General features: G+C 36.4%; 5 protein-coding genes across 5 annotated transcripts in view; 2 read left to right on the top strand and 3 right to left on the bottom strand.

Moving 5' to 3' along the window:
* The window catches only part of LOC110727055 (probable E3 ubiquitin ligase complex SCF subunit sconB), a 12880-nt gene extending 7494 nt beyond the window's left edge, over nt 1–5386 (bottom strand). Inside the window, exons 1-4 of the mRNA XM_021906593.1 lie at nt 4884–5386; nt 3828–4014; nt 840–937; nt 175–280 (exon numbers count right to left, since the gene is read on the bottom strand). Of these exons, the coding sequence (XP_021762285.1) occupies nt 175–280; nt 840–937; nt 3828–4014; nt 4884–5074 (582 nt within the window). The 5' untranslated portion in view covers nt 5075–5386. The remainder of the gene's footprint in view (nt 1–174; nt 281–839; nt 938–3827; nt 4015–4883) is intronic.
* A 25220-nt stretch (nt 5387–30606) lies between these two features.
* LOC110727054 (V-type proton ATPase subunit d2) lies at nt 30607–37624 on the bottom strand. Its single transcript, XM_021906592.1, has 10 exons — nt 37224–37624; nt 36299–36419; nt 35122–35229; nt 34944–35046; nt 34487–34567; nt 34242–34327; nt 33952–34011; nt 33826–33874; nt 31246–31380; nt 30607–31079 (listed from the first exon to the last, which is right to left on the bottom strand). The coding sequence occupies exons 1-10, from the start codon at nt 37402–37404 to the stop codon at nt 30948–30950; spliced, it is 1056 nt and encodes a 351-aa protein (XP_021762284.1). The 5' UTR covers nt 37405–37624; the 3' UTR covers nt 30607–30947.
* Nucleotides 37625–38877: 1253 nt separating this feature from the next.
* On the top strand, nt 38878–41337 carry LOC110727008 (zinc finger MYM-type protein 1-like). Its single transcript, XM_021906543.1, has one exon. The coding sequence runs from the start codon at nt 38878–38880 to the stop codon at nt 41335–41337; it is 2460 nt and encodes an 819-aa protein (XP_021762235.1).
* A 1776-nt stretch (nt 41338–43113) lies between these two features.
* LOC110727053 (asparagine--tRNA ligase, cytoplasmic 1-like) lies at nt 43114–48831 on the bottom strand. The gene is made up of 6 exons (XM_021906590.1): nt 48176–48831; nt 46162–46752; nt 45077–45327; nt 44873–45002; nt 43802–43860; nt 43114–43626 (listed from the first exon to the last, which is right to left on the bottom strand). The coding sequence occupies exons 1-6, from the start codon at nt 48674–48676 to the stop codon at nt 43443–43445; spliced, it is 1716 nt and encodes a 571-aa protein (XP_021762282.1). The 5' UTR covers nt 48677–48831; the 3' UTR covers nt 43114–43442.
* Nucleotides 48832–66787: 17956 nt separating this feature from the next.
* Nucleotides 66788–68537, top strand: LOC110726985 (GATA transcription factor 19-like). Its single transcript, XM_021906524.1, has 4 exons — nt 66788–67018; nt 67135–67191; nt 67807–67940; nt 68423–68537. The coding sequence occupies exons 2-4, from the start codon at nt 67144–67146 to the stop codon at nt 68535–68537; spliced, it is 297 nt and encodes a 98-aa protein (XP_021762216.1). The 5' UTR covers nt 66788–67018; nt 67135–67143.
* The last annotated feature ends 3552 nt before the right edge of the window (nt 68538–72089 follow it).

The raw sequence follows: 72089 nt of genomic DNA, 5'->3' as shown, positions 1-72089 counted from the left end.
AAAGGGTAATGATATTACTTGAATGTGCCACCAAAGTTCAATGACAAAAGCCTTTTTTATTCCAAAAAAATAAACTAATCATTGAACAATTTCTATCATAAGTATTTCATTCCATCATGCTAACTATAGCCTTAAGAATTGACATGTCATGGCAACAGAAAAAAAGCACCATACCTTCCACCAAAGGCGTATGGTGCGATCAGAACTTGAGGTTATTAATACAGTTTCATTGTTTTGTGCCTCACTTCGAATAAAAGATGCCTCACTGATCGGAAATAACCTGCAAAATATACATATTTGTATTATTAATGATTAAAATGATATATATGCTGCTTCAACCAAAGTGATTTAGCACTATGTCAGAATCTTAATTTCTAGACTCCACTAAAGGCAGAATTATATAACAGAAGATACAGTAACAAGCCTATGTGTTCCTAATTTCTTATACTTACATTCTGAATTTACAGCTAAATTAAATTGGAATATAACACTTATTGGCTATTGTTGGAAATATTATACGGTCCAATTATGGTGGACCAAAGTGAGAATTATTCATACAGAAGTAATTATAGCTCCAGAAGTAATTTGATGATCTTAACTACAATTCATTTCTCAGAAGAATCAAATAACAACAATTCTCCTACATGCTGCCACTTGTTAAGCTAAGATTACAAGTATTCAGGGTCATCAACTCAACAAGGTGGATATGACCATAAAAAAGAACCAAATACAACAATGATCTACCCTATTCCCCATCCCCTTTCCCAGATCCAACAGATGTAAAAAGCCAAACATATAATATAAGATGTTATACATACCACAACGTGCATTGAACTTACCTCATGCATGTAATCCTTGCATTATGATCGCTTAAAGTGACCAGGCATTCTTTACCATTTACAAAATCATCAATCTTCAGAAGGCGTACCAGTGATCCCTGTTGAATGGCATATAATAACACAACCTTTTAATAATACAACAACAAAGTAACTGATTGAGTAGTTAAGACAAGGCAGAAGGGTTCATCCTATAATAGATGTCAAATTCTGTCTGACATTGACTGTGGCAGGACAAACCCCATATATAAGATAGCATGTGAAAGCTAGAAGCAAACAATTTATAGACATTTGCACAAGTAAAATAAAAGTCAAGCCACCTGAACACATAAAAATGGGCCAAGGCAGCAGATTAAATGCTATTGAGTGAACTCTTAAGCAGGAACAGCTAACAGTTCATCATCTGGGTGCTCCATAATATGTCACGAACATCAAGATTAAATTGTTGCAGCTAATACCCAGATAAAACGTCCTCTCTAGGAAGCATACCCACCCAAACAAATTTTCAGGTCATTTATTCTGGTAGCAAGACAAAACTATGTCCTAGAATGCACCCACAGTCCTAGATAAATCTGCCATTCATGCAAAAAATTGACAACAGTGTTGCCATACTCACCTCAACCTTGGACTCCTAATAGAGCTCTTTACTCCTCAACAATTTGTTCTAAAAACCTTAAATTGATGGATAAGCCTCCAAGTATTCAACAAATAGAAGACTCCAAGGAATGGCCAGATTTACACACATCACAGAGTGTATGTACTTGCAGAAAAATGAAAAGAATACACACCACATAACCTGAACATTGTAGGTCCACCTACTTTTTTTTTTTGAGGAAATCTACTAAATCATATTTTAATGAAAAAAAGAATTATAAGAACAATTTTTATAAAAAAAGATACATGATAAAAATTCTTTTTACTTCTTAAAATGGCCAAGAAAAACTACCCTTAGGTCTTGTCTGGATTGTGATCAAAGATTTGAGGAGGGGGACAGTTATATGGGAGGAATCATAATTTCAGTTCGGTAAAATTAATTTTAGTTTCGTAAAAATAATTTAAGTTCACAAAAATAATTTCAATTCAGTAAAAATAATTTCAGCTCAACAAAAATGAGGTGAAAAGAACATGGCCTTACATAGGTTTAAGTTCAGTTATGGTAAAAATTTTAAAAGAGTAATTGTTTATTTTTATAGTGTTTTGATAAAAAGGTAATTTTTCAAATCAACAAAGATCCAAAAGAAGTAGCTTTCTAGATGAGAGAGAAAATATAATTTACACATGAAGTCTCCATCAAATTAACAGGGGAAGGAGAAGACTCCTTGAAAACATAGTAGCTAACTAGCTATTGTTTGCAATTAGAATAGAATTACATGAAAAATTAAAAAGCCAAAAAATCTTGTGCATGTGCCACCATGGAAGAAAGAGGGAGAATGAGAGAAGAAAGAGGAGAGGAATGTAATGGTGAATAATGAGTTGATGACATGAGGAGGGAGACTACTATTGGGTTTTTGGGCTCAAATTGTTACCTAAGTAAGGTACCCTAGGGTGGGGTAGAGTAATGAATTACCCTCATGTAGGGGGAAAATTAGCCATATTTCCAACCCTTATTTTATACCCCTCCATCCAATCCAAGTGACCCTTAACTTGGTTAGGTACAGCCAAAGAGACTCAACAAATCCTTCAAAGACTGTTTCATCTAGATCCTATTCATTATGACATACATCCAGATCACAATGGATAAAAGATAATAAACTAATGAAGAAAGCCATAATCTAAAATGAGGAAAGGATATGCCCTGATAGCAGCCATGGGCATATAGTCAGCCCAAGTAATCTAAACTTATGGTACTACTATGATAAAACTTTTCAAAAATTAACTCTAAAAGCAGGGCCTAATTTAAAAAATGAATGCATATAGCCCCAATACAAATGAAGCCATATCAACATTTCACCAGGTACCTTGTAGAGAATTTAGGTTCATCCAAACGCTTCACCACATACATCTTCATAAAATAATGCAACTAGTGTTGACTTAGTGGTGAAAATACACACAAGTTATTTCCTTGGTGATGCAAATTTAACTTTTGGGAGTTCAATCTTGCTAAAACAGTTCCTGCCAAGGTTATCCTACATTGGATGGATGAGAGGAGTAGGATCGGGTCGTTCATCGAATCATGAGGTCGTAAGATTCTACTAAATAGTGAAAATAGTGTTATTATTGCTACATTGTGATATTAAATTGCATATTACAACAAATATTGATCATAAAGACATTGTTTTACTTACAAAAGGTTCATATTAAGAGTACAAGCCATTAAAATTTAAAAGTCATACGACTTTGTAATTGATTATATATATGTAAGGTTTGAGGCTTTAGGTAAGATTAGTTTCACAACTAAATAGAAATGAATTTGATTGTTTTTATTCTTTTTTTTTCTATTTTTTACAGCAACAATGATCAATCCTTGTAATGATATATGAATATGAAGTATAAAGTGTATATAGTAATAATATTAAAAAGGTTTATCTTCTTAAATTATCACTGTACATAAGATCAAATCGCTGGATTGTAATGTTGTAGAATCGCATAAAGATCCTACCATCCAAAAATTTTATCAAGGTAGGCTACAATCATTGAGATCCTATTTAAGATCCGGATTGGTGACATGATTTTGGATCATACAATCGTATGATCATAAGATCCGTATCGTGATTTTAACAACCATGGTTCTCCTTGCTCCATTCAAATTGAGCACAACAAGCACTTTCACATCCATTTCACCAATATTGACATTTGAAACAAATATCAAAATGGATCAATAAAGGTCTATCAATTTTTCAATTTAATATAAATCACCAATCTCAATATGTTCAAAAACATACTAGTCTAGATTTTTCTTTCAGGACAAAGTTTACATAGAAGTTTCATAAATGTTAATGTATAGATACATAAGATTTATTCATACAGCAAGGGAAAAACCGTAAAACATACCTGTGAAAAAATGATGTCATTTTTTCCTAACAATACATGACTGAAAGGTCTTGAATCAGTATAGAAGTCAGCAACCAAAGGATCAACAAAGCTAAACTTCCCCACTGCCGCACGCCTGCTTAAATAAGCTTCCCTCGTCGTTGATCCTTGAGAGTTTAAACTAAATGTGTGCTTTGGCCATTTCTCCCTTCATTTGAAAAAAAATAAATAAATAATCAGAAAAACAATACGCATTGTAAATCATCACTAAAAATGCAATGGACTTAGCTAGCATGATATGCAATCATACATACACTTTATTTGTGTTTTGGATTAGAAAACTCAAATATCTTACAAAATATCCAACACAGATGCGGATTACCACTAATCAACACTTGAGAATCGGTTCATACGGAGGTAAATCATTCATATGACGAGCCCCTTGATTACAATCTCTATGAACATGACTCCATAAACATGCCTTTAAACAGTTAGCTACACCACAAATTAAAAATTATAATTCATAAAAATAAAAAAAAAAAAAAAAAAAAAGGCAAACAAACAAACAAACTAAACCCAAATAAACAATAAGCTACTCTCAGCATACACTCCTTATTTTGTAATAAATTTGAAAAAATAATAATAATATAGTGTCAATATGATTGAATATACTGCCTAAATAATTATGTTTCAATGGTATATCTTGATAAGAAAACTTGAAACCCTCCAATTGCTAAATACTACCTCTGCTTCTTATATTTGCAACGAAGGGTATTATTTGTGAATCATAAATTCTTTTGTTGCAAATAATAAGAAACGGAGTTATTATATAATCGCAAAGTCTCATCAAAGAGATTAACTCGGAAACCTTCCCATAGTTAAACATACAATCGCAAAATTGTTGACTGTTCATCAAATAGATCAACTCGGAATCCCTCCAACAGCTAAATATACAATCGCAAATCCCGGGTTTTGAATGTTTATCAAGGTAAATTAACATATGCCGATCATGTCAAAACTCAAGAATTACCAAATCATAATGAAATTGTAGCCAAATTAAATAAAATAAATTAATACCGGAAGAGACGGTGCCAAATAGAATCAGAATCAGTGGCAGTTCGGAAGAATTTGCAGGTGATAGCCATGTTTGAGATGTCTTGGATGCTTAAATAATTTGTACAATGTACCAATGAATCGACATCTAAGTCTGTAATTGATGTTGAACTCGATGAATTCATATCGTTTTTCGAAGATGAAATTTCCGACATTTTTTTTCTGGTTATTTTTGGTTTGTGAAATTGCAATCAATTTTGAATTTGATTGAAGAAAAGGGTTGAGAATTGGATTGAATTGGGTGAAATTGATTTTGAGGGTTTATAATTAGGGGGAAATAGAGCGGGAGAATTAAAAAAAAAAAAAAAAAAAAAAAAAAAAAAAAAAAAAAAAAAAAAAAAAAGGAAGGAGTTGAGTGATTGCGGCTTTTATTAGGGGTGAAAGTCAATCGAATTCAATCCAAAGTCTAATCCAATTTGAAATAGGAATCAAACTAGAATCCCTTCAAAAAAAAAAAAAAAGGGAATCAAATTAGAATTTTGAATTGTACTACTAATTGGATTGGATTAAACTTTATTGTATTTTTAAAGTTAGTTTTCAAAAAATTTTATAATTTGTTTACAGGTAAGACAAGACACAGGAGGAAATTGTAGGTGGAAGTATCCAAGGATGTGCCCGATCCCGGTTTGAGACCACGAAATGGTGAGTGTATCTCAGTGGAGCTTCCACTGAGCTATTCACTCATTGCACCAGTTAGTTTTCAAATAAGTTTGATGGAAGATGAGATGAATAAGCAATAAGACAAAATTGTTTACAATAAGTCATAGGAAATTTTGTCCAAAACTACCCTATAATAGGCCTGGTTTGTGAACAACTACTCGAAAAAAGTTATTAGTAAACAACAACCTCAAATGCAAAAAATTTGTTTTGGCACTACCCTTTAACAGATTCATCCACTTTTGCCGTTTGTAGGCCTATATTTTCTTCAATTCAACTGCCTAACTCCTCCCTTATTCAATTTTCCTCCATTTTCTTTCACCTTTCACCATTTTGTTCTACCTTAGCAAATCATACTAATCAAAATCTCTTTCCTTTTCAAGTAATTTAATACCAGTTGATTTGTAACAATGTCATTCCAATCTTCTTCATCAACCAATTTGAAAATCTGCATCCCCTTCAATCAAATGCAACATCATAAATTTTATAAGAAAAAAAAATCCATCGAATTATTAGACATTCTACATATGAAACTTTGAAAAAAAAAATAGCAAAAATAACCATTGAATTGAAACACTAAAGCCTCGAAATGCAAAAGCCCGAATTTAATTGAAACCCTAAACCGTAAAAATGCAAAACCCCGAATTCAATTGAAATCTTAAACCCTAAAAATGTAAAACCCCTAATTTAATTGAAACATTAAACCCTAGAAATGCAAAACCCCTAATTCAATTGAAACCCTAACTCCTAAATAGAGTCCATATTTGTGATAATTCAATAAAATTCAAAACCCTAAACACATTATACTACAAATAAAAAAAATTACTTACAAAATTACCCGTTGCTAGAATTTGGTGACTAATTATCTTCAACAACTTCGAAATTTTAAGGTTTTTGATTTTACATTATTGTTGAAGGGAAAGAAAAACTTAATGAACAAAAAAGTGGGTCTCATAAACGACAAAGTGCATGAAATCTGTTTAAGGGTAGTGCTAGTCAAAGTTTTTTCATTTTATAGAGTAGTTATTTACAAAAAAAAAAATTCGAGTAGTTGTTCACAAAACTATCCATTTATAGGGTAGTTCTGGCAAAATTTGACTATTTATATTTTGTCCAAATATACCCTATAAATTTATATAATTTATTTTTTTTTAATAATTTTGACTACAGCGTGTTTTCTGTGTGGTTGGCCACACCGTGTAGCCGGCTGACACACATCAAAACACTAACCATGTAACCCCTAATCGACCGAGTAACCCCTGACCGGACGAGTAACCCCTGACCGACCAGTTACCCCTGCTTGATCAAGTAACCTCTTACTGATCAAGTAACACTTAAGCAAGTAACCCCTGACCGACCGAGTAACCCCGGCCACACGGTGTGGCTAGTCACTTATGAAACTTTGTGTTTTGACTATAGTTTTTTTTTTTTTTATAAACGTAATAAATACATATTTTATCATGAAATAAATTGTTGGATAGATATTAACATAAGGATTCATAATATAGCTTTTTTTTTAATAACTTTTATTGATGTTTAATTATATAAAGATTCAGCGTGTTTGTGTGCGACTAACCACACCATGTGGTAGCTTGTAAAAAAAAAAAAAAAAAAAAAAAAAAAAAAAGTAATCCTTATGATACTGATCGAGTAACCTGATATGTCCATTTTATATAGTGATTTACCCCCGTCCCTTGGTCATATTTAGGAGTATTTTTTGGCTGTACGGAGCTATTTTTATTACTAATATGTGTTTTCTAGTGTTTTCGTAGTTTTTGTATTGTTTTATAGGATATTACAGATTTGGAGCATTTCCCGAACTTATTTGAGCCATTGCGAGTATTGGATATGGATTGCATTGATATGATCATATGACCATACTCCATAGCCCAAGACCGCGTTAGAGTAATCAAACCGGTGATTAAGGGCTCGGCCAATAAGAGGAAACCGAGGCAATAGACCAAGTTTCAAAGACCCGAGGAGGAAAATCCGGATTGGGCCAAGAAGGAGCGCAAAACGAAGAGTCCAAGTGGCCCGAGAGTCCAAGGAGCCCAAATCCGGATTGTAATGTGTAGCGAAAGCCCTTTATGATCCAATTTAATTGATGCATTGATAATTGATGGTTGTGCTTTGCCCCGTAATATTATTTATTGGTGAACCTAGCTATACCTTAGGCTTTGATTTATTACTATTCCCCTTATTTTTATTTGCGTTAGTTATTTTATTCTCCTTAGTTTAATTCTCGTAAAAACAATTTGGTTACTTGATAATTTAGATTATATTATTTATTTAGGAATAGAAATACATTGTTTCTTTGTGGATTCGACCCTACTTCCCTATCTATTTTAGTTAGAGGACTTAGGAATTACTTTTGATTTGGTGATACAACTTTAGCCTGTCAAAATTTGGCTCTGTTGCCGGGGAAATGGTTTTATTTTTATTTTTGATTATTTTTGTACTCTAGATTATTTTCTTTCGTCTCAGAGAACACAAGTTCTTTGGGACAGTTTCTCATATTTGTTTGTTTAGTTCTGTGTTTATGCCCAGGGGTTCTAGATCAGGCTACATTCCATTCGATCCTGAAATCGAACGTTCTTTCCATAGACAGAAGAATCTTTTCAGACTAGTACGAGCTAATACACCTTTGGAACCCCCATCTGATTCTAGCAACACAGATCTATCTTCAGAACCAGAATCAGAGATTACGGCTCAACCACCTCGCAAGTTCAGCGATTATTCGCAGCCGTCCCTGATGGATCTTCCACATCTTGCTCGTCCACCAGATCTCAAGGGAGTACAATTTGAGATCAAACCCCAGTTTATTACTATGATCGAAAAGAAGCAATTTGGCGGAATTAAGAATGAAGATCCTAATTTTCATATTTTGGATTTTTGTTAATATTGCAATACCATTAAACAAGCTGGGGTCACACTGGACCAAATCAGGGAGATTCTTTTTCCCTTTTCTTTATGTGGTAAAGCTAAATTGTGGTATAATGGATTGAATACAACTACACTTGGTATTACTGATTGGAATTCTCTTGCTTTGAATTTCTATAATAAATATTATCCTACAGAGAAGACTGCTTTATTACGAAGTTCAATCCTAAACCCAAGAAGATGATGAGTCTTTATATGAAGCTTGGGAAAGATTAAAGGATTTGCAGAAAGAATGCCCTCATCATGGGAATTTACAATGGTAGTTGATCTAAGCCTTCTATAACGGGCTTGGAAATTCTTCAAGATCAATCCTAGACTCTACAGCTAACGGAACATTTATGAACCTTCAAGAGGATGTAGCAGGCACAGTTATTGAGGAGATGGCAAATTCATAATTCCCAATATGGGAATCCTAGAGGTTTTGCAAACAAAGGGAAACATCATGTCGACTCCGTATCCTTTGTGCAAGCTCAATTAACCTCTATTTGCCAGAAATTAGATAGTCTTAGTATTGCTATTCCATCTTCCGTAGCTAATGTTTCTACAATCAATAATACTATTACGGATGCTTTTTGTGAAAATTATGGAATTGTAGGTCATTGGGCACAAGATTATAGGAGCCCCATGGAGCAAGTTAATGCCTTCCAAGCCTATAAGCATAATAACCTATACTCTAACACTTATAATCCTGGCCTCCGGAACCACCCAAACCTTTCTTACTGGAGTACTAATGTGCTAAATCCTCCACCTCCATAACAACCACAACAACAAGCACCATAACAACCACAATAGAAATACTACCAACCCCGGCCCCTAACCAGAGAACCCAACCACAAACTCCACCTCCATCTACTGATCTTGCCCTGTCAGGAATGAAAACGATGTTAGCCAATATGCAAAAGCAGATGCAGAGTAGAGATGCACAAATTGACTCTATGCTAGCACATAATAAAATAATAGATACTCAAATTGCGCAACTTTCCTCTACTCTACAAACTCGCCAGCAGGGAGCCCTACTATCGCAGCTAGTACAACCTACAGATCACGCAAATGCAATTACCCTGAGAAGTGGTTCACATTATGATGGGCCTTCTATGCCCAAGGGTGATGAGCCTATCATTACCAAAATTGCTAATCCTGATTCTGTTATACCAAATAATGTTGTTACTAGCCTTGAAGGGCCAAGGGTAAAGCTAACTCTTCTAGTAATCCTCTGTAGGGTAAAACTCATGACAAGACTGGAGATGTGCAGAGTCCTACTATCAAACTTCCATTCCCAAATAGACACCTGAATAATAAGTTGGATAAGCAGTTTGGTAAGTTCCTGGAGGTTGTCAAGAATTTGCAGGTAACAGTTCCTTTCACATAATTAATTACACAAGTCCCTACATATGCTAAAATTATGAAAGATATATTGACTAAGAAGACAGCCTTTTAATGAGGTAGAGACTGTAGCTTTCACAGAGGAATGTAGTGCTTTGTTGCAAAATAAATCTCCACCAAAATTAAAGGATCTCGGTAGTTTTTCTATACCTTGTCATATCGGAAATCTTTTCATTGATAAAGCATTATATGATTTGGGTGCCAGTGTTAGTGTAATGCCATCTTCTGTGTGTTCAAAGCTTAATATGGGTGATTTAAAAGTTACTAACATTACTTTGAGAATGGCAGACCGTTCTGTTAAATACCCCTTAAGTATTCTAGAGGATGTTCCTGTTAGAGTTGGTAAATTTTTTATCCCTGTTGATTTTGTTGTTTTAGACATGGTTGAAGACACACAAATTCGTATAATATTGGGTAGACTTTCCTCCACACTGCAGGGGCCCTTATTGATGTCAAAAATGGAAAACTTACTCTATTTTGTCGGGGATGATAATATCACCTTTAATTTAGGGAGAGTTTAGAAAGGTCCTATGTTAGAGGAAAATTGTTATAGTATCGATGTGATTGATGTTATTTGCAATGATAGCTTACCACAGGTCCTTACAAGGGATCCTTTGGAGGAAGTTCTTTATGGTGATTTTACTACAGGTGATGCTAGTATTTGGAGCAGAGAGGTGGATGCTATTAAAAAAGCTCTCGCAATTGAACAACTTGATTTTAAGGAGAGCAAAAAGGTAGAAAAATTAGTTCAGGAATCACAACCTATAGAGGTAAAGAAACTTGAGCTAAAACCTCTTCCTTCTCATTTAAAATATGTATTTCTTGATAAGCAGGAATTGCACCCAATGATCATTAATACTACACTAGATGATCCCCAAACTTCCCAACTTATAGAGGTTCTTCTAACCCACAAAAGGGCAATTGGGTACAGTATTGATGATCTCAAGGGTATTAGCCTTGACTTTTGCATGCACAAGATACATTTAGAGGAAAATCACAAGCCATGTATTCAACCCCAGAGGAGGTTAAGTCCTAACATGCAGGAAGTAGTAAAAAAGGAGGTTATGAAATTACTTGATGCAGGTATTATCTACCCAATTTCTGACTTGAAGTGGGTTAGTCCCGTACAGGTAGTTCCTAAGAAGGGTGGGATGACGATGATAAAAATGAATTGATTCCCACTAGAACTGTGAAAGGGTGGCGTATGTGCATTGATTATCGTGGATTAAATATTGCCACTAAAAAAGGTCACTTCCTTCTCCCTTTTATTAATCAAATGTTAGAAAGATTGGCTAATCATAAGTTTTTCTATTATTTGGATGGGTACTTGAGATTTTTCCAAATTCCAATTCACCCTAATGAACAACAGAAAACGACATTTACATACCCTTATGGTACTTTTGCATATCGTAGAATGCCTTTTGGATTATGTAATGCCCCTGCTACTTTTCAACATTGTATGATAAGCATTTTTTTTGAATTCATAGAGTCCATCATGGAAGTCTTTATGGATGATTTTAGTGTGTATGGGTCTTTATTTGATGCATGTTTAGCTAATCTCACTAAAATTTTGAAAAGATGGGAAGAATGCAATTTGGTTTTAAATTGGGAAAAGTCTCATTTTATGGTGACAGAAGGTGTGGTCTTAGGTCATATTGTATCTGATAAGGGTATACAAATAGATAAAGCTAAGGTCTCTGTGATTGAGCAATTACCTCCACCAGTTAATGTTAAGGGGGTTAGGAGTTTCCTAGGTCATGTAGGGTATTATCGTCGGTTTATCAAGGATTTTTCTAATTGCTAAACCACTGACTCAGCTTTTACTCAAGGATGTCCCATTTGATTTTACTGACGAGTGTCTTGAGGCTTTTAACAGGATTAAGCAAGCTTTGATTTCGGTACCTATCATATGTGCTTCCGATTGGGATCTCCCCTTCGAGATTATGTGTGATGCCTGTGATTTTGCAGTAGAAGTCGTGCTAGGAAAAAGAAAGGACAAAATTTTGCATGCTATTTATTATGCAAGTAAAACTTTGGATGAAGCTCAAGTCAACTATGCCACTACAGAGAAGGAGTTTCTTGCTGTGATTTATGCTTTAGAAAAATTTAGATCATATCTAGTTGGTTCTAAAATTATTGTTTTTACTGACCATGCAGCTTTGAAATATCTTATAGCCAAGGCGAAAACAAAGCCTAGGCTTCTCCGTTGGGTACTCTTGCTCCAAGATTTTGATGTTGAAATTAAGGATAAAAAGGGAGCAGAGAATGTAGTTGCAGATCACTTGTCAAGGATCAAGTATGATGAGGGTAAGGATTCTCTTCCTATAGATGATTCTTTCCCTGATGACCATTTATTTACAGTTGTAGAACAACACCCTTGGTATGCCAATTATTTGGTAGGAGGCACCCTACCTCCTGATATGTCCTACCAACAGAAAAAGAGGTTTCTTTATGATGTTAAACATTATTTTTGGGATGACCCCTTTTTGTTTCGTGAGTGTGTAGATGGACTTTTTCGCAGGTGTGTTCTCGAATGAGAAGTTCACGGTGTTCTTACTAGATGCCACAACTCACCCTATGGTGGACATCATGGCCCAACTAAGACAGTAGCAAAGGTCAACGAGTCGGGTTTCTTTTGGCCTACCATGTTCAAAGATGCTCACTCTTTTGTTCTAACTTGTGACTCTTGCCAGAGGACTAACAACATTTTGCGACGGCATGAGATGCCTCAAACTGGTATTTTGGAAGTTGAATTTTTTTATGTTTGGGATGTTGACTATATGGGACCTTTTCCCTCTTCAAAAAGGAATCGCTATATTCTAGTAGCCGTTGATTATGTATCCAAGTGGGTAGAAGTCGCTGCCACACCTACCAATGATGCTAAGGTGGTCCATAAACTTTTCAAGAAAACAATTTTTCCTAGATTTGGTGTCCCTCGAGCCATTATTAGTGATGGAGGTTCTCACTTTCATGAGCGGAAGTTAGATACCCTTCTAAAGAATTATGGTGTTTACCATAGGACAGGTTTAGCTTACCATCCCCAAACTAGTGGCCAAGTTGAGGTTTCTAACCGTGAGATTAAGGCTATTCTAGATAAGGTGGTAGCGAAGTCTAGGAAGGATTGGAGTGATAAACTGGATGACACACTTTGGGCATATAGAACCGCATTTAAGACCTCCATTGGTACTTCCCTCTATTGACTTGTGTCTGGGGAAAACATGTCATCTCCCGGTGGAATTAGAATACAAGGCTTATTGGGAAATTAAAGTGCTCAATTTGGATGCTAAGTTAGCTTGAGAAAAGAGGCTTCTTCAACTTAACCAGTTAAATGAGTTTCGATTGATGGCCTATGATAGTGCACGTGTCTATAAGGAGAAGACTAAGAAATGGCATGACAAGATGATCAATCCAAGAGAACTCAAAAAAGGTGACAAGGTTTTGTTGTTTAATTCTAGACTTAGACTTTTCCCAGGAAAGTTAAACTCAAGGTGGTCGGGTCCTTTCAATATGAAAAGGGCAAATAAATTTGGTTATATGGAATTACATGATGAACATGGAGGTATTTTCTAGGTAAATGGCCAAAGGTTGAAGTTATACCATGAAGGGGCTACGATAGGTACAGTTGAATTGCTTCACCTAATCGATTCTACTTCATCTTGATTTATATATGGTAAGAAGGTCGTGCGAGACCTAGATAAACCAGCGCTTTGCGGGAGGCAACCCGTATTTACTTGCTTTCTAGAGTAGTTTTTCCTTTTATTTTTGTCTTTTGAGAGAAGAGAGGAGGAATTTTATGTGTGTTGGAGTGTTTATGTACAGGTTTGGAGCAAAAGAGTTAGCCAAATTTTGAAGAAAAGAAGATAAAGTCGGAGCTAAGTGTTGAACGCGCGCCGGACCTAGCGCGAGAGCCATCTTTTGGGAATGAAAAAATCACCCGACCGGGCGCGAGAACAGCCACGTTTACGAGCAAAAATTGCTCAACCAGGCGAGGCGCGCCCGTTCGGGTGAGAGACTGAGGCTGGAGAAAGCGTTAAATTTTGCTCGACCAGGCAAGGCACACCCGACCGGGCGCGAGAGGAGATTTGGAAAAAAAGAATCAAATCGCCTGACTGGGCGAGGGGCGCCCGACCAGGCGCGAGAAATGGATTTTGCGAAGGGAAAAATCGCCCAACCGGGCGCGAGGCTCAAGCATTGGGAAGATTCAGATCCCCCGACCGGGCGGTGTCCGACCGGGCACGACATATATCCGGAATTTTCTTTTCCTTCTTTCTCTTTCTTTCTCCTTCCTTCTTCTTTCTCTTTTCTTCTTTCCTCCTAAACCTCCATACTTTCTCTCTCTCTAAAACCTCTTATTTCTCTAACTTCTCTCTAAGATCCCTCCTCCATTTCTCATCCAAAATTATAGATTTTTACATATTCTTAATCCTCTCTTCACCTTATTTATTTCTATACTAATTTTGTTTGCTTTTGAAACAAAATTTTTTTTTGACCTACATCTTCCATGGCAAGCAAAAGAGCTAGAATGCAAAGAGGTGGAGGTGGTTCAAGTTCAAGGGCACCAATCAACGAATCTCTACAGTTAAGGGAGTGGCCGACGATCGTGATCGTGTCACAACAACAACGAAGCCGTCTCATCAACCTCTACGATCGGGAGGTAACTTCTTCTTGATGGTTACACCGAGATACTCTAAATGCTATAGGTGTTTATGACCATATTAGGAGGTTCATGAATGATATTGGTATGAGAAAGTTCGTTGATATGTATTATCCTACATTTAAAGAACTTACATGTGAATTCTTGTCTTCTTTGAGTGTAGATAATTCTAAGAATGGTCCTAATTTGATTTTTCAATTGAACAATAGAAATGTTGAAATAAATTATGTTGAATTTGCAAGATTGTTTGAACTCGATCCCTCTCCCTCCACCTAATTTTATGAGTACTATAAGGCCGATGATGTGTATTTGGCCTTGACGGGCAAACCTTGCTCTAACATTCAACATGCTAGCTCCCTTCCCTTCCACCACCTTGTCCCAAAAAATTTTCAAAGATTTCTAGGACATGTTTTTTGGCCCGCCATGAGCCTCACAACGCCCAATCTTTGGAACTTGCTATCCTAGGGTGATAAGTGCATAATATACCATATTTTTAGGCCCTAATATTAGTCTTATAAGTGTCTTTTAGTTATTATTTTGGAAGTTTAACTAACTTTTATTATTTTAGTCATATATTTATCTTTTATTAATTTTATTATTAAGTTAGTATAAATATTACTTAATACGTTTATTTTGTTAATTAGGAATTGGAGACCCAATTTGACCAACACGTGAGATGATAAAACAAGAAGAAATAAAAGAAATAAAGGATGACGTGGCAAATTTGCAAGCCAGCAGTTCACAACACAAGCAAAGGAAAAAAAAAAGAAAAGAAAGAACATCACGTGAGGAGTCAGAGGAAAGAAGAAAAAGCAAATAAGATGATAAATCCTTAAAAAAATACTCCGTCAATACCGAGGTCACAAAAACAAACTTATCTTCATCTTTAGCCATAATTCAAGATTCTAGCTTCAACTTCCTCTCCGAAATTCAAGCAAAAGATGAAGATTTATCCTATACTACAATTTTATCCCTTCAAATTCAGAAAACCTATGTTGTTTTCAATTATAAAAATCCCCAATCACCCCTCCTAACGAAGACACAAGTTTTACCACAAAAATTATATAGGAAGTTCGTGAGGCTTAGTAGAGCACGAATTGGTCCAAGATTGATCGATTGCGTGGTATTGGAAGGAGAAGGGACGAATTTGACGACGAGTTCGAGCAGCGGTTGTTTGATTCTTTGCTCAGTTTATAAGTTCTTAATTTACTCTTAATCTTTTAATTTTGTGATTAATTTGTTTGCTTCTACTTAGTGAATTGGATATAATTTGATCTTTAATTTCCTGATTTATATTTCGTCGTTTAAACGCCAAGTATATATAATCGTATTTCAATATTCAAGTTTGATGTTTAATTGATTCACATGATTCTTTCCTTGTTTTTATATGAATGTTTAATTCATTTATACTTGTAATAGTACATGCATGATTGCTAGTGTAAAGTAATTAGACTATGCTAAATTAGTACTTGATGTGGCGTTAATTGATAATTTAGAGTGAATGACTCGATATTACTAGTTTGAGCGGCTCAATCGTAGTTTTATTGAGTTTGTGGGTTAGTCTAATAAATTAAGATTATTGGGGTAGAAAGTGTATTAGCAAGATTTTAATTTCTAGTGAGCTATACATGTCAAATTGACCGCGGCGGTAATTTGAATGCCTAAGTATTAAGTTGAATATTGAAGGAGACTATATGAAAGGAAGTTGGGAAATAAGTTATGTCATTTTAATCTATGATCGAATTGGTATCACATTGGTGGTTTGCTTGCCGTTTATTGTAAATAATAGATTATTATATTTTCTTTATCTTGTTTGGCTTAGTTACTCGTTCGATTTAACCCCCCCCCCTGCAATCTCATGTACATAGTGTGAATAATACTCTATTATGTATATGGTTTATTTTTCGAGTTAGACTTTAAGTTTTAAGAGTTGATTAATCTCCTCGTGGGATCGACCCTTGCTTACCCTTTTACTAGTTGTTAATATTTTTGAAGGTTAAGTAAGGAAAATAAATATTTAATTTTATACGGTAAACGACACGTATCATAGGGCATTATATGTTTGGATACGGTCGATTGAACATCGCCTGCTATATTATAAGTCATTTGAGTAGGCACACCAACACATGTGATACTAATATTAAAACCACAATTTATTTTGGTGGCCTAATTACTAGAATAGCAATTAAAAAGACGGGGTTTAGTGAAACCAGCTATGAGGGGTTAACCAAATGTGGGAGGAGGGGCATCTTATCAGAACTTGCATTACTATGGGGGGTTGAACTGGGTTAAGCCTAACCACCGCCAAATCTTAGAGTGGCTAGTGAAGGTAGAGAAGGACTACGTACCCGTATTTCCTCTCCCTAACACAAAGTTGACTAGCTTCCTTGTCGGACAAGAGTCCTACACATACACCTACACCCACTTACTTCTTGGGGCTCAGCCCCAACCACAGCCTCGGGTGCATGTGCCACAACCACCTCCTCGCCAACCTAGACCGGACCCCGAGACTGTTTGGGACCTTCAGAGTATAGGTCGGGCCCTGGGTAAAAGAGAGGAGAGCCAGGGGGAGCTTAGGACGGAGGTCGGGGATATTAGGAGGCTAGTTGGGTCCTTTGACCAGAGGGTAGGATATGTAGAGCGGAACACAAGTAGGGGTCTTTTCCCGATGTACGACGACTATGCTCGTCGTGGTGCTATTCCTTCCGAGACTCTTCGCCCAGACTGGTTCGAGCCACCACCGGCGGGATATGTGGATCCCAACTCCCATGACATTTAAACAGACTCCTCCTCCTTCTCTGCCTACGGCCAAGACTTTCCTTTTGGGGGGATGGGGGGTAATGTTAACCCTAACTGTTTCGGTGGGAGTTCTTCTGGTGCAGGTGGCAATGGTGGAGGAGGATGTGGAGCGATGGATGATGTAACATCCCCAAATTATTCTCTAATAATAATACCATTTTAGGGAATAACTTGGGGATATTACTGGCACGTGATTACGTAAGGCTTAACAGAGACTTGTAGCGGAAGAAAAGTACTTATTCAGTAGTAGTAGTAGTAGTAGTAGTAGTAGTAATAATAATAATAATAATAATAATAATAATAATAATAATAATAATAGTTCAAGACATTTCCGAAGTAACTAAAACACCTGTACTAGGTTTACTAAATTGAACTAGGTGATCACCGCCCATCGTCCCTAATGCAGCATTTAATTCACGTCTTCCGGTCACCATCACCTAATTACTCATTATTAATGATAAGTAGGGCCAAGCCAAAATAAAACAAAAATACGTATTAGCCAAAATGCTAAGTACATACAAATGTTAGACATGTAAAACCAATTTAGCTAATTAAACATGCTTTCGAAAGATCCAACTTTAATAAATCATAATTTATTCAAACCACTCATGAATAAAAATTCTCATATTAAAACATATCAATTTCCACAATCGACATCTTCCAAAGATAGTTCCGAATAAAATAGAATATGGGTTCAATCCTCATTTCGTAAATAATTTTTCTTCCTAAGTGTGCACACCCTCCAAGCTAGTAACTCCTTACATAGTGTTATCAAGGGGAAAGACTAGGTCATACATAGCCATAACCTTTAATTTTATCTCCGCATAGTGGGAGTCATAAATTCAAAGATCCAATAAATCCGATAGATAAACTTTCCAATATCTCATACTCGGGATAATTTAATTTAAACAATAAAACTTCCTTTTTAGACATCTAGAATATCAATACAAGTTTATAATCAACCATATAAAATATTTAAACATTATAGATCAAACAATTAAAACATGCTTCACTGAAATATATTTCATAATCATTCAAACATGGTTCGAAATCACTTAACATGTAAATCGTGTTGAATATGAAAGTCACTTTATAAAAGATCTAGCCACGTGTACGTACATCGATCTTTGCAAACAAACACGGAGTTCCTAGTTACGAATTGGAAATTCCTCCTACAACAAACTAATAATCCTAATCAAATACTTTTCAACCCATAGACACAAGGACTTAAAATACCGACTTTAACTAGTTGTGCATGAACAATTTATTATTTTAACCCTTTTATAAATTTAATAATTGCTTTTATAAACTAATCTTTAATACTCAATTACAGATAATAATAATAATAATAATAATAATAATAATAATAATAATCGTACGGCTTTACTGCGTGAGGTCTGTCTCCGTTGTCCAGCTCTCTCGCGTTGGGTTGAATTATGTTACCCTTCTTCAGCCAGGCTGTTTTATGGGGAGAATACCTTAAGGTCATGTTAAGGAGTGCAGCAGGGTGATCCTCTTGGCCCTTTGCCTTTTGTTTTGGTGCTCCATCCATTGGTTTGTCGAATCAGGGATTCTTTCGACTTATGTTTGCAGGCTTGGTATTTGGATGATGGCACTATTATTGGTGACACCTTGGTGGTAGGGAAGGTTATGGAGTTGATTTTGGTGGAGGGACCTCGTCTCGGCCTCCATGTTAACGTTGAGAAAATGGAAGTTTTCTGGCCCACGGAGGATCCACGTAGCCGTTTGGTTGGTGTCTTTCCTCCAGATATTGCTCGTCCTGTACATGGAGTTAAGTTGCTTGGTGGTTCTGTCAGTGCGGATGCCTCTTCCTGTGGTGAGCTTGTTTCGCAGAGAGTGTCAAAGACCATTGTGCTAATGGATGCTGTTGCTAAGCTTGAGGATCCCCAATGTGAGTTGTTACTACTTCGTGCGTGTACTAGGGTTTCAAAACTCTACTTTTCTATGCGCACTTGTCCTCCTCGTCTTTTTGAAGCGGCCCAGATTTCTTTTGATGTGGCCCTTCGAGGTTCTTTGGAGCGCATTATAACTGCTTCAGGGCGAGGTTTTGGTGATTGGCAATGGCGACTTGCCACCTTACCTTTTTCTTATGATGGATTGGGTGTCTATTCAGCGGGTGATGTTCGGCACTATGCTTTCCTTGCGTCGCGTTTGCAGTCTTCTGGTCTTCAAGCTTCGCTTCTACGCAATTCGGTATTGCTGGTCCAGGACCGGCCTTCGATGGCGCTCTTAGTCTTTGTAATAGGACTGTGGAGACTGACCTTTTGCGTAACCCTAGTGAGATCGCTGCCCCCAAACTCATGAAGAAATTGGCAGATATATATTTCACGAAGGTCACTGCATCTGTAGAATCCACTTTCTCCTCATCTCCGCGTCAGGTTGCCTTATGGAAGTCCAGCAGGGGGATCACACTTCTGCCTGGTTGCGAGCGGTCCCAATATCAGGTTTGGTTCAGACTATGAATGGTAAGACTTACCGCTGTGTTCTTTGCTACCAGTTGGGTGTTCCCTTGTTCTTTGTTTCTACACCGTGTTCTGCTAGCTCAAGGGTTTTTGATGGGGATATTTATGGGGATCATGCAGTGTCTTGTGTTGGGATGGTGGGTATTAAACATTGGCACAACGTTGTTCGTGATACCCTTGTTGATATTTGTTTCCGCTCTGGGATTTTTGCAAGAAATGAGGTTAACGTTGGGTTGACTGGAGGGAACGACGGGACTCTTCGTCCTGCAGATGTGTTGCTTTACTCCTGGGATAGAGGCCTTGATGTATGTGTTGACTTGACGGGGTCTTCTCCTTTGACACAATCAGGGTTGTCTGACTTCGTTCCTGGTCATGTTGTGTCGACTGTGGCTTAGCGGAAGCGAGACAAGTATGAGACGCGTTGCAGGGATATTGTCTATGGTTTTCTTCCTATCTCCTTTTCTTCATTGGGGGAATTAGAGAAGAATGTTGCTGCGTTGCTGAAGCGGGTTCAGGCATTCGCTAGGACGCAGGATATTGGTGCTCGTGCAGCTGCTCACATCTTCAACAAGATCGGGTTCGCTATAGCTAGAGAGGTGGGGGCCTAGATTGTATCTCGGCTCCCCACTAATTTCTTGTAAATCGTTTGACTTTGTAGGTTTTTGTTATTTTTAAATAGGAAGTACGTAGTAGTAGTAGTAGTAGTAGTAGTAGTAGTGAACTAGTAGTAGTAATAAGTTAAGATGGAAAAGTTTTTGAAGAAGTTCCCTTTTTTTTTGGTTAGGGACTTACGACAACAACAATAGAGGAAGGACCACTTTTGATGGTCGGTAGCCGTTGGCAGCAGGTGGCAGCGTCTTGGAGGTTAGGTAGTAGTGTAGAATAAGAAGTGAGACTTTGACTTTGATTATGGAGGAAGAAGATGGATTGTAGTTGGGTAAATTTGACTTGAAAATAAGTGTTTGACTTGGAATTTTTGGCATAGTACTAAAGGTTAAAAATCCGATTTTTGGTTACGACAAATTTAACTTGACTCGTATAATTAAAACCTTTATAAAGCATAATTATAAAAATTATCTTCGTAAAATCATATAAATATTTTTGTATAATAAAATATTTCGGAAAAATCCATAATTAATAGTTAGTAAACGGCTTAAAAATACGGGGTATTATAGATGAGGATGAGGATGGTGACGATTAGCCATGCTGCAACTAATTCCTGAGCCAATGAGGACATTGTCTGATTTTGGCTTGAGGGAGATTTTTGGTAGAGGTATCTTATTTCTTCTCTTTCACTTTTTGATTTTTGGTGTGTTTAGTTTAGGTTGTATTGCTTTCTAGTGTAGATTTTATTGCTTTTGAAAAAAAGAAAAAAATAAATAAATAATTGAAAAATAAATAAAATACAAAAATACGATCCAATGAATGATAAATCATGCTTCCTTGTTTTGATTCTTGGTATGATGATGAATATTGTGGATAGGTTAACCATGATTTGATGTTTGAATACTTTGATGCCTTGATATAAGTCAACTTTGTCCAACTATTTGTGGATTTGGTGCTTAACTACTTGAATTGGTTAGGAATTGTGTGATAGTTCCTAGTATGTCATTAAAGTTGAGTATTGGTTTATGACTTTGAGTAATGTTTGTATGGCTCATATTATGCACATTGAGGAGGACGAAAGCATTTGTTCTTTTAGGTGGCTTTCAGATGATGTTAGATACATTTGTTCCCTGCTTGCTACCCATGTTGTTGCCTTGACTTTTCATTGTTTATTTAGCCACATTACAAGCCTATTTTGCGCCATTGGTTACTAGTCCCAAGCTAGACTTGGGGGAGCTATTAGTGAGTGAGGTGGGGAGAGGGAGTTTGTAGTGTGCTTATCTATTGCACAATGTGGGTGGGTTTTGAGAAGTTGTTTTGTTCTTGATTGTAGTTTATTTTTTATGATTTAAGAGTTGAAATTTCTTGAAAAAAAATAGAGCATGATGAAAAAAAAAGAAGTTCAGGGAAAGAAAAAGAAAAAAAAAGAAAGTGAACTTCAAAAGAGAGAAAAAAAAAAGGCAAAAGAAAAAAAAAATTGTTTCAATGTTCAAGTTTTAAAATGAAGGTTGATCAAAAGAAAGAAAAGGAAAAAATGAGTTCCAAAGAAAAAAATTCAAAGTTTGTTTGATTCACTTATTATCATATTTTTATGAGTGAAATTGTAAGTGTTGGAAAATTTGTGAATTATTGGATTGGTTGTTTGGTGAATTTTTGTTGGGTTAAGTTGTGTTGGAGATATTTGGTCATTATTTATTTTTTACCTTGGTTTTATTAGGGTTTGGCTCCCTAAAGCATAGCTTTATTCTCACATTTTCCCAAATATTTCCTACCCTTTTACCCTAGCCTTACATTACAAGCTTTAAAGACCTTCCGACCTTTGTGAAAAGAGTTATATGGATGTGAAATTAGTTATTTATCAATGCGAAGAATGATTTACATATTTCAAGTCGACTCTAGGTTGAGTACTTGTCTTTTTAAACACATGAGTGTTGTGAGTTTGGGAGGGCATTGTTCACAATAAAGGGGTTGGATGGAGAGCGATCGAATACATTTTATATCTTCCATATATATGAGTGAAGAGTGTGTGAGCACTAGTCATGAATTCCATATACACTTGTGGTTCTCTTTGTTTGACAATTGTTAGGGTTGATTAGTAGGTGGATGGAATTGATTGGTTGACTTTGATGCATATTTGTTGGATTTACCTTGAATTGATATACTTGGTTTTAGTTGATTTTGGGGTGAAGTATGTTTTATCTGTTCATTGATGAGATATTTGCTTTGTGACATTCAAAGGTTTGGCTTGGGGGAGTTTGATATGTCCATTTTATATAGTGATTTACCCCCGTCCCTTGGTCATACTTAGGAGTACTTTTGGCTCTACGGAGCTGTTTTTATTACTAATATGCGTTTTCTAATGTTTTCATAGCTTTGGTATTGTTTTATGGGAAATTTCAGATTTTGAGCATTTCTCGGACTTATTTGAGCCACTGCGAGCATTGGATGTGGATCGCATTGATATGACCATACTCCGTAGCCCAAGACCACGTTAGAGTAATCAAATCGGTGATTAAGGGCTCGGCCAATAAGAGGAAACCGAGGCAATAGACCTAGCTTCAAAGACCCAAGAAGGAAAATTCGGATTAGGCCAAGAAGGAGCCTAAAACGAAGAGTCTAAGAGGCCCGGTGGACTCGCCCAACCGGGAAGACCTCACCCTGAGGCGCGCCCGGCCGGGCGAGGAAGAAAGAAGTCAGTTATCTCTCACCCGGAGGCACGCCCTGCCGAGCGAGTGAGAAAGAGGCCCACGCAAAGGCGCGCCCGGCCAGGCGGTCAGGCACCTGACCGAGCACGTGTTATTGAAGGATGATTTGCGAGCGAGTGAGAAAGAGGCCCACACAAAGGCGCAACCGGCCAGGCGGTCAGGCACCTGACCGAGCGCGTGTTATTGAAGGATGATTTGCGATGTTTAATCTTTGCTTAGTTTAGGACTTTTAGCTTTAATATAAATACGCTTTTGTTAAGCGAAACAATTACGTCATTCATTAGTTAAAGTTCCAAATTTAAGTTTTAAGCTTACATTAGTATTTTTTATCTCTCAACACTTTTGGTTTTATGCAATTCATTATTTCAGTTTAATTTGGTAATGGTTTCTTCCCCTTTTATTTTCAGTAATTTAATCGCTTTGATTAATCATGTCTTGTTTATTTACTTTGCTTAGTTTAGATTCCATTATGTGTGAGTAGTTTATTTCTAGGGTTCGTGGGGATCCATAAATAATATGAAGGGGTAATTTATTATTGTTTGATTGTTAATACTTGGTTAATTTCCTATTGATTGATTTAATGCTATGCAATTAGATCAGGCCTATTTAATGTATGAGTTATGCAATATTGATTCGAGATTCGACAGATGAGAATTGATGTTTAGGCTTAGTTTTAATAGGCATGTTAATTTATAAATGGTTATATCAAGATTCGAGAGATGTGATTTAATACCGCTAGATTAATTCTGTGATTGTAATACGTAGCGAAAGCCCTTTATGATCTGATTAATTGATGCATTGATAATTGATTGTTGTGCTTTGCCCCGGAATATTATTTATTGGTGAACCTATACCCTAGGCTTTGATTTATTGTAATTCCCTTTATTTTTATTCGCATTAGTTATTTTATTCTCCTTAGTTTAATTCTCATAAAAACAATTTGGTTACTTGATAATTTAGATTATATTATTTATTTAGGAATAGAAAGACATTGTTTCTTTGTGGATTCGACCTTACTTCCATATCTAATTTAGTTAGAAGACTTAGGAATTACTTTTGATTTGGGGATACGACTTTAGCCTGTCATGACCCCTATAATACTCACCGAATAACCGTGAGTAACCCTCATAATACCGACAAAATTACCCATATAACACTAACGAAGTAACCCTCAAGATGGCTATCATACTGGTATGATGACCAACCACACATAAATGTTGGTGATACAAATTAGGTCAAATTATTACATCAGCATGTGTATAAAGTTTAACTATGTCAATTCTTTTGGTAAAGAGGGAGTATTTTTATAAGTAGGTATATATATGGAATTTTTCCTTTTCCTTTACCTTTACCTTTGTATATATGGGAAAATAACGAAAGTAAATCATTATAAAATTAAACCACATGTAAGGCACCAAAATTTTAGGTGACATTTGAAAAGTGGCTATTTTCCAACTTTCTCAATGGTAAGAAAGTGATACAATAATCAAAGAAAATTCATGCAAAACTTCATTGTTTCCAAATATATCCCATGGGTTAGTAATTACACATTTACTCAACTACTATATACAAAGTATAAAAGAAAGCTAGACTTTTGTTTTTTTTTACAGAATAGAATTTATTAATCTAGATTTTCAAGTATCTCTTTTTTCTTTTGCTCCTCCTAAAGAATATGCCATAAGACAGCTTCTCTGTCCATCATGGTCCTGCATCATGACCTAGTGGTGGATTCCAACTAAATTAAATCAATAACAATATGATCATTTAAAGATTAAATCGAAATCAAGATAATATTCCGAGGTTATTATGAAATCGGTAGCATATATAATTAATCAATCTTGTGCTTAGACAATACACAACGAACATGAGTGCGAACTGCTTCAACCCTCGCTACCTACAAGTTTCATGTATTGTAATAAATTACAGGTTAGATTTACGACAAATTATTAACAAAATATAATGAAAATGCATAAGCTTCAAAACTCAAGAAATAACCTTGAATTCCTTTGGAATCCGCCACTGGCTCCTCTTGGTCTGTTTGTTATAGTAGTACCTGATATAATTTAATTTGGTGATGTCTAATATATTAAGAAATTTATTTATGTGTAATAAATAATGTTGTTGCAAAGGTGACATGAGTAACAAGATAACTCACTTGGTTCCATCACGAGACATATGCTCCCTCCAATTGGTACTTGCACAAGTAATTCTCTATTACGTTACACAAAATATTTGAAACTTAATTCAAATGCACATAAAAGTGTAAAATCAACTGTCTTAAAATAGAAATTGACAAGGATGACCAAGGCAAGTAATAACTAAATGAATATATAAGAACGCCACAAATTTTGTTTATGGGTACTTATTTCTAATTACCAACCTCGATACAAGTCATCTTTTCAAAAGGCTTATGCCATGTAGACTCCCCCGCCCTCTTGTTGTGGTAAAATCTAAACCAATTAATAAAAGTCAGTCTCTTTGTACTATTGCTAGAAACAAAGAACACAAATCACTAAGAAACAAACCACAATATGGTTGATTTGAAAAAAAAAAAAAGGCAATATATTGATCACGATAACCATTACTCGTGATTTAAGTTTTAATAACGGAATTAACTACAGAAAATAACAAATTATTAAACTTTTCTAAACCCAACAAAGCTAACCAAAACTACGTACCTCCTTCCCTCACTGGTGTGTTCTGACCAATCAGAGGATAAATTAACTGATTGAGAATCAACTGCCTATAAAAAAGTGTGAGTTAAATCTATATCAAACAATTATTCTAAATTGTTATACGAAGTATTATATATACAAGACTAGAAACCCAAAATCAAACATCGAATTCTTCAAGATTTACCCCACGGGACTCTTTGGAAATGCGGTCACTATAAGTCTATAGTACCTGTAACATTATAATACAATGCACAATACATCAAAACTTCCGTATTTATACAAAAATTTACATAAGAAACTGAGAAGTTGAAACAGAATATATGAGATAACTCACTTTCTTCTATCAGTGTAACCATTAACAACCCTCTGCAATTATAAGGAAAAAATAAGTAAAACCCAAATTGACAAATGGTATAATAACAAACTTAAGACACAAGGAGAACTTAACTGAGTGGTACACCATGGATGCTTCTTCCCGTATCAACTACAAGGACAACAACAATAAAACTATGTTACAACTCATACAGTCGTACACAAAGTAACAAACAACAACTAACGTAATTTCATAGATCATAACTTCATAATTTGACAGTATAACTAATTATCAATAGAAGAGCAGAGAATGAGTGACCTTGAGCTCCTCAGGAATCGCCCACTGAGACTCATTGCTAACTTTGTTATAGTAATACCTGGTAACGCGTTTTGTAATAGCCAATAAATATCAAAACTTTCATTTGTTTTATCAATTTTAAGATGCTGCAAAAAGTGACAAGAGTATGTTGATCAAATAACTCACTTTGTTCCATTAGAACTCACATACAGTTAGTAGTTGCTTCAGTCATCCTCTGTCATTGGAAAAGAACAGGATTAAAGTTTAAAGATGACACAAACTTATCGAAGCATGTTTTAGCTGTAAAATGAACTTGGGTAATCCAACAGCGTCTAGGTGATTTCTTCCGCCTAAGGAAGAAGCTAGTAGAGAATTGGATCACTAGAAACATTGTTGTGCAAGGGTATTGTATTAGAGGGTCGATAATAAACTATTGAAGGCTCAGTACAACATGTCTAACCAATAGAACAGGGAATATACAGGGTTGCAGAATCCATGTATATTCTGCTTCTCAGCAAATGGGCATAGCACGCATGGAATTCTAGGCATCTTAAAAAGTCAGGTAACTAACAATCAAGCAAGGCTTAGTATTAAACAGATAAGTACAGTTCAAAGTTCGTTTTTTACACCCTTTTCATGACAGGAAGTGTAAGGCTGAGATACTCCGTTCTTCCCTAGTAACGTACAATAATGTTACAAGGGACATAGCTTAAAAATTCATTCCTCAAGTAAATACAAAGTATATTATAGAATTGGTCAGTCATTATTTTATGACAAGGGATTTATACTTTTGTTGCCTGAATTCTTTTGGATAGAACAAAAGAATAAAAAAAAAGGAGCAAAGTATGTACAGAAGTGATAAAGAATGGTCGAAGGGACTTGATATAGTTCTCATTTTTTTCAATACAGTTTGATGCTTATTTTTATCATCTTTTCATGACAGGGAGTAGAAGGCGGAAATACTGCATTCTTCTGTAGTACTACGCACAATAATGTTTGACATTACATAAACTTGAACATTCTTCAGGTCACTACATAGTATATAGAGCTTATTATTCCTGATTCTCTGACAACAAAGGCTTAAAACTATCATTGCCTGAATTATTTTGGATAGACCAAAAGAAAAACAGAACAATGTATGCACAGAAGTAATAAAGAATGGCCAAATTAAGGGACTCAATAGTAGTACTTCTCTTCCCATTCATCAAACAAATGGCAACAAAAACAAAGATCAAACAAACAGTCCAAAACTGAGCTTTATATAAAACTAATCAAAAGAAAAAGCTTCAAGAATATACTATACACCTAGATGAAAGAGGAACAAATGAGACAACACCACAATATGAATGCATGATTAATCAGATATTTTGATAGAAGATACGTTATCTAACCCCACCTCAATAAAAGTCATCAGTTCAAACGGTTTCTTCCATGCAGTCTGCCTTACTTTCTTGTCGTAGTAAAATCTAAACCAAAACAATTAGTTGGTCACATTGAGACGATTGAGTAAACAAAAGCAATCCTAATCACAGTATTATAGCTAACGAAAACCACATACCTCCTTCCAATTTTGCTGGTGTCTCCTGACCATTTCGAGGAAAATCTTAGTGGATCAAAACCAGCAACCTAAAAGACAAGTTTATTAACTTTATATCTAATAATGAAATCTAAACTGTTAGGCTGCATTTACAAGACAATAGAACATGAAACATAACGAAGTTGGAGATTGTACCCTTTGCTCTACATGAACACAATTCCAAATGCTTCGCAAAAACATGTCACGCACTCGTTTCTGTTATGCAATTATTCAATCATTAGCTCGTAGTTGATATTGTATTAAGTGTATTTCTTGATCTTTTCAGGGTTGTAACAACCCTAAGCTGTCACAAGATGCACGTAGCTACCACATCGAACAAAGTAAAATTTCAGGACAAAAAACTCAAGTTCAAACAGAATATGTTCTACACAGAAAACAAGTACTACCTTAAGGTCCATGAGAAAAAGTAAGGTGTTACAGAATAATCCAGCTCAAAAACATTTTTTACTCTTCATATTGTCAATACTTTGCTGCAAAACATAAAAATTATTAGAAGCAATCAAAATTAGAGACATCACAAGACTAGCTCATTAGGAAAATTTGATTACAAATAAAAAAAAAGGATACTTTAAAAGAAGACTCTAATCAAGGAGAAAATTCACTTGATTCAGTTATGCAAATGTGTTAAGTTATTACTTGAGAATAATGTGATGTAATAGTACAAAAGAGGGGCAATGAGAGCAACAAAAGGAATAGTGATTTGTAATGATTTGTAACAAGAAACAAAAGGAAAAACATCTTGACGATCAAAATTAGACTCATCAAAATCTAACTTATTTTTACACATTGAAACTATTTTTGCTAATCTACTCGGTTGCACCAAAAAATAAAGAGGAAAAAAAAAAAAACCGGGCCTAACTTTGAAACATGCGACTATACAAAGGAGGCACAAAAGAGTGGAAAGACATTATCAAGAGAAGATCAAAGCTTAAGGTAAACATAAACATTGTTCCAAAAAAATAAAATAAAATTGATTACAAAATACTTAGTATTTTATTTCTTATTTTTTGACAAGTGTGACAATAAGAATTGACTAGTGTTTCAAAATTCGTTAACTACTTATCATCGAATTCAGGGATTAATTCAGTCTACAAAGTGCATCATAGAAAATCATTCGTAACAACAAATTCAAAGTCATGTAACCATAATTTTTTTTTTTTTAAAGTTTTTAAGTTTATGTTAGGATTAAATCTCGCAATGATACGTATCAACATAATCAAAGATCAATAACGACTCGTTAAACATTAATTAGATCATACTATCGAGAGCACGATTTAAGCAAGCTAGTTAAAAAAAAAAAAAATTACCTTATTTCCCATGTGAACTGCCCTAGCTCTCGTCTAGTTAAATTAATCCTTAATGTTATTCTTTGGAAAACGATGAAAGAAAGAAAAAAATAATAAGTTTACTTGATATGAATTTAGAAAGAGTTGCTAAAAATAAAACCCTATTATGAGAATATGAGATATTCTGATTTTCCTAATTTAATGTTTCATACGTACTAATTACTTCGTATTTCCTAAATTTTGATCCATTGTTAACTCCCGTCAAAAAAAACTTTGAAATTTCCAAATTTTCGGCTTAATCGTGTTTAAAGCCCGTGATAATATCATAATCATGGTAAAGTTTAGAATAAACCCGGTGCACAATAACTTATCGTGCATTCAATCATATTGTGCACCCAACCATCTAGTATATCATACGAAATATAATTATATCAGACGAAATGTGATTATATCGTTACAAAAGTTATTATATCATCTGAAAACTGATTATGTAAATGGATAATTCGAAAAGTGAATTTATCATTAAAAAAAAAGTATCAAACAGTAATTACATCATTCGAAAGATAATTATAGCATTCAAGAGATAATTATATCATCTCACTAAATTGTTTAAAATACGATTATATCATTCAAAATATGTCTCACGACAAGAAAATTACTACGTGTATCATCTACAAAAGTGATTATATCATCCAATATTATTTAAGACTATCAAATTTTGGGTCTATAATAATTTATTGTAGATCGGATCCATACAAGACCTGCTACATAATCATCACCATAAATGATTTATTGGATTGAGCAAAATGGGATGAATTGAAATGAAGCAAATTTAGAATCTCATTTGACTTTAGCCTTATATACACACTTTTTTTTTAATGATCAAAGTTACAGTGAAGAATGTTGAACATGTCAATATTTTAAGAATGGGGTTGTTTATGTAATGCAAACCATATTAATGTGAAATCTTATTAAAATCGTCTCAATAAATACAATAGAGTATCATAATATCATTGTGCAAAGTATAATTTTCAAAATTATATACATTAATTGATAAAGATATGCATTAGCAAGCATTATAAATGAAATTTGTTAAGTAAAATAAAATGGAGTACTATGATTAGGAGTAAGATACCCTAAGAGCAAATTTCTTTGGAGCTTCATGCGTAGTCTCATACTACTTCACATTTCCCAAAAGCAAAGGCTCATTTCAAGATTCAGTCCTTTCTAAGTGATGCAAATTTTCAAAATATAAGGTGTACAATGTAAAGAAAAACAAAGACAGTAAGCAATTGGCCTCTTTCAAAAGAATAAAGTTCACATTATGAAATTTAACATATGATACACTGAGACTCAATTCAGAGAATTTGATACTAGTTCCCCCAACAACAAAACGGGGATATCGAGCTCAAGTTTAGCTTCCATAAGATTGGAGTAGAAAATGCCTTATGAATAACATAATCATACAGGGAATAACGCTTTATTTCACCTTGTGCAGAATAAATATTGTATGCAACTGAATTCTACAATGAACGCGAAAGAAATGAGATGTACAAAGCACAAGCAACACGAGATTTATTCATGTATTTCCTGAAAATTCCACAAGGTTTCTTCATATTTGCTTGGACTGCAACTAGAATATGAAGACAACGCTGTCGTGCACTCTGGACTTCTGGTTTTGTGCCACACATTCTGATATCCACATGAGATTTCTAATCTCTTGCTCCCTCAACCTCATGTAAGCGAAGAAAACAGCGTAATGGAACTGCATCACATACAATCAAGACAGAAATTCCGGTAAATAATATTGAAGATGAAAATAAAATAGGGACAAAAGAAACTACCCCCAATGAACTACATAAATGCAAAGTTTTTGACATGCGATTTCAGTATGCCAAGCAAATATCACATGAAGTAAAATAGAAAAGGACCTGTTGTTCAAATGATAAGCATAGTCTCTTGACCTCCTCTTCATAGAATGCCTTGTCCAGCATCTGGCTTTCTCCGTAAGACATTTTAGAGAATATTGCCTGATATGGTGGATATTTTTCCATTACACCACGGACCTATACGATAGGACTAAGTCAGAACCAGGACAGATAAAAATGACTGCTACTAGAAGCTCCAAGCAGTGCAATCTACGAATTTCTTAATCAAAGCATGCATGCTATAGATGCACCACGTATTCTGCCACACATTTAAGACAAGCTGTCAAGCAGTAGAGCGCAACTATTTGAAAGAGTTAAGAAGTGAATATGAAGCAGATGATTTGGTCGTATATCCTCTAGAAAGATTAAGCAAAACAAAGCAGCTGGAGTTAAAAAAAAAAAAAAAAAAAAAAAAAAAAAAAAAAAAAAAAAAAAAAAAAAAATTTGTATCAAAATAATGAACAGGCCCATGTGTGCATGCACCCGCACAGACACACACACCCTACACCCTGAATAAAGACTCCACCTCCTAAAATGACCGGCATCAACGCTCTAAACACAGAATCATCAGCGAAATGAAATTTGATTTTCCTTGTTCAAGTCCTACCGAATTACAAACCATAAACCTAACAGGTCACTATCTGCCCAAGATCAAAGACTCCACAACTTACATAAACATACAACCACCTAAATATTTGCATCCAGCTTCCTTCCAATCTATCACTACAAGAGTGTAGCCAGAACAGGTCACTTTTAAGCACAATCGTTCATTCATGAAGTGCATTTAGGATTTCAGTAAGCTCTCGATTATTGGTTTTTAATCGATTATTGGATCCCATTGCCTGTTAATAAGAGCCACATACAGTTAGCCTTGACATTAGCAATTTATCATTCCATTCAGAGAAGTTAGCAGCAACAGGGGTACCAACAAGCCCCAGTGCCCCAGCCTCTTCTTAATTACTTTTGAAATATTTAAAACTCAAACTAATGTCAAGTGAACCACTGAACACTGAAATTAAAGCTCAAAGACAGCTACAAAATAAAGCGTGAAATTAGCTTGGCCAATACTTGGCTTGATTGCATGAAAAAAGTGAAGCAAACGGCAAAAACTCCAATTCGCTAAACAACCACTAAAAGTTCTTAGAAGGTTCCTGCAGCAACAAGTCCTCCCCCATCTCATAGCTTTAACTAAGCTCCAAAGATCATACCTCTTGCACGCATCTTATCCATATCCTACTTCATAGTTACTGCTAAATGCAAATTAGACCTCTTATTTCTGCCACCATCCAATAATTGTTCCCTCAAAAATCATTATCATCCACTTGAAGGCATCGTCTTCAAGCACAGCCTTAGGCTCCTAGGTCATTGTATTCCTCACCACAAAACTTTAACGATCCAACTAAACTTCATCAGCTTTTCCTCACAATGGAAAGAAAGAACCAGAGTTGAGCATGTTGTCCGAGTCAATAAACTAGTAAAGCGATGAGACAACAGTCAGCTATAATCTTTTGAGCTAGTAGTCCAAGTCATTTCAGTGATGGGTCAAGAGACAACAATAACCAGAGTTGCATTTCAGTTCAGAACCCTAGCATCAAGCTCACTAGAAAATCTTGTACTTCAAAATTTGCATTGTTCAAAACCTTTTTTTTTTTTTTTTTTTTTGGGGGGGGGGGGTTCTCCTGAGTATTCCAATAAACCAGAAGATGAAAAAATGAGGGGGGGGGGAAGAAAAAAAAAAGAATCATCTTCAATGCAGTTAACAAATATAATAAGGGTATGAATTAAGAAGCTTAGAGTCAATGGATAAAATATAGAGCAAAAACTGAAATATTGGCTAAAACATTCAGATGACGCAAACAAACATATCAAATGCATATAGATCATCATATCATTATTCTCATATAACTTGTCAGACACTCAGAAAACAGCATATAATTGATATGCCCCCTTCAGCAGGCTGAACTTACTGAGGCCTCACATAACACCTAACTCAAAAACTCTTTAAGAGTACCCCATAAAAAAAACACAAAAAGATCAAAAATAGTTTCCAGTAATTATTTAAATGATACTCCCTCCGTTCCCCAAATATTACGACATGTGGATGGGATACAGATTTTAAGAAGAGGAGAGAGATAGAGAGAAATAAAGATAGGGATCCATGAGATGATGAGAGAGAAAGAGAGAAAACATGTGCAGATAAAGAAATGTTGTAATATTAGTGAAACTTCCTAAAGTGGTAATTGTTGCAATATTTGTGGAACGAAGGAAGTATATCATACATTCATACTATCATAGAAGGAACTAGCAGGACTTAATGAAGCTTCATGACTCTATTTTATAGATAAGCTTTGTATTTCAAGTACAAGGATCTTGCTTTGCAATTTCTTGGGTTTACATATTCTGGGATGTATGGTCTTGTGCACCCTTATTTGCACATGTATGCACTACCAAATTATACTCGAGAGTTTAGCAGAAAAGATAAATACCCAATCCAACTGGCAGAAGATGGAAGGGGGTCGCAGACAAATCCCACCCTAACAACAAATCTAGTTTATATGATGAATTGCAGCAGCAATCTCATACCTGATCTACATCCTCACAAATAGCCAGCTCTTCATGTCCATAAGGATACCTGTAATGAACAAACACATCAGTCACAACAATAGATAGAAATCTTGAGAATGAGTCGAAAATCTTGAAGATGCTTACAAGAGACCAAAACTTGAGTACAGCTTCTTACGATCTTCCCTCGTAAGTTCAGTTCCAATACTGCAAATGTCAAGAAGTAACTACAGTCAATAATGTCAACCACTGCTAATTGAGCCTAAGGCCTAACAAGGTCAAAAATCTAAAGATAAATACAATTCCCACCCCACCCCCCCTCTTTATTTAGGAGGTTTTTGAGTTCTCGTTTTATAAAACTTACAAATATGACGTCATTATCAAATTATCATTATGCTTCACTTCTAGTATTAACATATAAATCATGGATTATGTACCTGTTAATTGTAATATTGACAGCTCTTCTATCAGCCTCAAAGGAAAGAAGATCAGACATAATCTCTCCAGTAGCCCCACCAAGAGACTGTATTATAAAGATCAAATTAGATGAGGACAAAATCAGATACAAAATAGAGAAGATGGAGGAGTGATGAATAGTGGGTGTGTGAGTCTTAGTAATATAAATCAGTGCTTAGTTTTTGGTGGTAAATAGGTTTCTTATAAAGAGACATTGCAATTTTACCTGACAAAAACGATAGAAATCCTCAAGATATGCTTTGTAAAGGGTGTTTCTCATAATCTCAATGTTCATATCATCCAAGTCCTAGCAGGGGCAACATAAGAAATTAAAATAGTAAGTTAATCACCTAAAAGATATTGCAATCAACAATAAAAGGTAAAATCAATTAAGGAAAGGTAACAAGTTAAGCAAAACAAACTGATATACCATCTTCCCATTTCTTTTCTTTTTTCCCACCTCCAAAACCAATCCATCCTATTTTCACTAGGTACAAGTAGTAATCATAAGCAATTCTGACAATACAATAAGTTCTTTTAATCAACACATAATCTCAAAGGAGAACTAACTAAACTAACAATATAATCTCACTAGAACATCATATCAGATTCCAAAAACAGAAAACAAAATTGATCGCTGAGAGAGAAACTGAACTGTAAAACAAAAATGTAATGCTGAGTACCTCAGATGTAATACACTCAGAGAAGTATGGAGCCAAAGGAGTATCAACAAGCACCAATCTATATAGATCCCTCATATTCTGAGCAACTGCAAGGGTAGCGATACTGACAAGAGAAAGGAAAATAAGCATTGTTTGCGAGGAAAACATAAAAGAATTAACTTAATAAGGGAGGCAGTACCTGTCAAACATGCCCAAGGGATGACATTTCTCCAACAGCTCTTGCACATCCCTCTCATGCAAGGTTCCAGTAACAATCAGAACAACATTATCGATCATGTGGCCATATCTGGAACAGCCAAAGAGTACAAGCAATTTATAAAGAGCGTGTCATAAAGAAAGTAAGTACCAGACTGTTACTTTTAATTTTAAAACCAGGTTCAGCTTATATTTGAAAAAGAGCTACAAGACATATTATTTGTTAGTTTGTCAAGAAAGAGTGCCCATTGCATGGAAGCCTGAAAGTTACTGGTCCTCTACGGTACAAAATTAGCTTCAGAGGGTCGTATAATATGATCTTAACAACCATGAGAGTAAGTCAAAAGGGTACCAAATTCATCTACAAAGGAGATTAAAAAGAAAATTCACATTAACAGGCCCCACAAATTTATCCCAAGCGAATCATGAATTTCTTCAAGAACTGGTCATGTAGTAGTACCTTTACAATTTCCCAAAAAAAAATCAAAAATTAAAAATGCAGAAGATAGCTACAAGCTTACAATGCATAAAATATGCAGATTATCACTAAGATGTAGAATAAAAGATACTCTTCAGTAAGATAAGAATACATGAAAATGTATGATGGATAAGGATTTGATAGAACAATTACACACAGTTAATAATGCAACACTACATGCAGCATCTCCTTGGACTATACACAATAAATATTCAGCATTAAAAGATTATATTATTCTCTTTTCTATTATTTTCATTTACATTGACGAAAGAAAGAAAAGCACATGAGAGAACAAACTTCAAATACATATGCAGATAAGAATTAAGAAATTTATAGTCCCATAATTAATCCTCAAGTAGCAGAAAATCCACAAATAAGAAGTGAAGAAACTAAACTCATAAGAATAGCTTTCATTTAAAATCTCATAAGCATCTCAAGAACATTCACCTAACTCATGTTAAAAAAAAAATTTAGAAACAATCAAGAAGAAAACAAAAGGTGCATCATGCCACCACATTCCACAAATACTGTTGACATGAAGAGTTGTGGGTCTTCAAATTTTAAAATGCAGAAAACTTGTCACAGATTTACGTTTATGTCTAATAAGAACTGATGCCAACACAAAATACAATCTAGGGCATAGTATTTAAATAGTTAAAAAAAATACGGTAACTACACTTACGTGATGTACTCTAAGAAGGTTGACAAGGGTTCTGTAGCCTGGCACAACATGTGCTTGTATTCATCGACCAGCTTCAGTGTGCATTTCTCCACAAGCGTAGTTGTGTGTAACGGAGAAGGTTCTATAGCCAAAATGAGCACCAAATATAACAATAAGCAACAAATATAAATCATATATGTAGCCATCTCCCTTTATCAAACATAAATAAAAATATAAAGTTAACTCCACCAAGCAAAATGCTCTACAGCAACAAGCCCTTAAATTAAAGTAACACCCTTTATAACTTTAAAGTAACACCCCAATGCACCCGCACAAAAGGATATTTTCATCGAGGCAGTAAGCTGAAACTTACAAGAAATTACGAGAAACCAAGTGAGATTGCAAGCTTGCCCGTTATTGAACTAGAACAAGATTTCACAATCCATTACAAGAGTTGAAACCTCCAATTGGGTATGTAAAAAGATTTATTCAACCATTAACAACTTGATGCCAAACATTTGATTGATTGGGGAAAAAGGCCTATAATTTACGATCTTTGTCACGCCTAGGAGGACAGGTAGCCAAAGATTAATCCCTTCACAAAAGGTTTTTTCATTTCCATGATCAGACATGCTTGGTTAGTTAATCATCTTGAAATGCACTCATTAATATATTCCTTAAGTACATTCTCCAGCAGAAAAGAAAATCGCAATTGCTAATAATTAATTAAACCCAATTAAACAAAATTTAGATTTTGTTTTTCATAAACAATTGAATGGCAGCAAACCAACAAAGTCAAGCATATAATTCCAAAATCAAAGAAATTCCAGAAAACTCAGATCAAACAAATCAAATCAAAATGTAATTCAATTGACTAAGCAAGAAATTCAACCAATATCACGAAAATTAAACCTGAAAAAATCACAATTAGAAAAAGAAATCATACCATTCTGAAGATACGGGCCATAATCAGTAGCAGAGAGATGCATCTTGATATCATCAAGAGTCTCGCACTGGCACAAATTGTTGTAATCAGCAGCAGTTAACAATCCAGATCTGTGACCTCTAACAATGGCTTCCAAGTATCCGCCATGAATGTTGAAGGTCATAGCTTCGAATCCATACATGTTGGCGGAAAATTGAGGGTTTTGGTAGGATAGATCGGGATGAAATTGGGGATTTTGATCAAGAACAGAGGAGAGAGAAAGATTGGGTGATTAGGGAGTTTGAAGAGGAAGTGACAGGTGCGCAAAACGTTGGAGATTTAGCAGAAGAGATTAATTGATGATGACGATGATGAATGATGTTGATGATAAGACAAATCGAGATTCTTTCAATGGAATGGTTGATTGGGTATAAGCCCAATCGAGTAGAGTTGTTCATGGACGAAATGACCCGCTAAGGTTGGTCTATTTGACCCACTTAAAATATGGGATTTTGATACTAGACATACAGATATTGGGTTGAGCACGGATCAAATATTTGATATTTGAAAATACAAGATTATTACGCAGGGGCGGAACTAGGGTGGGTTCAAGTGGGTTCATTGAACCCACTGATTTTTTTGAAAAAAATTTAAATTTTTTTTTTTTAAAAAAAAAAAAAAATCAAAATAGGTTTAAATAGAATATTTGTGTATTATATGGCAACAAGTAAAGTTGTAGCCCAGTGGTTATTTTTACCTCCCATCACACAAGAGGTTGTGGGTTCAAAACCCATAACTCACATTTTTTTTTTTTAATTTTGTTTCCTGAGCAGCTTTCCTGCTTCGTGCTTCCAGAGTTCGATTTCCTCTTCCTCATTCAGTCATTCCCCCAAATTGCAAAACCCTAACTTCTTCCTCCAATCCTCCTTCTCTTAATCTCTTCCCGTTCTTCCTCCTTCAGTCCTTCTCTTCCCGTTCTTCCTCCTTCTCTTCCCGGCGCAGCACGGCAGCAGACTAGCAGAGTCAGCAGAACACGGCGGCAGCGGCAGGCCGGCAGCGCACCAGCCACTCACCCAGACCCAGCGTCCCAGCCTCACAGAGTCACAGCCGTGTATGCCTGTATGGTGTATCGGTGTATGTAGGGGTAAGGCTATTTTCTGATTTTTTTTTTTTTTTGCAAATGTAATTTACTTCTCAATTTGGGGATTTTTTTTGCTAAAGCATTGAATACTTGAAAATTGAAATTCATATGCTAAATTCAATTGCTAATATACATTACGATTTACGAATTGCCAATTTTTTGTAAATTGTTGAAGTTTGGTTAATTGGTTATAATTATCTAATTTACTTCTCAAGTTCTCAATTTGGGGATTTTTTTGTATTTCGTATGCTATTTTCTGATTTTCATATGCTATGCTATTTTCTGCCTTTCGTTTCTGCCAATTCATATGCTATTTTCTGTATTTCGTTTCTGCCTTCTAGTTTTCATAATTTCATTTGCTATTTCGTTTTATGCCGTCTAGATTTCGTTTACTAATTGAGTAATTGACTGTAATCTTTAATTACGATAGTTTTAATTAGCCTTCTAGATATATCATTCATTCATTATTTCATTGATTTCATTCTGCATTTATCATGTGTGTGCAGCAGACTAGCAGCATATACCTATTATACCATGAGTTTAGAGTCATTTTGGAAACGTGCCGGGAAGTCACAAAAGTCTTCAACTTGTTCTTCACCTAGTTCAAGGGATCCTCCAATAGAAGAACATGTGTCTCCTAATGATGATGAGGTTCCTATTGCTGCAACAATTCCACCACCTGAGAACACTAATACTACTGTTGACTCCGATGATACTCGCATTTATGATGTTGATCTTCTTCCACATGACCCTGGAAAAAGAATTCCAGTTATGGAGTATCCTCCTAATGATCGAGATGCCGTAAGGAGAGGCTATATTACAAAGAAACGTTGTGATCCACGCACACATAATTTTCCTCAAAGAAAAGTTGGAGGTATGCGCCGTTTTAATGTTACTTGGTTTGATAAATATGAGTGGCTTGAATATAGTGTTGAGAAAGATGCGGCTTTTTGTTTTGTGTGCTATTTGTTCACTGATAAAGTTGATTATTCTTTGGCTGTTAATGATTCCTTTATTAAAGGGGGATTTAGAGGATGGAATAAGACTGGTAGATTTGATGTTCATGTGGGTGGTATTGGTAGTTTCCATAATCAGGCTAATGAGAAATATAGTATGTTTATCAACCCAAAGACATCAGTTGCTGAATCTCTTTGCACTTATTCTAAGGAAGCTAAACTACAATACAAATCTCGCTTGACTTATTCATTGAAATGTATTAGATTTCTTTTAAATCAAGGTTTAGCTTGTCGTGGGCATAATGAAAGTGAAGAATCTTGGAATAGGGGTAATTTTCTTGCACTCTTAACATGGTTTTCAGAAAATAATAGTGAGGTAGCAAAGGTTGTTCTAGGTAATGCCCCGGGAAATAATCGAATGACTAGTCCTTTAATTCAAAAAGAACTTATTAATTGTTGTGCCAAAGAAACCACTAGACTTCTTATTGATGATATTGGGGATGACTATTTTGGAATACTGGCTGATGAATCTAGTGATGTATCTCAAAAGGAACAAATGGCCCTTTGCTTGCGTTATGTCAATAATAAAGGGAAGATAAATGAGAGGTTTCTTGGAATTGTACATGTTAAGGATACTACTGCTTTGTCACTAAAGAGTGCAATTGAGTCTTTGCTTATGGAATATTCATTGAGTTTGTCTAGAGTTCGTGGACAAGGTTATGACGGTGCTAGTAATATGAGGGGGGAGATAAATGGTCTCAAGACTTTGATCATGAATGAAACAAAACAAGCCTATTATATTCATTGTTTTGCTCACCAACTTCAATTAACCCTTGTTGCTGTTGCTAAGGATAATGATGATTGTATTTGGTTGTTTGATCAACTTGCTATTTTGTTGAATATTATTGGTGTTTCTTGTAAGCGAAGGGAAATGATAAGAGAAATACAATCTCAACATATTCTACAAGCATTAGAACTAGGAGAAATTGAAAGTGGGCAAGGTTTAAACCAAGAACATGGCTTAGGTAGGCCTGGTGATACTAGGTGGGGATCACATTACAAAACTGTTTCAAATGTTACCGCATTGTATGCTACTATTGTTAAAGTTCTTGAGAAGATTGGATCAAATAAGATTTATAAGGATGATCGCGTGAAGGCTATCACTGTCATGTCTACATTTGAATCATTTGAATTTGTATTTATGATACATTTGATGTCCGAAATATTTGGGATTACTGATAAATTGTGTCAAGCTCTGCAAAAGGGGGACCAAGATATTGTTAAGGCCATGACATATGTTAAATTGACTAAGGAGGGATTACAACAAATGAGGGACCATGGGTGGGAAGACTTTTTACATCTTGTGGTTTGTTTTTGTGTTAAACATGATGTAGAAGTTCCTACTATGGATGATATGTATGTTCCTCGTGGAAGGTCAAGACGCTTCTTTGCCAAAGTTTCAAATCTTCATCGATTTCGGGTAGAAATGTTTATAAGTGTTATTGATTTACAACTCCAAGAGCTCAATAGTAGATTTGATGAAGAAAATATGGAGTTACTTATTTGTGTGTCATGCTTAAACCCGATCAATTCATTTGCGGCATTTGATATGCAAAAGTTGTTGAGACTTGCTGAGTTATATCCCAAAGAGTTTCCAACTAATGATATGACGATGACTGCACTTCGTCATGAGCTTCAATTTTATATTAATGATGTGCGCCAAGATGCAAGGTTTGGAGACTTGAAGGGTATTCATGAGCTTTCTATGATGCTTGTTGAAACAAATAAGCATACTACTTACAACTTAGTTTACTTGCTTATAAGACTAGCATTGATCCTTCCGGTTGCAACTGCAAGCGTGGAACGAGTGTTTTCCTCAATGACATACGTAAAAAATAAGTTGCGAAATAGTATGGGTGATCAACTATTGAATGATAATTTAGTCACTTTTCTTGAAAGAGATTTATTTTCAAGAGTTAGTGATGATGATGTATTGGAACGCTTCCAAAGTATGAAGACTCGAAGAATGCTTCTGTAGTCTTTTTTTTTTTTTTTCATTTTTCTATGTGTAATCTATTTGTAATCCATAGTTTGAAATTATTTATGTACTGAATATTTAATTATTGTATTTTTATTCCTTTGTTAATTATGATTTCAAATTTCGGAAGTTTCGAACCCACACTTCGAAAATCCTGGTGACGCCACTGTTATTACGAGTATCTGATATTTGAAATTTTTTTGAATTTTCTTTAAAAAAAATGTAAATAACACCTAAATTTTTGTATATAGGGGTTGGATATCCCTTATTCAAAATCAGAAATTCGAAATATTTTGCATATATTTTGAATATCAAAAATTCAAAAATGGATATTTGAATAGGTATTTGATATCCTAAAATTTTGGATTTGATATTCTAAATTATCGGATTGGATGCGAATTGAATCTTCAAACATTCAGATAGTTTTGTGCCACAGTAGACAACTTATTTGAGAGGAGGGGGAGAATCAAAGAGTAGGTCTAACCAAAGTTAGGCACGAGTCGGATGGTGAAAGACCACATGTTATGTCGGTGTGGCTCATGCTAAAGTGAGACGTGCCTAGAACGCCAAGAAAAAGTCACGATGGGCCTAATACGTCTAACTAGTGTCTATCTTTGCCAAACAAAGTTGTGCATGGCTTGACCCACATGTGTTCGAGAGCCCCCATGATAATAATAATAATATGTTTGTATGTTTTTGTAAATTGGTCAAGACTCATAATTCGTGTTCATTTTGGATCGTGCCTAATTTTGATAATGATGTTCATACGTAATCCATGACCCACTGGCGTGTCTCTCATGTTGTATTGAGCTTGAGCCAATTATTTAACCTACTATAAGTCTATAATTACCGTAATTACTCTTTTTCCTGATCAACAAATGGAGGAAAGGATATATCCTTTTACAATTAATACAATACCTACAGTAAATATAAATCTTAGTGGAGCTTCTTCTTTTATCAGTTGTTTGTTTCCATGCAAAATTCTTTGGTTTGTGTTGCCCATCTTTTTCACTTCTCTTCGATTGTGATACACCGATATTATGAATTTATGATAATGTTTGTCCACAAGGTTGCTTTCAGCTTCACTTTATCACTTATCACTACCCTTGTACTCAAATAAAACATCACTCTTTTCAAATTCGAGTTCATAGCCAGGATGCAAATCTCTCCACTTTGTATTGTGTTTGATCAACAATCGTTGGTGAGGGTACGTCAGTCATTATCGCTTTGTATTTTGCGAGTACTTAATCTTAGTTGCTGCCTCAACAATCGTGAAAGATTCTTAACCTGAGTCAAAGCAATGATCAGATATACTTTTGTTGTATTACAGAATAACTGATAGTTTGCCTCTGAAATGGATAGAGTAGAGCCCTCTCAGCCCAACCTCCTTCAATTAACAAACTGGCATCCGTTAAATAAATTATAATACTCTCTCCGCCCGAGGTCATCTGCAACAAAGGACAATATTTCGGAGTCCTAGGCAAAACTTTTAGGGGAGTTTTAATTGAGTTTTGATGGGTTTAATTAAGGTTGAAAATGGAAGGAAAAGGAGCGGTCCCACTTAATTTTGTTTTGAGTGAGTTTTACTTAGTGGGTAATAGGTGGTGGAGGGGACCACTAAGCAAAAAAGTGGATAATTAATAGTTAAATACTACCCAAAAAGGAAAGAAAAAAATTTGTTGCAAATAATATAAAGCACCCATTTTAGGTAAATGTTGCAGATAATTGCGGGCGGAGGGAGTACTTGTGATAACAAGATCAATGTGCAGAATTACGTTTTTTTTTTTTTTTTTAATGAAGTTGAAGACATTGATCCTCATATCTGTGTAGTATTTAAAATTGTGCAAAAGGGCTTATGAAACAAGCAATAAGGAAAAGAGAGAAAATTCCAAAATTGTAGATATATGAAGAGAAAAAAAATACAGAAGATCAACTTCAAGATCATCATCACAAATCTCATTAACATAGATCAAGGAGTTCTGCTTTTCTATTTTTCCTTGTAATTAAGCAAGGATAAATAAAAAAAAAAAAAAAAAAAATCACAATTGTAAGCCATTTTGGTAAACAGGCAAATGTAAGTACTAACAAAAGTGTGATCAGTCTGCCTATAAATCTGCCCTCCCTGGGTAACGCGGGAAAGGAATGACATCTCTGATGTTATCAATGCCAGTGGCAAAAAGAATCAACCTCTCAAATCCCAAACCAAATCCACAATGTTTTACTGTGCCATATCGCCTGAGGTCAAGGTACCACTCGTATGTCTCCAATGGCAATCCCATATCAACAATCCTGCATGAAATGGAGCATTTTTGAGGATCTAATAGTTTTTCTTTCTAGCCTTGACCATTTAAGGCCAAAATCAAACCAAAAGCATGAGGATAATCAAGATCAAAGTCCTCCAAAATTAACAGCACAAACCCATATTATAAAAATAAAAATAAAATAAAAAAAAAAAAAATCCTACCTCTTACAAAGAACATCATAACGTTCCTCTCTCTGGCTTCCTCCAACCAGCTCACCAACCTGAAAAATACAAACCAACAGATAATAAACATCTTAAAACCCATAATAACATATATTGCTCTCATATACTGGCCTTTGAGTGAATTGGCTGCCGCAAATATAACCACCAATTTTACAATAAACAAAGTGCTCACTTTGCCCAGCATCAATAGTCACTTGTACTGTTTAAAGAGGTCTGGAAAATTGTCACATTTCCCAATAGATACTCGTATACATTTTGCATAGATTTTGAAACATAACCCAGTACCTCATGGCCCAATCTCTTAACCTGATTTTTACTCAACTGGTATATTTTTACTAATTAATTTGATTTTTAATGATTCACAAGGATCTTCTCTTCCTAAATTCAATAATTAAAATTGCATATTTCTAATAGAGAATATTCTAATAAAACCTTCACTAATACTCATCAAAACAAATTTGCTGAGTACTAAGCTTATCTTCACTAAACTAAATTTAAAACCTGAAGAAACGGCGCAAGTAGTGGAAAGGATGGGGAGAAGACAGCTATTATAAAGGGCATTTTTGTGAAATCAAATGAATCGTTAACTTGCGGCTACATGACTAGGGGTGTAATGAGCCTAGCTAGGTTGTGATCAATTACTCAAAGTTTTTTAATGCTGAGCACAATAAAGCTCAACTTGAGAAGCTTGTGAACAAGCCCAAAACAAATGTTTTTTTTTTTAACTACATTATTCAACATATAATGACATCTATATGAAAACAGTAGTTAACATTTAAACAAATAGCAAAAAAGTAGATGTTGTAATTTTTGAACTCAAGTTTAGTTTTGTGGTAAGATGACCTTTGAAATTTTAAGCTTGAAAAAATTGATAATCGGTTGGTTCAAATGCAAGAGTAACAAACTAAACAACTTGCTCGATTAACACCCCCATAAAGTAACTATAATCCTGAAAGAAATGACTAAAATAGGACAGCAGTTTTTTTTCCAGCAGAAAATCTCATCTTGGTGGAGAAGCAAACAATAATATAGCAAAGATCAGAATCCTACCTTTGGTACGAGCACATCCATTGCAGCAACAGTTTTCCCATCATCATTGAGCCTCATATAAAATGCTTTAATATCTTTTGGGTAGTCATATACTATAACTGGCTTCTTGAATAAGACCTCACTCAAGTATCTGCAGAGTAAGATTAACTATAATATCAACCTTCGCACCATCAAGAGAATTCACACAAACAGAGATTAACATACCTTTCATGCTCAGTTGCTAAATCAATCCCCCATTCAACTTTATTCTCAAATTTCTTATCTGTAACTTCCTGGAGCTTCTTCACTGCATCTGTATAAGTAATTCTCACAAAAGGAGTTGAAGCAACCATTTTCAAACGATCAATTGCAGTCTTGTCTACAAATTTCACCATCAATTCCATATCATCAAGGCACTTGTCAAGTAACCGCTGAGAAACAAATTGTACATATGCCTCTGCAAGGTTCATATCATCCTGGGAGAGAATGCAACCACTAATAAGTTCAATGTTATTAGAATCTTTTGTGAAATCTTACATATAACATTGCATGCAGAGTTCATGGATAGCAGATAATTAAAAAAAAATAAAAAATACACATAACATTCACAATCCTTACACTAAATTTAAAGATTAAGAAAATAAAGAAATGAAAAAAAAATGAAAAAAGTGAAGTAGTGCAGTGCAGATTCAATGAGTACTGCAGCTTAAATTCAAAATCAAGGGTTCGTTTGGTATCATTGTAGTTTCCTGGTTTTTGGTTTTTTGTTTTTTAAAATCATAATGAATCAAAAATTGGTCAAATTTATTAAAATCATGATCATTTTGAAAACTGACAACAAAAAAGTGGAAACACTTTTTTGTTTCCTGTTTTAGTTTTTTCCTGTTTTTGGTTTTTTGTTACTGAAAAACAAAAAACGATGCCAAATAAGCCCAATTAAAGAATTAAAAACTAGTGAGTATCAACATGACTTAAGGAGTCACACTTGAGAAAAATTATAATAAACAAAAGAAAGTCGATTTCATGTTATACACGTGCACAAATCAGGAACAACTACAAGAGATCTAGCATTTCATACATGCAGACTTAGCCATGATGAATAATTAATCAACCAGTAGAACATAAATAAATTATGGCAGGCATGTCTATCACAAATCATCATCATCATCTTGAGTTTCAATAAAACCAAGGTTTTGCTCTAAAAATAGATAAAACCAAGGTTTTGCTCAATTGAACAAAACAAATCTAATCATGACATACAATATTCATGGACATGCACTAAATTCCGAAAAGGAAAAGAAGGAAAGTACCTCAAGATCTGCAAATGCCATTTCTGGCTCCAACATCCAAAACTCAGCAAGATGCCTGGAAGTATGAGAGTTCTCAGCACGAAATGTCGGCCCAAATGTGTAAACACTGCCAAGGGCACATGCAAAAGATTCAGCTTGCAGTTGTCCTGAAACTGTCAAGAATGCCTGACGAGCAAAGAAATCTTGAGAATAATCTATTTTCCCATCTTTTTGGGGAAGCCCAGGTTTAAGGTTAGCTCTCTCTTCCAACTTGGCAAGATCCTCTTTAGCTTTAGATAATACTGTAACAGCAGCCTTAATTTTCTCTTTGCTTGCCTTGTCTTCCTTAAGTTTCTTAACAGCATCCCCTTTCTCCTGAACAACAAGCTTTGCTGCTTCAATGTCAGCTTCTGACGGAGGTGGGTTCTCCTTCAACTCTTTCTCCACTCTTTCTGCTTCGTTAATCAATGTTGTGACTTGAAACATCTCACCTGCACCCTCACAATCACTAGTAGTGATGATGGGTGTGTGTAGGTACAGAAAACCATGTTCTTGTAAGAACACATGAGTTGCATATGCAAGTTCATTGCGAATTCTACTAACAGCAGATATCTGTTACAAAGAAATGGCCATGTCATTAGAATCACTCACTAAGAACTCCTTGGTCTATTGCTAAACAAACAAAGTAAGAAATATTTCCAGACAATTTTTTCACAAATATTTTTCATCCGGAAAAAATTAGTCAGCCATATACAGGAACGTTAAACCTGCTATAAACTGAGACATCACTACGATCATTCTTTTATTTTTAAACCCCTTTTAGTTTTACTCTGTTTTTTCCAACAAAGTAGTCATACCACTTAACAAATTTGTTTGCTCCTCATACTTTTGTAAAAAGTTCTGCCAATCTAGTTTAAACCAAAGATTGTGATTGTAATACACAAGTATGCTTGCAATTTCGCAACAAAAAAATAACCACAAATGCAAAGCATTCACCAGATTGCATAACCCTAATAAAGGTCCATCAATCACAATTCAAATGCAAAGCTAACCCATCATATTTCCTTCAAAATGAAAATAAGTAAAACTCTATCGAATACTATCATTCTCATAATTTCATCAGATAAAAGAACATACAAACTATCAATAACATAAAATCCACATTCACTAATTATTATTTAGAACAGCTAGAAAAACACCCAGCTCAGAATACAGCTTTCAAATTAAGTTCCGAATCAATTAATGCAGCAGCTAAAGGGAGTGGCAACACCCTGCGCAAAACACTCAGTGACCCGTCGAATGTTATGTCATAAGCAAATGAGCAAATCATTCCAAAAAAAAAATATACAATAACATAAAATCCACATTCACTGGTTCTGTTTATAACATCCTGAAAAAAACACCCAGTGCAAAATATAGCTTTAAAATTAAGTTCTGAATCAATCAATGCAGCTAAAGGGAGTGGCAATGCCCTATGCAAAACACTCAGAGACCCATCCAATGTTATGCCATAAGCAAATGTGCAAATCATTCCAAAAAAAATCAAATAATACAATAACATAAATCCACATTCACAGGTTCTGTTTATAACATCTTAAAAAACAGCCAGCTCAAAATATGGTTTCAATTTAAATTCCGAATCAATCAATGCAGCGAAAGGGGTACTGATGCCCTACGCAATACACTCAGTGACTCGTCGAATGTTATGCCAAAAGCAAATGTGCAAAACATTCCAAAAGATACAAATTATACACAATAACATAAAATCCACATTCACTGATTTGTTTATAACATCCCGAAAAACACCCAGCGCAATATAAAGATTTAAAATTAAGTTCCGAATCAATCAATGCATTAAAAGGCGGTGCCGATGCCCTACGCAAAACACTCAGTGACTCATCCAATGTTATGTCCGAAGCAAATGTGCAAATCACTCCCACAAAAACAAAACAAAATTCAACAGGACCCACCAAACAAACACCAACAAAAAATGCAATAAACAAACAAACATACACATAGATAAATAAAACATTACCAAATTAGTCCTCGGCCGGAGATGAAGACGATCCCTTAAAAACTCGAGAGTAAGCCGAGTCTTGGGCAAAGGATAAGTAGCAGGATCAGCAGGACCCAACTCCAATACCTTATCAACCTTAAGCTCAATCTTCTGCCGGGTACCTTCCGGCGGGGTCTTAAGCGTACCCGAAAGCGAAACCGAGGTACCAGTATGAACAAGGCGGGTCAAATCGTAAACAGAAGCATCAACCATAACTTGTAGATTAGCAGAGCAAGAACCATCAGTGATCTCGAGGAAGGCGAAGGTGTTGTGGCCTTGCATTCTTCCGGTGCGAACCCAGCCGCCGACGATGACGGTTTGGCCGGCGAGGGAGGCGCCGCCGTCGGGGCGGCTGAGGATGTTGGCGATTGGGACGCGTTTGGAGAAGCGAGCGAGGGGAAGGGAGGATGTGGGGGTGTCGGAAATGATTGTTTTGGACATTTCGGATGTTGGTGGAGGTGGGGTGGAATCGTCCGCCATTGTTGGAGGAGAGAGAGTGGAGAGAGAAGGAGAGGGAGATTGGAGATTTGGGTGTGGCGAATGAGTTAGTGAAAGTGGAGTATACTGTCCTAAATAAAACCCTAAATTTTGATGGGAAGGTTGTTATTTTTGACGATTGGAATTGGAAGAAATGAAAAATAGATGCAAGATGCTTATTGTACTGTGAAAGATTGGTCCTAGACACGTAAGAAAACGAATGAGTATCCCGTCCATAAAAAAAATACTACGTAGATATAATAAAAAGCCCAATTCAATTTTTTTTAAGTGAAATGTTTTTATCGGAATGTTTGTCAATTTAAAATATTGACTAATAATATTTTATTTTTTTTTTGAAACAATTGACTAATAACATTTTTAATTATCAGTAATAATTGAACATTAATAAAATATTCACTGAGATAGTTATAAGTACCAACAAGATTATACTTTTCTTATATATAAATCACTACCACTAGTCAAATTAAATAAAGTGAATAGTACAAAATGTCAAACTTTTCACTTAAAAAACTAGAGGGAGTAGCGAATAGTATTTTCATTTTAGAAAGTGTTGTATTTATAAAAAAAAAAAAATTTAAAAAAAAAAGTCGTGTAAGGTTCCTTGGTTTTGAAGTGATGACAAATAACTAAGCTGATTGTCGCCTATATTGGTATTATCAACTCTTTCCCATGTGTATAGTAGTAATAGCTAGTCCAAGTACTTAAAAGAATGATAGCTGTGAGGAGGGTGTGCCCATCGTTGGGAGTCCCACTTCCTCTATGTGCATGGCCCTTTAAAGCTTAGGACTTTACACTTTTTAAGGTGTGTTAGGATTTGAATTCTTGACTGTTTGAAGGACCTTGAATTATAATTGATTCTACGCTTTTTTGTAAGAAACTAATAGGGAGTTGCCAATGAGTTTTAGGAAAACTCATAAACCTCGTTCATGTCTTTCTCCCAATTAGAGTTCAAGGGATATTTAGCATGAATCATAAGTTTACCTATACCCAAATTGGTCAACTTGTATTAGAATTGAGTTCGGGAGCGAGGGTACTAAAATAATGTTCCCTTTAGAGAGGAATCGCTATCCTAACCCAAGTGCAGCCTCTACTAGTTCTTCCTTTTTCACAATTTCATCACCAAACAATATATGCAACGTGGTACCTAAAATTAAGTTAGTTGATTTTATTTACACGCGTCAATCACATAAAAATTACATTGCAACGATTGTCATTATTCTAATTTATTCCAAATTCGTGAAAAGAACATATATAAAAAAAAAAAAAAAAAAAAAACAAGATTCGCCTTGGCTTAATTAACTATTCAATTCTAGTCTTTAATTAACGCAAGAATACTATGTGAAACTAATTAATTAAATTTTTTTACAGTGATCAAACAACACTAATTAATTAATTAAAGCTATTTAGGATAAGGAAAGTAATGTGATTTATCTAAGTGCTCGGGAATTTACCACTTTTCCTTGCTAGATATTCGTTTAGAACACTTATGGACTCCTTCTTGTTGGGGAACCTCCACCGTAAGAACAAAACAATTAAAGGGTGAGTGTTTAGGACAAGAGGGTTGATATTACATAAGTTCACAAAGATGTTACTGCTGGCTTTTAGGCTAATTTTCTGTCTGTTCAAAGGTCGTATTGAACCTCTATTTATAGGGAATGGATGAGATTAGGGTTTTAGAGATTCTACCGCAGCAGGTGGTGCGCGCAACTCTAAAGATTGCGCGCGGTTGCTGCGCGCAAGTGATTTGGTTGCGCTGCTCATGGCAACGCAACCACAGGTCTTGCGCGTGGCTTTATGGTAAGATTCAATTCAGTATATTTTTGAAATTCTGAATCTTCCGCGAGCGCATCTCTGAGGGTTGCGTTGGATGTCGCGCGCAACCTTGTGAGTTGCACTCGCCAGGCCAGCGCGACTCCTTGAGTTGCGCGCGGATTTTCCTGAGGCAGCCCTAGATTTTAACCTAGGCGCTCTAAATCCGTCCGAAATTAGGTTTAATCTCGGGATTAAGCCTAATTTCTAATCGGTCTTAGTGTTAATGAGCTTGGTTCATTTCGTTTGGGTCAAGCTAGTTAGTTTTATGTGTTTAAGCCTTAATCAGTAGTCCATAGCATTCTTTACTCTAATCCAGCACAAAAATGGAATTATTTATCGTCAGAGCACTTCCAGTCGGGACAGGGGACCAAAAGTAGATGTCTACAGTTAGCCCCCACTTTGATCGAGTCTAGAATAGACGATGATCAAAGCAGCCAAGGAAATAAATCCAAGACTCATTTTGCAAAGTTCCTTTAAAGATAAGGAATCTTTCAGTAGTGTTGAGAATGTCAAAACTAGTCTCGATTTGCTAAGTGTTGTAGCTGCTAACACCAGAAAAGGTATTTTTTGGATTTATTGCGCTAAAGAATCTAGATTGACCCTTTGCTAGTGTAGAACGTTTTTACAAGTAAAGGTTGTCCTAAGTCATGTTATGAGAAGGTACCGGGTTTTATAAAGATTAGAAGGGGATAATCCTTCTCAATATGTCATTGGCAGTCTAAAGTCCCTCAATCTATCATTGGAACTTTTAGTCCATGATTTTAACAAAGTAAAAGATGATAAATGGGGGGGGGGGGGTGCTTCGGCATTTGTAGCCGAACACTTGAATAAAAGATTGATATACGCTGCCAAAACAGATACTCGATGTCCACAAGATGGATATACATGTCTCAGGACTGGAGGCACATATCCAAATCTAGTTAGAGAGAAGAAAATCGGCAACTCTCTCAGCAGTTTTGTCCACAAGATGAAAACACGCGTCTCAGGACTAAGAGCATGTGTCTAAATAGGTGCAGCTTCAGTTGGGGCCGCTCTTTGTACAGGGGGGTGGTCGGACACCCTAAATGTCCTGTAAAGCATGAAAACTTTCAAGCTAACCGTATTTGCTTCCAACAGGGGTAATCTAGCCCCGATGGTTCGGCGCGCCTTGTCGACTCATTAAGTTAACGCCTTTAACAGAAACAGGGGTTCTACCGTTTTTTACGGGAGGCAAATCACATTGCTAGTGCAATTTTATGCAGAACATACGCCATATAATTTTACGCTGTATGTACGCGGTATTTTTGATAAGTAACGACAAAAATACGAAAAACGTGACATTTCTTTAAGGACAGTACAAGAAAATGCAAAATGTCTATGGGAGCTTTTACGTAAAGCACCACTACGGGATATTTTGTAGACGCTTTTTAGAAAAAACATCAAAAATGTATGCTTGGGGCAGGCACAAAGCACGGTGTGCATGCAGGATGATGTAAAAAACTATCAAAGAAGAAAATAAACTACAAAATGCAAAGCAATTTTAAAAGGAATTTGATAATTCGCGCGTTAATACGTCTAACAACGCACAAAACCATTTGAAAATTTTTAAATGCAATGGATCAAAATCCGGATACCGGTCTTTTAAGTGATTAGTATCCGCGCACAACTCAGTAAGTCGCGCTGGCCAAGCGCGCACAAGTTTATGTGTTGCGCTGGGGTGTCACGCTCAACTTCTAGAGTTGCGCACGACACTTAAATCAGTAAAAAAAAGAAGAACGAAGCGTGATTTTCAGTTCGCTTTTTCTCTTTCCTCTCGTCGCCATTTTCATTCCTTTCTCTCGTTACAAAGCTCGATTTTTGTTGCTTTTTAGAGCTAAAGAAGGAAGATCTTGTACCCAAATCCTTTTTGCCATAATTCAATGTAGTTTTCTCGTTATATTTGCTTATTTTTGGCCGAATTTGGGGAAATTCGAACTGAAGAACCCTAGATTTTGAATTTGGGGGTTTTCGATTCGGTCCATAATTCTTGAAATTGCTTGTTCCATGTTGTTATACTATGTTTATGGAGTGTTTTGCAACAAATTTCATGAAAAATGGCTAAGTATTGAACCTTGTACGAGCATGTGTTATTTATGTTCGTTTTTTCGCATTTTTCTTTGATTTCTAGCTCGAGTTTGTTGTTTTTGCTTGCTCATTTGGTTATACTTGTTGATTATGAGATGAATTATAGTGTTATGCCTATAATTATGCTCATGAACCATGTTTTGAAAATTTTAAAGTTTGAGAAAATGGCGCGAAACGCATGTTTCTTCTATTTTTTTTATTTTTTTTTTACCATTTTCAAGCTTCAAAATAATTGTTTGGTAGATGATAACTATATTTGGGTGATTTTTATTCATCCACGAACTATTAACTTACAAGATTCTTAGAAATAATCTTCAGAATGGTTAGTTGAACAGGTATAGGTTGGCTTTATGGGCGTTTGAACCTCTATGTATTGAGTTCAATTGCAAGTGTCGTAGCCCCCAAGTATTGGGTGGCATTCGACTTAATGTTTTCCCCTTTTTGCAGCTGTTATGCTACCGAAATGGGTCTAGAATATGTCCTTATGTTTCTTTTAGGATTTTGGAAAACATATTCAATCGTGTAATTTTTTGAAATCCCATCGGTTGATTATTGTTCGTAGCATGGACTCTCCCCCATTTGTGGACGCTGGGGAGGTCTTCGAGGACTAGTTCCTGACGAGGCGGTTTTCCCTCGAAAGAGGGTGACACGCACTCTTGAGGAAGGCTGGGAGCGACGCGTCGGTGCTGAGCGACGTCGTCACGAAGAGTTGGTTTGCGAGGCTCCTCCCAACTGGGATCTGCAGGTCCTTAAATGGGCATGTTTCGATTTGGGGTTAGCTTGTGTTTATTTCTTTTGTTTTCTCTTTCGTTTCTCTTTTTAGACCCGTCATAATCGAATGTCTTTTCAGAGTGAGCCTAGCATGCACCTATACGGTTCGGGTGACTTGAGGGGTCGGTTTGAGACTTTACCGAGGTAGTGAAGGAGGTGATAGAGCTTTCTGGCAGCTCTTCGGGATTTATCGAGTCAACCTCCGTCACTGGCTTTCCTTCGCGAGCTATTGGAGTTTTGGTGGGATTCCACCAACACTTTTCACTTCCCATGGGGAGTGATGACGGTTACCCCTTACGATTTCTCTATGATCACGGGCTTACCTTTTGGAGGCGAGCCCGTGATTTTGGGGATTGTAAAGGGGTTAGACGAGAGACTGCGTGACCTTGTAGGGGACCGTCTTGCAGCGACCCTCCATGTGTATGCACAGTCTTGTCCGTACGCAGTTCTTGTCAATGAGTTGTCGGCTGATGAGGTTGATCGGTAGTGTACTCTTGAGTAGCTGGCTCGGATATACATTACTCATGTTCTTTGCGTCACTGTTCTGAGTGATCGGGGAGAGCGTTTCGCCTTTGGGTTGCTCATTTACCTCAGTGAGTTGGGGCAAGTGGGTAACCTGAACTTGGCGAAGGTGTCGTATGCCCGTATGCTTACTACTACGGGCAAGGCGACCCGAGTGATGGATTCCGTGGCAGCTACTGAGGTGCCCCAGATCTCCATTTTGTGGCATAACCGTATTCTTGAGGTACGTGTTCATTTCTTTTGTGTTTTTCTATTTTTTTCCACCAATCTTTAAGCTGATCATGTTTTTGATTGCTTTTTAGGCCTAGGGGTACTCGTACCTGCCTTTTTTAGCCCCTAGGACGCTTGGGCCGACTCGTTTACCTATTGGCCACCGTTTGGTCATAATACGGAAGAAACGAGCTACTACAGTTGGCGATTTCCGTCTAAGGATTCTTTCGGCGGCTCGGGCATCGGTGAGTATGGTTTTACAACATATGTCCATATTATTTTGTTTTCGTCATCATCATTTTTTGACATGAAGTTGTATATTGTAGGTCGACCTCCGCCCTTGGAGGTTGGTCGTGGAGGTCCCTAAGGCTATCCAGGCAGGCGCTGTTTGCTGCCGTTTTTGGGCGCTCTATTAGGGACTCTCTTTGTTTCACCGGACAGACGCGTGGTTTTTAGGCGAGCGCGTTGTCTGGCAGTTTTCATCTAAGGATCCTTTGGTTCTTGTTAACCCTCCGATCCAGATGTTGTGTCCGGACCTACTGTCTACCGAGGACCGAGCTCAGGCAATCCTTGGTTATCCTGCGGGGCAGCTAGTGCTGCCTGGGGCTTCTTACCAGACTTTTGTTGCATCCAGGCTGACTCATTTTCCAGCTTTCGTTTCAGTCACTCTTTCTTTCTCTAGATTTTATTATATTTTTTCGACGTTCGGATATTGACCCTTTGTTTGTTTTTTGTTTATTTTTTGTAGAGGGTCGAGTTGGGCGGTTGGGTGCCTCCTGTGGCATAGATCTCATTCGCCAACGCTTTTGGATCGGTGATTCACGGGATTCTTCCGTCGGCAGAGGATGAGGACATATTGTACGTCCTGGAGACGGTTGAGTCGGTATGCTTTGTTTTGCATATGTACATAAATTTTTATCTATCATATACATTTTTTTATAACTTTCCGTTTTTAGAATAGGTTTCGCGGTAGACCGTGAACGGCATGGTGAGGACTCTTCGAGCTTTCCGAGCTGCTTACCGGAGGGCCCTCGTGGTTTGTCATGTCGTGATCATCCGATGGTCGCGGTAACTTTCTTATCTTTATTTATTTATTTTTTTATCCAACACAAAGATGGAATTATTTATCGTCATAACACTTCCGGTCGGGACAGGGGACCAAAAGTAGATGTCTACAATAGCCTTTTTTTTTAATAAATATTTAAGAAAAGAATAAATCCAATGTGTTAATCGAAAGAAGTTTCAAGACCTGAAAATGTGAAGATCTCTAGAATAGGACTTTTATTTTAGTTAGTCTTCTTGTTGTAAGTGTGTGTGACACTAGTAGAAAAGTGAAATAGGCACCCCACTTTTCGCACCGGTTCTTGAAAACCAGTGGTAAAAGAAATGGGCGGGATCGGGAATATAGACTTTTCGCACCGGTTCCTATTAAACCGGTGCGGAATTATCCTTTTTGCACCGATTCAAACCAAACCGGTGGGAAAAGTCTTGTTTTAGCACCGATTCAGACAGGTGGGAAATTAAAAAAAAAAAACCCCTGCTTCTTCAATTCTTCTTTCTTTCTTTCCCCCTGCTTTTCATTTTCAATTTTCCCTCGCTCTGGTTTTCGCCCTTCTCTTAGCTTCGACGTTTCAACTTTCTCCATATCTCTCTTCCATTACGCGTGCTTGTAGTTCTCCATTGAAGCACATTCTAAGCTTTGTCCATAACACTCCTCCATTACGCGTACTCTTAATTCTCCATTGAAGCGGATTCGAGCTTTCTCACCTCCATTGAAGCAGCTTCGAGGTAAGAATTTGTTGTTGTCCTTTTTAGATTACCGATTTCAGTTTTCGCAATATAGGGTTTGTCGTTGATTTGATTTTCGCATTCAAATATATGGTTGAGAATTTCCACTCTTCAACGGTTCAATAGCACATAATTAAGAGCACTTCTGTATGGTGAAGTAAAACACCAGGTATTTATGTTAAGAAATTATGTTCTACATTGTTAACTGTACAGTTCCTGAGTGATTGTGGGGTATTTTTGGTGGGAGTGTGTGAGAGGGTGACTACATGTGGCTTGGGGTGGGTGGGGCTTGGGGTTTCAAGGAAGCAATGCATGTGGCTGGCAGCAACAAGTGGTGGGTTAGGGGGTGGGTTAGTGGTGGGATCTTTTTTTCGATTTTGGGTGGTGGGGGTAGGTGTGGGTGGTAAGTTGGTTGCGAGGTGAATTGGTTGTTGGTGTCGTTGTTGTGTGGGGTACTGCTGTTAGTTGTTTTGCAGCTGCTATGGTGGTGTGAATTTGATGGTGGTTGTTGGCTGTGATTGGTGGCAGAGGAATGAGAAGGTTGGTGATGTTGGCAGAGGTGGAGGGTTTTGCGTGAGGGAGCAGCAAAGGGCAGGCCGAATTGGGGTGGCTGTGAGTGAGGGGTGTGGATTAAGAGTGCAACAAGTGCTTCTTTTACATATTTTTAGATGACAAAAAATGGTAATGAGGTGGATGTGCTTCTTTTACATATTTTCCATTATTGATTTTTATATCTTTGGAAAGAAGCCCATAAGCTGTTGCTCATTAGATGGTTGGGTATGTTAGGGGGGGTGGTCAGGTGGGGTGGTGGTCGGTTTAGGTGGCGTGGGCGGTGATGGAATAGTGGTGGGCTGGTGGTGCAGGGGCTAGGTGTGGGTGGTAATTTTGCCTTTTTTTTTCTTTGCATAACTTGTTAGAGTTTATGTATATGCTCATTGTCTAATTTGAACTTAATACACATTAAAATGCAGATAACTTAGTGAAGTTAGTTGAATTTTGGTATATAAAATATAATGTGGTTGAATTAGTGATTAGCTATTGTGTTATAAATTAGTGAATAAATTAGTAGAATTACATTAATTACTCTAAATTTTTTAAAAAATTAGTAATTAGCAATTGTTAGTTTGATTAATGATGTGTTATACTTTAGCAATGTATGTAGGTGTAAATTACTTACTAACTTTTGTTTTTTGTTTTTGTTTTTTTTATAGATTCATATGTGAATTGAAGCACAAGTTTATTAGCTTGAAGACTACATATTTAGCTCAAGTGGGAAGTTAGAAAGAATACATCCATTGTACTTGCTATATTGGTATGAATTATACACTTTACTAAGCTATATTTCTTTCTCTTTATTCATTTAATAAAAGTTTTTTCATGCTATTACAACTTGTGTATTATTTAATGACAAATAAATACAACAATATATGAAATGCTTGCATCATCATCTGCCTAGATACCCGTTCAAGGCTTTCTCATTAGGAGAAAGTCTTGAATAGTCCCCGGTTGGGACTGTTCTTGAACGTTTACTCTCACTTAGGTGGTGAATGTATGCCATTTCTTTTGGAATTTATATTTTGTTAGCTTTTTAACTACATTATTAATTAGTATTGTTTCTAAATATGACACCTTTTTTTTTATTTGAGGAATTGTAAATATATATGACCCTTCATTGTATTGCATTTGGGATTATTAATTAATATCTATGTATTATTTTTATTATTTTAATTTAGAAATTATTATTATTATTATTATTATTATTATTATTATTTATAATTCTAATATTATAATAATAATAATTATTATTATTATTATTATTGTTATTATAATATATTATAATAATGGTAGAATTATTAATGCAAGATGTACACGTTTTTTTTTATTTTTTTTATTATTATTATTAGTATTAATATTATTATTTATTGCCGAAAAAAACAGTTAAAGGCACCAGTTCAAGCTTCAAACCGGTGTTAATTGTATTAAAAAAAAGAGCACGCCATGACCTTTTAGCACCGGTTAATCGGTGCCAAAGAGGGTATTTCGCACCAGTTAACCGGTGCTAAATCCTTGAATTGTCATCGGTTTTGAACCGGTGCGAAATCTTCAGAGATTTGGCATCCCTTAAATTTGGAACGGTTCAAAACCGGTGGGTGATGGGCGTTAGAACGGTCGTACATTCCACACTCAATCAAACACATTTATTAACAAACACCTTACAAACCAAGCATAATGACAAGTAAGAGTTCGGTCCACAAGGAACGGGATATGATTGCCAAAGATCTTTACACTTAAGCTAACTCGAAGTCAATTGGTGAATTGGGGTTCGTCAAGAAGACAAACAAACTATGGTTCTAAATCAATGAATTAAAGATACTAGGGAATGAGATCCACTCAACCAAGACAAATAGGCAAACGGGGAGTAAAATAGACAAGATATAGCAAGGACTATATGTAAAATCAACCTCATGCAATTAGAAAACAACTCACACTACTAAACTTAGATTCCTCATTAGTTTAGCAATAGATGATACATAATCAAATTACAATAAGTAATGACGTACTCAATTTACACTTCCATGTCAAATTAGGCATATCATACTATCAAGCTCCTTAGTCAAGGGTAGCTAAACCTATCATGAGGAACTAACAAGCAATCTCATATAATCAATTTAATTGCAATACAAACATCAATGCTTCTCCCACATTTGCATAGTTAACCCAAAAGGTCGAGCTTCACCCAACCCCTAGCAAGAAGACTACTCACAACTCATGTTTATCAACATGCAATCAAGAATTAGGGTTCTAAATACTTCAATAATTGGGGAAAAGTGGTTAACAATTGAAATAACTATCATCCAATAACAAATTACCAAGAACTAAGAAGATTTAAATAACATGCAAATACCAAATAAAATCTGAAATTAAAAGGAAAAAGGTTGGAGAAATTACTAATTGAAGCTTCAAATGTTGAATACAAATTGCCAAACTTTGAGAATAATTCTTGAATTTCACTAATACAATGATTTGATTTGATGAAAACTAAGCTAAATTAATCCTAAGGAATGTTTCAAACTAAGAGAGGTTTCTGAAAACTAGGCTACTGTCCTCCTTCTCTTTTTTTAAAAACGATCTCGAAAGGACCTTAAATAGTCCGTACAAAATTGGCTGAGATCGGGAAAAGGTCCGACCGAACTCTGGGTAGGTTCGGTCGGACTCAGGGTAGGTTCGGTCGAACCCTGTGTAGGTTCGGTCGAACCTCCCTGATCCTTGTTTGGTCGAACTTTTGAGGTTCGACCTCTCCTGCAAAATTGCTGAAAACTGGTTTGACACTGCCTTCACTGCACCCTGGAGGTTCGGTCAAACTTTTCAAAAATTTTGACCACACCAAGGTTCGACCGGACCTTTCAGAGGTTCGGCCACACCTCCTCTTGCACTTCCTTTTCTTGCTTCCTCTCCTTCCCTTTTGCTCCTCTTGCCTTTGTCCATGGCTTCCATACTTGGCCAAGGGGCCTCCCACCGTGCATAGGATCGTCATGGAACCTGCAGAAGATACCAAAGTTCACGAGAGCATGGGGATGAAAAGTAATGCATAAAGATTATCAAGGGTAGGTTCGGTCAAACCCTGTGTAGGTTCGGTCGAACCTCCCTGATCCTTGTTTGGTCGAACTTTTGAGGTTCGACCTCTCCTGCAAAATTGCTGAAAACTGGTTTGACACTGCCTTCACTGCACCCTGGAGGTTCGGTCAAACTTTTCAAAAAATTTGACCACACCAAGGTTCGACCGGACCTTTCAGAGGTTCGGCCACACCTCCTCTTGCACTTCCTTTTCTTGCTTCCTCTTATTCCCTTTTGCTCCTCTTGCCTTTGTCCATGGCTTCCATACTTGGCCAAGGGGCCTCCCACCGTGCATAGGACCGTCATGGAACCTGCAGAAGATACCAAAGTTCACGAGAGCATGGGGATGATAAAATAATGCATAAAGATTATCAAAATAAGCGCAAATAAGCATTACTTTTCATCAACACAAAAAGAAGTCATAAGAGGATAATGAGGTGGAAAAACCTAAGAAAAATAAGAGGAAAAAGACCTAAATACTACCCCTAAGAGTGACATAAATGTCACTCATCAGTGGGTAAAGGGGGGTTTGAACCAGTGCTAAAGACCATTTTTTGCCTAGTGTGAGTATCTGAATGGATTAGCGTAAGGTTTCTTATTAATGAGCTTTTAAAGTGTTGTGTTGTACAGATCAAGAACAATTGACCTAGTACCTAGGACATTACTAGTTCAAGAATGGAACTGAAAAGATTGTTTACTGAACTTGGACAATTAGTTGGTGAATATTTGATATTTCTTAAAAGTTGAGGATCGTTAGGAATGTGCCTTGAATCAATAGACTTGAGTAAGGAGCCAGGAGTCGAGAACTAGGAAAAAGTGTGGCAAGACACGTCCATGCCTTGAGGAGGCATGGTGCCTCAACGAAGAAGTGTTGAAGATTGACTAAGCACTTATGTGCCTAGAAGAGGCACGTCCGTGCCTTAATCAGGCTTCAATGATATTCAACAAGACATGTCCATGCCCAAAGGGAGCACGTCCATGCCTCAACAAACTTCCAATTAGGCGCGTCTGTGCCTAAGGAGGCACGTCCGTGCCTCAGCAGATTTCGAGTTTTCTGTTTTTCTGGACGTGAGGCACGTCCGTGCCTAAAGGAGGCACGTCTATGCCTCAGCAGTTTTGGCCGACTTTGGTTATTTCTTTAAATAAAGTCTATCTTTTTTGGTCTATGGGTTGTTAAAATACCCTTACGTTATTTCCTAACCGTATACATAAAATGATCATTAATTGAGTGATTATTAAGAAATCTGAGAGTCTTTTGTGTATTTCTCATCTGTAAGTTCTGAGAGAGATAACATTAGAAATTCGAGAGACAATCAATTTGTTTTCTGTGATTGGTCTCAAATCTGTTTTGAATCCGTAATCTGTTTTCCTTGAAATCAATAAAACTATTACTCTCGCCTGCCCGTGGATGTAGCCAACACCAAGATAACATTAGAAATTTGATACAAGATCCGCCATTACCATAGCCTATAGTAGTATTTTTCACTTTCGCTGAGGATGTCCTTGTTAATCGATACGAAAAACTACATTCAATTGTGGTGATTATTGTAACGATTATAATCGCTACAAATGTTGAACTCATTTTCTAAGAAAAATAAATAAAAATAAAATCCCTACATATGAGCTGAAAATGTCGTTCGAATACCAACCTCCAAAGTTTCAACTTTTTGATGGAAAGGGTAACCCAAAACAACATGTTGCACACTTCATAGAGACAGGTAGCAATGGTGGTACCAGGGTTGACTTGCTTGTTAAACAATTCGTCCGTTCTCTTAAGGGAACATCTTTTGACTAGTACACCAACCTAGAGGCTAAGTCCATGGACAGTTGGGATAAAATGAAAATGGAGTTTTTGGGTTGACTCTTTAGTACTAAGCGTGTCGTTAGCATGAGTGAGCTAACTCAAACTGCCCAATGGGATGAAGAGTCGGTCATTGATTACATCAACCGGTGGCGCACTTATAGTTTGGAATGTAAAGCTTGCCTGACTGAAACCTCTGCCATCGAGATGTGTATTAATGGGATGAGTTAGGAACTACATTACATACTAAAGGGCATCAAGCCAGGATCTTTTCAAGAGTCGACGACGAGGGCTCATGACATGGAGCTTTCGATCACCTACAACAAGAAGAAGAAAGGGATTTCTTCGGAAGCCAAGGAAAAAAAGGGGTATCATAAAAGTGACAAGTCTTCCAAAAGTTCAACAAAGGAGACGTTGTATGTGACTACCACTTCTACACCCATCAAGTTTTCAGGGAAGAAGAAAGAAGAAAGTAAGGGTTCATCTTCAAGATTTGTCAAGAAAGATAAACCCACTTTGAAAGAGCTTCAAGCTAAGAAATACCCTTTTCCAGACTCTGACTTACCTAGCATGTTAGACAACTTGCTTGAAAACAAAGTAATCGAATTTCCCGAGTCAAAGCGCCCTGGGAAAATGAACAACACATCCGATCCCTATTATTGTTCGTATCATAAGTATATAAGTCAACCTATCGAAAATTGTATAACACTTAAGGAGAAAATTATGCAATTGGCGAAGGATGGAAAAGTCGAGTTAGATGACGAGCCAGTGACATCAAATTAAATCATGCCTCATCAGCTATTCAATCATCATTTAAAGCTCAAACTTTGCAATTTGGAAGTTTGGAGCCTGTAATCATACTTGTGGAGAGTCAACCTATTTAACATGAACTCTCGTTCCAAGTTTAACACCCTACACGTTAATTCCTAAAATGAAGAAGATGACAAAGGTTGGACATTGGTGATAAGGAGAAGGCCGAGGAAACAAGTACATAATCCTCAACCACAACCTTCATATCGTAAAAGAAAGCAACAAAAGAAGAGAAAATCCAAGCATTCAAAAGGTAAAAAGAAAGAAAAAGAGGCCAGCAAGCAAAAAGTCCACCCTATCCTATAACTTTAGAAGAATATTTCCCGGAAGACTACTTTACCGTGGTTACGGTGAATACGGTTTCCTTTGTGGAAGGAGGGGAGGAACAAGTTGATAATAAAACATCAACGAAATTGGCTTTACAGCAATCTAAGGCGGTAGTTGACTCAAAAATATCTACTGTCTTAGCTGCTCTTCCGTCACACGTGGGATGGAGGAAAAATTTTCATTTGCCTAAAGAAATGTGTCAGTAGTTGTCTCTTGCACTCCAACACCCAGAGTTGTATGCCGATAAGGTAAAAAATGTTAGAGACCCTGCGGAGGATGCCACAAAATGTGTGTCGTGTAACTTGGCCTTAGCGTTCACAGATGATGACTTGTTGATGGGGCCAAAACCCCACAATCGACCCTAGTTTGTGTCTAGATATATCCGTGAACAAAAAGTCAGTCGCATTTTAGTTGTTGGTAGATCCGGTGTTAACATCATGCAAAAATCCATTATGACAAAGTTAGGAATCAAGGTGGTTAAATTGTCTAACAGTTGCACAGTGATCCAAGGATTCAACCTTGACAGTCAACGTGCAATAAGCATAATACGCGTAGAACTCACAATGGGAGATTTAACATCATCAACTCTATTTCACATGATTGACACGAAAACATCATACAAAATGTTGCTAGGACGCCCTTGGTTGTGTGAGAATGGCGTTGTCGCATTGACCCTCCATCAATGTCTCAAGTATTATAATGGAGGTGAAAAGAAGATAAATGGGGATGTCAAACCCTTTATTCTTACTTTTCCGACGTCAAGTTTTTCGAAAAGGATGAGGCGTCAAGTGAGATATTACCTTCGCAAGCCCTTTCAACAGGAAAAAAGAAGTTAAGGAGAGCATTACTCTAGTTTCAAATGCCAAAAAGACATCTTCAGTTGAGGAGAAGCCACAACAAAAGGAAGAAGTGGACGAAAAGGGTGACTCTCATCCCGTCATGAAAGAACAATCAAAGTTGTCAACTCCTATTTTGCGATATATCCCAAAGTCACTTCACAAGGAAGGAGAATCACCTTTTGAGTACCGAGAATTTAACTCTGACGCCAAAATAACAAAGTCAATTGATGATGCTACTCTCCAAAGCTTGAAGAGTAAAACAATTGTTCCATTGGGTAAAGGAACTCAAAGTGAAATCTATAAGTTGTCAACAGAGCCTTCTAAAGTAGAAGATCTTAACAAAGAAAAGTTTGGCCAAAATGCATACAAACTATTGGCAAAGTCGGGATATGACTTTGAAAACCCAACACCGATGAGTAAGGTCATTGAAATAAAACCCAATGGACTCAATGAAACTCAAAAGAAACTAATTGACTATGGCTCAAATTTTTAAGAATCCAAGGCAGGCTTAGGATTTCAACGCTCCAAACTAATCAAAATTGGTGTGTGGCGTAAAGTGAGAACCTCTTCCTCATAGTACATTACTACCGAGGAAATCAAGGAAGGTGAGGGTGATAATGATGTTCCCCCTCCCAAAACTTCTATATTTGATCGACTTTGACCAGCTTTTATAAGGGATCAAATATCAATGTTTTATAGGCTTGGAGAATGTTACCATATGGCAAAAGAAACTTTAAGCTCTTAACCCTTAAGGCGAAAAGTATCTGTCTTTAACCGTGTAAGCATGAAAAACGCCTCAAGCAAAAAACAAAGACATTCCTCTTTTAGTTGCATAAAGAAAAGGGAAGACAATGTCATGAATGACTAGCCAAAGAGTGTTGTTCCCTCTCGAATGAAGCGAACTCAAGACATAAACATCACTGAGAAACAACCTTTAAAAGCTAGAGTTCTTACTGTGGTTTTCACCAACCAAAATGAGTCATCAGATCATGTTATAGAGGAACACAAGGAGATTGTTTCCACGTACCATGTGACGACAGAAAAGGTTCCCTATCTCGATGAGGAGATAGAATTGATGAAGCTCCTAAGACACTTGAAGACGTGGGGCAAGCTACGGTAGATGAGTTAAATCTTGGTACTCTTGAAGACTCATGCCCTATATACATCAGTGCTCTTCTTACTCAAGAAGAAGAACAAGAGTACTTCAAATTACTCTTTGAGTATAAAGACGTCTTTACATGGAGTTACAAAGAAATGCCAGGCCTCAAACCTAGGGGTGTTCATATCTGGGTACCCAGATATTCGGGTACCCGAGGTAGTTAATAAGTCGGCCCGTGTCCCGTCCCGGATAATTCGAGTACCCGGTATTCGGGTACCCGAATTATCCGGGACGGGACACGGGTACTCAGATTTTATTTATTTATTTTTCTTAAATAAGTTTGTACCTAAAACCTACTGTACTTTTTTTTTTTTACAGAAAATCTGCTGTATATAAAATAATAAACCTGTTGTTTTTTTTTTTTTAAAAAAAAAACTGCTGTAATTTTTTTAAAAAATCCTAATATTTTCATAATATAACTAATTAATAGAGCAAAAAGTAATAGGAAATAAAAACTAGTTAAATTAGATTAAGTAGCCAAATTCCACTACCAACATCTAAATTAACACGTGGAAGAACTAATAAAATGAATTGAAAACACTAACTTTTGTATATTTATTACCTATAAATCTAAACAAACCATCTACTTTTATTAGTAATTGAACGAAAAGAACATACTACCAGAGTACTAGAGCTTCCGTAACAAACAAAGAAACAGCAAAACTAAATCCAGCCGCCTCGACTCTGTCTGTCTTGCCACTTCCTCCACTGCTTCTACCAATAGTAAAATTATCAATCCTCCCAAAATTCGGATCTGATATCTCCCAAATAAATAAAACCCTCTAACAGAGATAAGAAACCTCCAATTAATCTCAGATACTCCGAATTTTTCGATCCAATTCTCAACAAATTCCATTTTTATCTTTTCTTGCTTGATAATTTGATAGTTGATACCCGTAAGAATCGCTAAATAACCCTAATATTATTTCCGAGGGATGTGATGAGATGTGAAAATGAGGCGCAAGAGAGAGAGAAGAAGAAGACTGAGGTCTGAGCGTTTTTTTGTTTTTTGGGAGTTATTGAAAGTTTGGAATCCTAGGTCTAATTGTCTAAGTGGGCTGGGCCATAAATCCGGATAGTTTCATTTCAATTTTTTTTTGAACGGGCATCCGGTTACCCGAAATTAGCTAAGCTTGTCCCATGTCTCGGCCCACGAAAGTGCTATTTTACCGGGACGGGTACCCAACCTGAAAAAAACAAAAAATTTTGAAAACTTCCCGTCGGGTTATTTGCGGGTCGTCGGGACACTAGTAGAAAAAATGAATTAGGCACCGCACATTTCACACTGGTTCTTGAAAACCGGTGGCAAAAGAAATGGGTGGGATTGGGGAAATGACTTTTCCCATCGGTTTAATATTAAATCAGTGGGAAATCATCTTTTTCGCACCGGTTCTAACCAAACCGGTGCGAAATGTTTAAAAAAACCGGTTTATGGCTTTCTTTCTTCTTCTTTCTTTTCCCCCCCTGCTTTCCCTCTTCGTTCTGCTCTTCTCTTTCTCTCTCGTTTTTGCATCTCCTTCTCTTCCCGAACTCCACTCCATTGAAGCAGCTCGCTCTCTCTCCATTGAAGTGGTTTACGAGCTTTCTCACTCCACTGAAGCAGCACCTCTTTCTCTCTCCATATCTCTGGCCTCCATTGAACTCACGCGTGCTCTATATTCTCCATTGAAGTCGATTCTGAGCTTTCTCACCTCTATTGAAGCAGCTTCGAGGTAAGATTTTTCTTGTGGTCTACTTAATCCCTCGAATTCATTCGCAATCTAGGGTTTGTCGTTGATTTTCTTTTCAATTTAGTAATTTAGGGTTGTGGTAATATAGGGTTTGTCATTGAAGCGCGCACAGCTACACCTCCACCACAACGGCCTCCTTGTCACGGCGGAACGACCTCGAACAATGAACCTGGTGTCAGGTGAGCTTGCCTTTCCGGTTTGTGTTACTTATTGCGCATTGAGTTATGCTCGAGTTGTTATGTCTTTCAACTTTGTTGATAATTATGCTGTGCACTGAGTTGTTCATTGAGTTATGCTGTGCACCCCCTCACCGTCAACTCCAAATACAAACACCATTGCCACCAATGTCACTGTTAGTAGAACAAATGCTCTGCATCAGTTTTGCATTCTTGCCGCCGTTGAAGTCCTGAGTTCTATTAGTTTTTCTATACTGTTTGATATTGTTTTGGTTTGGTTTTCTGCTCTCTAGGAGATGATTGGTTTGTGTGAGTCGTTGTCTAACAGGTTTATGAAATTCATGTCGTCAATTTAGATATTCTTCTGTTTTCACCACCCAATTGTGTTCAACCATTGCAAAACTTCCTTTAATTTACACACCACTTTCTTAATCTCTCTTTCTCTTTATCACAAAGTTCTGCAATTTGGCATTTAATATATACTTTTCTTTTCTTTTACTAGTATTTTTTTTGGAATTTTATTGACAATTTATCAAATATTTTTCATCAAAGATGAAAGCTACTGAATCATGTTCATCTTCAGCATCAACAAGTAGGGTGCTTTACTCTTTTTGGCTAAGTTCTTGTTTGTGGCGCGTTCGATTTGCTTTAAACTTAAAAGGTTTAATCTTTGCTTTCCTCAATTTTTTTTCTCCAATATTTTACTTATTTAGCATTTTCAATTAATTGCGAATTCTGATTATAATTTGGACTAATTTGAGCTTGATCATGCTGTAGGACTTCAATATGAGTACAAAGCAGTTGATCTTATCAAAGGGGAGCAATTTAATCCAGGTGACTAAAAGCTGTTGCTTCGTCTTCGTTATTTATTATGATTATTATCTGACCACTTAAATAAAACCAATGTACTGCTCTCAATTTGGTCAATTTAGTTGTTTTATGTACATATATTGAAGGTAGTAGTTTTTAGTGGGATGTTAATTAACATTTGTAGTGAAGTTGGAAATTTTATTATGATTGCTTTCAATTAAAATCATTTTGAAACACTGGAATTGAAATAATCTCGTGTTTTTCGTTGATCAATACTCTTGTGGTATTAGTTTTCCAAGATTTTTTTAATTGAGAAGTTATGTTAACACATGATACTGACTGTTATTTTTTGTTAACATAAACGCTTGCTTATTTGCTGTATTAAATTCCAACAATAGCTAAGTTGTAATTATTCGCGGTGCGTTTTCATCACATCTGGAGTATTATAGTATGTACATATAATTATTAGCAATAATTTGGATCATAGATATATAGTACAATCTTAACAGTTATGATTTGACTTGTAGAATTTGAGAAGATGAACCCACTTCGTTATGTTCTTGGTGAAGCTGGTGAGAACGATATAATAACCTGTTTCCTATATATATGTTTTGAGCTGATTTTGTAATAAATTTGTAGGCCACTGGAAGTCGTGCGAGGGAATCCATTATATCTCACCGGATAGCTTCCTTGGTTAGGTTTCGGGAGAAAAGAAAAGAGAGGTGTTTTGATAACAAAATCAGGTATACTATACGAAAGGAGGTTGCTCAAAGGTGAGATTTTTCTCTAATTTTTTTTTTTTTTTTTTTTTTTTTTTTTGTTTTCAGTTTCATATTTCTGAGTCTGTTTACCAAATTGTTATGGCTATGCTGCTGTATTCACTGTTGGTCTGTCGGGAGTTCTATTATTATCTATGCTAAGGAGGTCGTAGATATGATGTAGAACTTGTGAACTCATTAGTTGCCACACCAAATGTTCACACTTATAAAGATGTATCAGCTTGTTATGTTGGCTCTATGATCCAAGAATTTGAATTGCAGCAAATGTTTAGTACGTGTGCCCGAGTCCAACCCGTGAGGTCTGTAGCTATCTTCACTCATATATAACACCACACATCACAAAGTACATGTAAACACATTCTTTACTTGAACCAACAAGGCAAACAGAGACTGTAAAAGCTGAGGTGATTACTTTTGTCAACTCAAGGGATTGCTTCTTGACACCAGTGTGCTTTATTTCTCTTTTCTATTTCTAGGATGCACCGCAAGAATGGCCAATTTGCATCTTTGAGAGAAGGTTCGACATCTTTCAATTTGGAAGCTAAAAAGAACTTAGTGGTTGGTAGAAGCCTGGGACCAGAAAATGTGTGAGTCCTTGTTAAATTAATCCCCGCTCCTCCCATATGCACAATGTGCTGAAGGATAGTAATAACCATTGATAGTATTATTACTGCTAGGATACATGGTCCACAATAGGCTAAGTCCCTGGCTAAGCTGCCCTGTGCTGTGGACTTGCATAGTTTCTGACATTTGATTCGTAAGTCTTTCAGATCTTATAAGTGAACTACCAAGTATGAGTTAATCAAATACGGAGTTCTAAATAGCAGCCACGGTTGTGTCAACGTGCATTCAGCAGCTTTTCGTGGTTTTTTCAAAGTTTTGTCTGGCCTTTTAGCAACCCACAACCTGAAAGAGTAGCCATGACTACCTTATACGGCTGATTTTAGTTAATGTCATTGCAGTCCATCACCTCATAGAAAATGTATTAACTTTAAAGTTGATAAAGATTTATGATTTGAGGGAAAAGAAATTTTGGTGGGTGCAACGAACTAGTATTAATAATTGGACCACTCTCAAAAGCTAAATATTATCTTGTTGGTAAACTTGCAGGCATTCTGGCCTGCCCTATGGACCCATAAATCTGTGAGATAGGTACAACTATCTCACTATAGTACATGAGAATTTCACATAATGTCATTTTCTGATTGAGAAATAGGAGTTTGAAGTATAAGTTTCATTATTTTAGTGATTAATGGCCTAAAATTTAGTTTGAGATTGTGAAATGCTGTAATGTATTCATTTCCTTATTATTTCATTGGTGTTGTAATGTATTTCTCTTATATAATGACTTTCCGTGTCTGAAACAGAGGTGGAAGACAGAAGCCATAGAGAAATGTGATGTGATGGTATATACAAAAATCTTCCTCAAGTTTACATCTAAGTTTTGGCCTTCTAGGGTGGAGAAAGAGTTCTTCATCTATGCACATGACAGGAGAGGCTACTACACATCAGTGCAGCAGACAGAAACAGTTGCATAGCAAACAGAAGAGCAGCTTGTCAGCCTGAACACACAACACAGTAGCCAGCAAAGCAGCCACTAGCACAAGACCAGGATAGCTCCTGCTGGAACTCAGACAATATGCTGTTTTTGAAGAAAATATATATGTTAGTGTTTATATGTCCATTTTTTTTAGTTTTTTAAAGTGTAATTTTACAAGTTATTGAGGCAAATATATGTGTTTTATGTATATTATGATTATATATAAGTATTTGGTACAATTTAAGTGAAAAAAATGCAAAAAATTTTTTTTTTTTTTTTATTTTTTGTGGCACTTTTGGCACCGGTTATGGAAAGAACCGGTGCTAAAAGTTTTTTTAAATTTTTTTGGAGACTTTTGGCACCGGTTCTAAGTAAAAACCGGTGCGAAAAGTTCGGTTTTTGGCATCGGTTTTCCCCAAGAACCGGTGCGAAAAGTCATTTTCCCACCGGTTTTGAACCGGTGCGAAATCTATGGGGTTTTAGCACCCCCCAAATCCAACCCGGTTCAAAACCGGTGCGAAATGGGGGGTTTGAACCGGTGGGGAATTTGTATTTTCGCCTAGCGGGAAATCGAGACGGGACAATCGGGTCGGGTTTTTTTGAATACCCCTAATCAAACCAAAGGTCGCCATTCATCGATTGGCAATCAAGAAGGGTGTCAGCCCAAAGAAGCAATCACTAAGGCGATTCAGGTCGGAGTTGATCTCGGAAATCGAATCTGAGGTGAACAAACTCATTGATGCAGGGTTCATTCTTGAAGTTAAATATCCTACATGGATGGCAAACATTGTCCCTGTGAGGAAGAAAAATGGACAACTACAAGTTTACGTGGGTTTCCGCGATTTAAATGAAACATGTCCCAAGGACGACTTCCCACTTCAAGTCACAAAAATCATGATTGATGCCACCACTGGACACGAGGCATTGTCAATCATGGATTGCACAACTGAATACAATCAAATCCATATGGTGCCTGAAGATCAAGAAGCCACGACTTTTCACACCTCAAAGGGGATATTTTGCTATAAAGTCATGTCTTTTGGCTTGAAAAATGCCGGAGCTACGTATCAACGTGCAATGCAAAAGATTTTCGAAGGCATAATGCACAAAACTGTGGTGTGTTATGTGGACAATCTAGTGGTCAAGTCTAAAAAGAGGGAGGATCACTTAGGTGATCTACGTAAAATCTTTGAAAGACTGCAAAAATGTCAATTAAAAAAGAATCCTATCAAATGTGCCTTCGTTGTTACCTCAGGATAATTTTTAAGTTTCATTATAAGACATAGAGGAATTGAAATTGACCAAAACAAAATTAAGGCAATTCAAGAAATGCCTGAGCCGCAAAACCTCAAAGAACTTCATGGTCTCCAAGGATGCCTTGCATATATTCGAAGGTTTATCTCCAATTTTGAGGGCAGATGTCATCCATTTAGTCATCTCATGAAAAAGGATGCTCAATTTAAATGGGATGAGTCATGTCGAAAGGCATTCGACATTATAAAGAAGTATATGTCCTCTCCGCCAGTTTTGGGGGCACCAGTCAAAGGAAAGCCTCTCATCCTCTACATTGTTTCCCAAGAAAAACCACTGGGGCAATGTCTGCTCAAGAAAAGAAGATCGCAAGGAGACAACTCTGTATTACTTGAGCTGAACGTTGGTGGGTGCCGAGTTGAATTATTCACCAATTGAAAAAATTTGTCTTGCGTTAATTTTTTCCATCCAAAAGTTGAAGCTTTACATGGAAGCTCATACAGTCCATGTCGTCTCAAAAGTCGACCCAATCAAGTACATCCTCTCAAGACCAGTGTTGTCAGGAAGACTGGAGAAATGGGATGTACTCATCAAACAGTACGATATAGTGTTCGTACCACAACAATCTGTTAATGGACAAGCCATCGTTGATTTCTTTGCCGATCATCCAGTACCACCTGAATGGGAGATTTCAGTAGATTTACTTGGAGAAGTGTATTCAACATTGAAATACTCCAACCATGGGAAATGTATTTTGATGGGTGCTCGTCACGAAGGCTCGGGAGCAGGAGTATTCTTTGTATCATCAGAGATCCAAGTCTTGCCTTACTCATTTGTGCTAACTTAGTTGTGCTCAAATAACATGGTTGAATACCAAGCTCTCATTTTGCGTCTTCAAATAGCGGTCAAAATGGGAATTCAAGATCTAGATGTTTATGGAGATTCGCAGCTTGTTATAAGTCAACTCTTAGGCGAGTATGAAGTCAAGAAAGAGGATTTAATTCCTTATCACAAACATGCATCAAGATTGCTCGACAAATTTGACACTGTTAGACTAAGTCATGTTCCAAGGAGTGCCAACAAGATGGCTGACACGCTTGCCGGTCTTGCAGCCACTTTGGCACTGGGGGCAGAGGAAACCATGTTTGTGCCTATTTGTAATCGTTGGGTAGTTGCTCCTGAAGAATATGAAGCAGAAAATGAAGAGATCGAGGAGGTAAATATGATCACTGTCTGTCAAATCAAGAAAGAAGATTATCATTGATTATTTGGATCACCAAAAACTGCCTAATGATCCGCGACATCGAACGGAAATCCGCCGCCAAGCCTCTCGATTTACCCTTTTCAAGGGA

The sequence above is a fragment of the Chenopodium quinoa genome, unplaced genomic scaffold (assembly GCF_001683475.1).
Source record: "Chenopodium quinoa cultivar QQ74 unplaced genomic scaffold, ASM168347v1, whole genome shotgun sequence".
NCBI classification, from domain to species: domain Eukaryota; kingdom Viridiplantae; phylum Streptophyta; class Magnoliopsida; order Caryophyllales; family Amaranthaceae; genus Chenopodium; species Chenopodium quinoa.
The sequence above is the reverse complement of the archived record's forward strand: the minus strand, read 5'-3'. Positions and strand labels throughout refer to the sequence as shown.

Coding starts and splice junctions, on each gene's coding strand:
- LOC110727054 (XM_021906592.1), bottom strand. CDS start 37,404: ATGTATGGATTCGAAGCTATGACCTTCAACATTCATGGCGGATACTTG. Junction 36,420..37,223: donor TGGCCCGTATCTTCAGAATG/GTATGATTTCTT, acceptor TTTTGGCTATAG/AACCTTCTCCGTTACACACA. Junction 35,230..36,298: donor ACCTTCTTAGAGTACATCAC/GTAAGTGTAGTT, acceptor TGGCTGTTCCAG/ATATGGCCACATGATCGATA.
- LOC110727008 (XM_021906543.1), top strand. CDS start 38,878: ATGAGTTTAGAGTCATTTTGGAAACGTGCCGGGAAGTCACAAAAGTCT.
- LOC110727053 (XM_021906590.1), bottom strand. CDS start 48,676: ATGGCGGACGATTCCACCCCACCTCCACCAACATCCGAAATGTCCAAA. Junction 45,328..46,161: donor TGGCATTTGCAGATCTTGAG/GTACTTTCCTTC, acceptor ATTCTCTCCCAG/GATGATATGAACCTTGCAGA. Junction 43,861..44,872: donor TGGATGTGCTCGTACCAAAG/GTAGGATTCTGA, acceptor TGTATTTTTCAG/GTTGGTGAGCTGGTTGGAGG.
- LOC110726985 (XM_021906524.1), top strand. CDS start 67,144: ATGAGTACAAAGCAGTTGATCTTATCAAAGGGGAGCAATTTAATCCAG. Junction 67,192..67,806: donor AGGGGAGCAATTTAATCCAG/GTGACTAAAAGC, acceptor ATAAATTTGTAG/GCCACTGGAAGTCGTGCGAG. Junction 67,941..68,422: donor CGAAAGGAGGTTGCTCAAAG/GTGAGATTTTTC, acceptor TTCTATTTCTAG/GATGCACCGCAAGAATGGCC.